This window comes from Mus musculus, chromosome 17, assembly GCF_000001635.26.
Source record: "Mus musculus strain C57BL/6J chromosome 17, GRCm38.p6 C57BL/6J".
NCBI classification, from domain to species: Eukaryota; Metazoa; Chordata; class Mammalia; order Rodentia; family Muridae; genus Mus; species Mus musculus.
The window spans coordinates 13,979,934-14,049,838 of NC_000083.6; the positions used below are offsets into that span (position 1 = coordinate 13,979,934).

The window sequence follows — 69,905 nt, forward strand, 5'->3', positions numbered from 1 at the left end:
AATGTCCCGTAGTCTTCCTCCTCATTACTACTCCTGAAAATCAGCACCATCTTAGGATGGGTAATTAAACTGCAATGACTTGGGTGGATTTTCAGTGGTACTATCAAGAATGTTAAAATTACATGAAGGACCATTGCTTGTATAACACTTTAGGGAGAAACCAAACGAACCTTGCTCAGTTACAGCAAGAGCCTGTACAATGAAATGACCATGGTGACTTTATCCAGGGAATGAATGCAAATGTTCCATAACAGATCAAAGTCATTAATTATGGACATTCTGTAGTAAAAATAGTGTATCAGTTTCTTTTTTAATGACTACTTAATTATAGAAACAGTTACTAACACAAAAGGCTATTTAACATAATTGTGAGTTATTAGAATGCATACTGGAAAGATTAAATAACGGAGAGTTTCTCAACACAGGAATCACAGCCTGCTTCTCTCTGGGCATACAACTCTGATGCAATGACCAGGGTGCTTCATTCCAGTACCTGGCCAGTGCTAACTGGGAAAAGCATCTCGCTCTGCAGCCTGAGGACTCTCAGAATAAACAGGAAAGCAAGACCACCGTAATTTAAAACCTGCATGGCTCCTGTATTGGGTACTTCCTGAGTTCCTGCAGAGATCATCACTTTCCACTTACATTATACCTGTTAAAGACTCATAGATAAACTGATCCTAAAACTCAAAGTCTCCAGAACTACTCTGCTGTAACAGAGTTATGCTTTAGATGCAAGTGTGTGACTGAACACCATCCACCCTCTGCTCCTTTCAGGGAGCCACATCATGTCTATCAATCATAGTATCAGATTGTCTAGTGACTAATCCATTGTTTTCATTAAAAGAACTTTCTTAAAATATTTTTAACATTTTTGGGGGTTGGGGTCCTATTTACACAGTTCACAGAGACAATCAAGGAAATGACTATTAATACAAACTAAACGTTTCCCCATCAGTAGTGACACTCAGAGCTTCTACCTTCATGGAACAGAAGTAACTGAGAAAAATAACTTCTCTCAAACCACACAGCAACATACAGTCCCTGAGGTAGGGAAGATCCCAGACCTGGACTCAGGGTAGCAGCCTCCTCACCCACCAGAACCTCAGACTCAGACAAAAGATGCAGAGAGATCCTAGAATTACACCTTAAGTTCTTCTTTCGTAGAATGTAAAAATCACCTATCATTTTAAAATTCAACAATGGAAAGTATCTCAGTTAAAATCCACGTGTAGAAATAAATAAATAGAATGTGTGTTGTGTCATATTATTAATTTTTTGTGTTTTTTACAAGCCATCTACTCTGTTTACCATCAATCAGAATTTAGTGGTTTTAGTGGATAAGCTTATTTGAAATGGCTAATGAGAACTGATTGCCTTCCATGTTACTGTTGCCTCCCACGGAACTCATATGCACTTCTCACCATAATTGTAACACCTTCATAAAAACGACCTGAACCATGGAAAACCAGACCACTATCCTACCCCATACTCTTTCCTCGGGAACATGTTGCTCAAGAATTTGAGGGAGAGCAGATCTAAAGGAAAGGGACACTGAAGATAGTCCAGAAGAGAGATAGGCAGGCCAGATGGGAATAATGGTTTTAGTCCAATAATAATTTGGAAGATGTAGCCCTCTTCTGTCTTTTGCATCCTAGATACACATAACTTCTAGCCCCCCTTTACCCTAGCCAATCATTTGTGTTCAGATTAACTTGGTAAAAACTAGCTGTCTTTAGAGGACCATAACCTTTTCTTCAGCACCTCTCTTTACTCGCTCCTCCTCCTGATGGCATCCATTTTCCTCTTATCTTTCTCCATCCTCTGATTCTAGTTTGTGAATCTTGTCCAACTATTGTGGGCACCAGTGCTCCTCATCCTGCAACTGGAAATAAAAGGAATTTACTATTCACCCAGTCAACCCCACCAACACAGACACAAAAAACACAACCTGAGGCAAGCAGACACAGAAAGTCAAGTAGAAAACATCAGGCTAAATCACTGTTGTAGGGTGGTAAAGTTCATGTATTAATTAGCTCTTACCATTTCCATGTCAGTCACCTAAAAGCTTTGTCTCCACACTCCCAATGTTCTTCTTCCATTAATCATGACTCAAATAAACAAGTTATTTCATACATCCATGCATTAATAGAGAAAGATTCTTTTGCTAAAATAATTTTGTTAGCCACTTCCTACAAATCACCAATAGGCTCCACTTTAACAACTATGTAATATGATAACCACCCAAAATGTTAAGAAATTCCACTTTCTCCCCGGATGTGGGTGGGACTTGCACATCTGCCTCTCCTGAGTCCAGTCTCAGTTGGGAGCTGTTATAAACAGCCTACTTTTACTTGGGAATGTTTAAAAGTCTGAGGCTTCTCCTCTTTTAGCAATTGTGTTCCCTCCATATGTCAATGGACTCAGGGAGTCAGTCTCTTTCTAGCTTACATGACCTTAGACTTGCAGTTTAGTGTTGGGACTCATTATGGCCCATTTCTGATTATCACACATGGGGACCACTGCTAACTCCCCTACACAGGACACACTGCTGTATGTGACAGTTGGTTCAAAAGTTTATATGCAGGTCCCAAATCCATCAGTTGATGCTTGTCTATTTCTGATCATTAAGTTCTACCTTTCTGAAACAGCAAAAGATCCAACATCTTCCATTTCCAGTGCCCAACACTACCAGCCACCTTCAACTGCCAGTGACATGCTTCTCCTTGTTTGTTGTGACTCCTTGAACCTTCTGACCATATTCCTCAGCATCATGAGTTCTAGGGTAGGATAAAGACTCCCCTTTATCCATGCTGGCTTGCAGCTATGTCTTTGGTTTTGTCACAGACTGTGGTGACACTTAAATGCTGCACTAGAGCTGTTCTGGGCAGAAAAACACCAGCACTGTGATATGTCACCGTGAGGACTGACTAAAACTCTCCATAATTTGAATCCTAAAATTATACTGCTAATGTCTAGCTACTGTAGAAACTCTTTATAATAAAGAGATTCTTGTGAGATACAGTTCAAGTTCCACAAAATCACCAGTTTGCCTACACATTGTTTATAGAAAAACTATTTAAAATTCTGAACTTAGATTATATGTGTATGCTTTAAAAAAATGACACACACAAAATCTAAAATTTTTATTCCTTATTTTCAGTGGAATAAAACACTAGCTCAGCAGTTAAGAGCCCTGACTGCTCTTCTAAAGGGTCCGAGGTTGATTCTCACAGAACACAAGATCATCTATAACTCCAATCTAAGGGGATCTGATGCCCTCTTCCAGCCGCAGAGGACACCAGGAACAGTCATATATGCTGGCAAAATGTTCAAACATACAAAATAAAAAACTAAAAACTCTACTATATCCAGTAGAAAAGAATAAATTAGCCTGTGATGTTGGAGTTCTTGCTGTCAGCAAATAATTAAACATTCCAGAAAAAAAAAAATGTCTTCTCAAAAAGAAAAATGAAGTTAACATTTTTTTTTTTTTAACAAAGTAGGTGCAAGTCCAAAGAGACGTTGGGACTTAGAGTGGATTTTATAGCAGGCATAGATTCTGTTAATGAAGAACCAAGGTTCAAAGATACAGGAAAACAAAGGTCTTCACTGAGAACTTCAATGAGGGGGCTACAGCCAACTTTGCACACCCCAGTGGAGCCAATGTCAAAACAAAAGAGTTTGGTGGTTAGGAAAAACAGGGAGAAACAGAACCCCACAAGAGCAACAAAATCCAACAGCCCAGGGACCATCAAATGCTCAGAGAAGTCAACTGTACTGGCTGGTTTTGTAAACATGATACAGGCTGGTGTTATCACAGAGAAAGGAGCTTCATGTGAGAAAATACCTCCCTGAGATCCAGCTGTAAGGCATTTTCTCAATTGATGATCAAGCAGGGAGGGCCCATTGTGGGTGGTGCCATCCCTGAGCTGGTAGTCTTGGATTCTGTAAGAGAGCAAGCTAAGCAAGGCAGGGGAAGCAAGCCAGTAAGGAACATTCCTCCATGGCCTCTGCATCAGCTCCTACTTTCTGACCTGCTTGAGTTCCAGTCCTGACTTCCTTTGGTGATGAACAGCAACATGGAAGTGTTAGCTGAATAAACCCTTTCCTCCCCAACTTGCTTCTTGGTCATGATGTTTGTGCAGGAAGAGAAACCCTGACCAAGGTAGCAATTAGGAGCAAAACCAAAGCTACACTTGCCCTTTTCCACAACTGAGCTCCTCCTGTTACCCGGCAGGAGAAGCACTGCACAATGGTTTAGCTAACAAGTTCAATCACAGAGCTCAAATTCTAAGTGCAGGCTCTCAAATTTGGCAAGAGATATTTTCTCTAAAAAACATGGTTCTTCATTCTCCTAGCTGGTGAAGTGGTTGTCAACCTTGACATCAGTCTTACTGTTCTGTAGCCCAGTGACAAGCTGCCTAGTGCAGTGAAACTGAGTATCTGACATCTCTCATCTAAACAAGGCCAGCAGAAAAGCCTGGCAGACTCTGTACCAGTCTGTATTTCTAAAAGGTGATTTCAGGTCAAACAAGTACTGCAGGTTAAGATTTGTGTGTATATAGCTTCACAAAAACATACTAAGGATCCTATTGTTATTAAATTATCAGCCATGCAAAACAAAATCACCGCAGCCTTTACTTTTTGACATCTGAAGTCTGCTAGAGTCTACAGGATTTTTCAAAAGTTTTCCAATATAGGTATTTCTTTCTACAATTCTATCCCAATTTTGAGACAAAGGTATAAAAGCCTTGAAAGCATTAGATTATTACAAAAGGTGTTTTGAACTGTTTGCAGTCAGTCTTCCACTACACTAAGACCTGGGTTTAGAGCCTAGATCTGCAAAGGACCAGCTATTCCTGTCTAAGGAAGAAGCTCTATGTGTAGCATCAGAGTTCATTAGAAAACAATGATCCCTCTAACAGTGGCTAAGGACATTAAAAACAACAACAACAACAACAACAGCACACAGTAATTCCTCTTAACAGTTTTGTTAAAGAAAATTTAATTCTAAGCTCGAAACCTAAAACAGGGGCCCACGCTAGGCAGAAAGACTAAGAGGTCCAACACACATCTGAATCCTTTCTCTGAGGACTAATACTCTAGTTAGGCTGGAGGTACTTAAGACAGCTCTTGATTCAACCCTTCTTCACTTTGGAGACCCAAAGTGTTATACCTGAGCAGGAACTTCCTGTACAAAGGTCAAGACAGCAGTGTAGCCTTGAGGGAGGCCTAACAGTGTTATAAGTACAAGACAGAAGTGTAGCTGTGAGGGAGGCCTAACAGTGTTCTAACGATGTACAAGAACCCCTGGAGTCATTGGAAACATCTTTCCATGTGTATCACCCCATGGAGAAGCTCGTTCCTGTGAAAATGTATGTTGCCCAGGGAACACTGTGACACATTCATATGTGGTGAGAGGACACAGCTCAGACAAGCATTTGTGGGACAAACAGGCCAAGGGAGTATCTATCTATCTGATGGCCCAGAATGTCATAAATACACAGGAAGTGCTTTTGATAAAGCAGAAATGCAGATAATGTGACAGGAAATGCTGTCCAGAAAGCAAACTCATGTTGGCTCACACATTGGGTCTGGATTTTTCCTTGATCGTGGAAGATTTGTTATGAAGAAATGAAATAAAAACAAGAGGCCTAAATATTTTATTTAATTTTAGTAGTTACATATTGACCTTAATATTGTAGTCTCCAAATAAACACTGGAAGACATTGGTATTTTTCATGTTTTTTTGATAAGAAAACTCAAAATATTTGTGGCATGTAGACATTTCTATATTTATGAATGCTATAGATACTTATGAAGTTACTGTGGTTGCACTAGCAGATGTCCTCAGGACATTGTTAGAGCACTGTGACCACATCCCACACAGGAACAGCCAGCTTACTCACCTGCTCCAGGATTGCATCAGTTTGTCTCCCTAGGAGACCCCAAGCAGAGGGGACAGAGAGCTAGACTTTAGGAAGCTATCACAACCATGTTTGTCCTCTTGCCCAGACCACACAAATTTGGCCAAGCTAGAGCTCTGCCAGGCCCCTCCATGCTCTGTCCACAGGGTCAGTGTGAGTCAGTGCAGCTTACATTATGTATTAACTGTGCTGCAGGTTGGTGCATATGGTGGGCTTTCCTTTAGCCTTTCCACCCAGACTATGAAGTTCTTTTGGGGAGACTGTCATGGCTGTCTGACAGGCACAGTCTGTGGATGAGTCTCTAAGCTATTGGAGAGGGGACCCCACTGAGGAATTGGTGACTTTGAGTCATTTTTAGACCCAGGGCCTATGCCACTTGTTTGGTAGCATGTCGTATCTGCTCAAAGTGTAAGCAGACACTCTCCATCCCTGTAGTCCCATCTTGGAGTGTGGGCAAACTCTCTCCATGCCAACAGCTGTCTGGCACTCACAAATGTCATTTTCATGCTTTACATCTGGCATTTTTAATTTTTTTTTAAAAGGCAGTGATGCAAATTTACTAATTACTCTGTATGTATCTCCTGGGCTCACACATGGCTGGGACTCTATGAGGCCTAAAATTTGAGCTAGAGCTCAGCAACTTGAGAGAAGACCATCTAAAAGAGACCTCAGCTCTCAGATGGGGAAGCCAGGGATGGGCCTGGTGTGGGAACTGGATCTTCAGTGAAATATGCTTCTTGTCATTGCTTTAATGTGTTTGTGCGCGCGCGCCTATGTCTCTGTGTGTGTGTGTGTGTGTGTGCTCACCAACACTTCAGACATAACCAGGTTTCTCTGATGTCCCGAGCTAAATCCCGCCAGCAGGAATGATGCTGCACACAGGATCCTTCTGCAGAAAAAGTTTTAATGCGTCTTGAGAGGGAGAGCATCAGCTTACAGAGCGAAGACCCCAATGGCAAAACCCCGTCCCTTTTAAGGAGAATTGTCCTCCACCTCGGACGTGTCGCTCTCTGATTGGCTGCAGCCCATCGGCCGAGTTGTCGTCAAGAAAATGCTTCTGGCCTCCTATCCTGTTCCAGAGAGAGGAGGTATGTGTTCTAGGAATTAATACAAGTCTGTGTCCTGTGTGGGGATGAAGGGAGGTTGTGACATGGGATCTCTACCCCTTCCTGGTGTCTGCAGGAGCCAGAGTCAAAATAGCAGATGGTAGATATTGAGAGATAACCAACCATTAAGTCAGTCAGTAAGTGATAATAAGGAGCTGGATCATAGACAGCTAACAGATGACGACCCCATTGGTTCTGTAGTTTCTACATTATTGTTCTTACACAGCTAATAGGCTGATCAATAAGTGGATCTGATCCAACCTCACATATCAAAACATTATAGTTTCAATAGGCAAGCAACAGATAAAAAAAAGTATAGAACTCTTAGACACTTTGTGTTCTTTCTGTGAGGTCTTCTGCATCAGTGTGCCATCACAACCACAACACTGACACACAGCACTCACACCCACCACATCTACCATACCCCCCACACAAAGCACTCACACCCACTGCACTCATACCCACCACACTCACACACAGCCCTCACACCCACAGGACAGGTGCTCAACAGCCAGAGTAGACTGAGAGGAGAGATCTATTGTAGGTATGCCACTCTGGAACTGGCCACACCTCCCTGACCAGGATGACAAGCATGTCCCAGGCCCTAAACTTCCAAACCCAGGCTGAGTGGCCTTCAACTTGCACACGTCTCCTGCCCTCCCAGCCCCTTCCCACAACACTCCATGGCCTTTCCCAAGAAACAGCTGCATCAGAGGAGTCATGTTGCCTTCAGTGGCCCCTAGGTTTGATCCTCTTGGAAAAGATGTAGAGGTTTAGCTGGTGAGCAGCTGGCCCCACTGCCCACTGACATTCACATCCTACAAAAGGGGTGTCTGCTTTCTCCTACCTGTGTTACTGCCTTAGGCCCTGTTCACAGACCCCACCCTGCCCACAGGCTGGGACTTGAAAGCCCAGATGTCTGAAGGACAAAGGTCCCTGCCTCAGGGAATTACATTGGAACAAAGTCTGTTCAGAAGGCCTTCAGTACTCTGTAACCTTGAATTCTGGTTACTCCTCAGAGGCCTGAACCATTGGCCAACCCTACCCAAGATCTGCTGCTGACTCCAGGAAGGGACGAAAGGGATGCAACTAAACCCAGCTGCACAGGACATTCTAGAGTTCCATAGGTATAGACACAAGAGTAGGTCAGGACAGAGACTTGGAGCCAAGGCCAAGAATGTTGCAGGGAGCCACACGGAGGGTGAGCAGGTAAGGATCAAAGAAGAGTCAATAGCCCACAGCCTTGTAGCTGGTAGCTAGAATCTGCTTCTGTATGCTGGTTGGGGCTTTGTGCAGATAAATGATTCAGGGGAATTGTTCACATGTCCCTGAATGTCAGCTTCTCCACATAGCACTTGAGGCTCCAAGATTAGTGCTTCATCTTCAACCTGATTTTGAGGCCTGAACCCTTCATACATGGTCCCAGGGTAGTGCTCTTTTTGCAAGAAAGAATTAATAGGACAAATGCTGTCTATCTGAAGATAAATGAAGGCAAGATTAAACACCACCAAGCCCCAGCCTCTAAAATGTGGGTAAATAGGCACCAGACTCAGAGTGACCATGTCTTCTGTTTCATGGTGCTAGGGATCAAATACTGGACCATACCTGTGCTGAGCAAGTAGTGTCACGGAGCTACTTGCCAAGCCTGACAGTACCCTTATGATGGTCAGCAGCTCATAAGCAATGGCTTAATTTATTGGTCATTTTTGTGCTGCCTTCTGGCCCTAGCTTCCTCCTGGTGTGGCCAATGTAATTTTTTTCTAGAAAGTTTTAAAGTTTCCTTTTCCCCAAAGCTTGTTGATTTGGAGGCTGGTTCTTTTGTGTCCTGACCCTATATGGCCCCAAAACAATATGTTCTGGCTTAGGGGCAGTTGACACATTGCCATCATGACATGAGGCCTATACTCATCTATCCATCCCAGAGTGGAATGAGCCAAGGTGCCAAGTTCCAGCAAGCTTGCTGCCCTCAGTGAGCCATAACACATCCAGCTGATGACCATCTCTCATATCCCTGAGCTAAGGACAACTCCATCACAGGTCCTGGGATGGATCCTATCTGTGGTGGGCCCATAGTGCCCCTGACCTCCAGACATGTGATGCTATAAAGTGAAAGGGGAGAAGATCTCAATGACACATGGCAAATGTCTTCGTCAGCCTGTGTTCAAAAGTGCAACCGTGTCAATATACTATTGGAACCCCAAAGCTTCATCTCCATTGGTGCTGGAATAGTTGTCCTGCCTGTCTCCAGCCTCATGGCTTTTGGATGGCCTCCTCTATGAAACTTCAGGTCAGAGACATTCATAAGGCAAAGGAACTCCCATCAGAAGTGTAAAGTAGAGCAGGGTTCTGGATTCCACTGACTAATGAGGTGGGGGCATCACTTCTGTGTAGTCACTCTTCTCTGATGACCATGTCACAAAAACAGCCATCATTGCCTGCACACCCCATCCAGAGTTTCTCATCCCCCTAACCAGCACCTAACAGCAGGCTTTGGGGTTCCAGTCCCTGTGAATCCTGCAGAAATACTCCATGGCTGTAGCTGTACAACTGTGCTTCCAGGCGGTGTCTCTTGGCTGGACACCTAGCTGTACCTTCAGCCTGATTCTATCATAGGACCAGCAGGCCAGTCAGTATGAGAGACCTGTTAACAGAGTTCAAGCCTCTGTTCAGGGAACAGAGGGCCTGTGAGTGATGGCTTTCTCTCACTCATCTCATAGACAAATATATTAAGGAGACTCTGGGATTCTGCCTGTGCCCATCTTATGCCCACACTGTGCCCCCATTGCACCCTATTGAGAAGAGCCTTGAGGAGAGCCTGGTCTCTAATATTCCTCTCCATTCCCTAAGGACCATGACCACAGTCTGCAGCTCTCCAAATCTCATGGCCAGAGAAACTTAGCATAGTTCCCCATGCCTCTCCACAGGCCCAGAGGAAGGACAGAAATAGGAGTTTTTAGGGGACCCACATGACTTCTCAGGGTTAGCCAATGGTCTTGGTTCCTTCTTGTCTGTGAAGACACAGGACACAGGTCCTGACCTCCATGCAGCCTTAACTGCTGCACACACACTAAGGATGAGCTGAGCTGGCCTCTGCTGCTCCAGAGAGTATTGTAAACCACAATTCTAGGCAATTCCTGAACCTAGTGGGGGACAACTGAGCACAAGACCCCTTCCTGCTCCCTGAGGAACAGAAGCCCCAGCTGGGTTCTTACTGCTCTATTCCCAAAGAAAATGAAGAGCAGCTGTAACAGCCAGCCATGCTCTGGTGGGAAGGGCAGACAGGCATATCCAGGCCCAGAGAAGGATATACTGTGGTGTGTTGTGCCTATCTGTTCCTCACGGGCATACTTAGCTATGCTACCCAGCACTTACCCAGCTCTGTCTGGAGTGCTTTGGTCCCACAGGAGCTCTGTGGTGGTGAAGACACTGATAAAGCCAAGGACCTAGACCCTTGCCAAGTACCTGTCCACACTGACTCCTACTGGGTGTCAGCACTATTTGCATCCATGGAAAACTGGGGATATGGATGACATTCTTCCTTGGGATCACTTGTGACCCCCAGGGCCAGGTGACATGCTTGAGGCCAGGCAAAGATAAGGAGGAGCAGAGTAATCTTACCTGAGCTTGTGGGATAGGGGCCCCAGCGAGGGACGGGACTAGCACTGGCTCACACTCTTCAGGAACATATGTGGTGAGGGTAGGCATGCTGGACACATGCCCATGGTAGACTTCCAACATACCAATCAGTGAATGTCTACATTTGTGTACAAATGTGGTGTGTGTGTGTGTGTTTGTATGTGTGAGTGTGATTGTGTGTGTGTGTGTGTGTGTGTGTGTATGTGTGTTCGTGGTGTCTGTATATGGAACTGCATGTTTGCCTGTGTGGGTGGGACATGACCTGACACCAGTGCTGCCACAAGCAGAGCCACCACAATTGGTACAGACCACATGTAACACCAGGGTTTTTTTTTGTTGTTGTTGTTTTTGTTTTTTTTACAAAGGTTTTCTAATGGAATATATTATGCCTCTCAATCAGGGCAGGTTCACATCATTTTGTACCAATGAGGAACACTGATCTTTTGGTCTTGCAGCTTGAGCCAGGCATGGGGAGTTGGTGCCTTTGCCTTCCTACAGTTCCCAGTCTGTTTTGTATCACCTTGTCCAGGGAACAGAACCCTCAACTCAACCAGCGCCCCTGTTTGAATCCTTGCACTAGCTGAAATCCTGGCTGACTATCCCAAAACCACCAGTTCTGACTGAGATGAGTATAACACAGAAGGCCTAGATGAGAAGAGGCTTCCACACCCAGCCAGCCAGTCTTGAGCTCCACTCTGACAAATGTTAAAGGGAGTCTAGATGTGGCCTTCCTACCAATGGGTGCAAGTTTGGCACAACTACCAAGAATCTGTGACAAGCAGTGGCATACAAGCCTCCTCTTGTCCAAGTAAACTGACATCAAGTACTTCTTTGTACCTTAGGCAGTAAGGAATCCTGAGGACTCCATGGAAAGATAACTGTACCTATACCTTCCCAGGGTCTGTGGAGGCTAGGCTAGCTTTGAAGTCATAGTGCTCCCTCTAATGCCCAAGTCCCACCATGACACATTCTCTAGAAAATAAGACAGGAGTCCAAGTGGCTTCAGGGATAACATTGACTCTTGTTTCTCTCAGATACTTTTGCTCCTGAGAATCCCAGGAGCTGAGAGCCAGGGACAGGAGAATTGGACCTTCCCCATGCCCAGACTAGTGTCAGAGCTGGTTCCCCATCCCCTACCAGTGGGCAGACAAAACAGAATGATATGGTGGGAAGATGGGTTGAGAGCCAAGAACTGCCTTGCCCAGACATGGACAAAGGCTGGTGGTGCTGGAATGCTAGCAAGCCACCTTCAGGGCTGGCTGGCATAGACGGGATGGCTGTACAGATCTTTGCTACACCACAATGTCCTGCAGGAGTGGGTCTTCACCTGGCCAGTACAGGGAGAGGAAGCTTAGAAACTTCATTCCATGGAGAGGAGTTAACTTCTTGAAAACCAGCAACTCCACCAGTGTGCAGCCTCAGAAGTCGCTGTGGGAGCTAGTCATGAGCTGTCTGAATGACTAGGCAGACATACTGGTCACCTATGTGGTTGTCCTCTACCTCCCCAACCTGCAGAGAGATATAAGAGTGTGCTGGGAGTCCTCTTGCATATGTGCTTTAAGTGTTTCTACAGCCACAGAAGCCAGCTCTACCCAGACAGTTCTAATTCTGGCATAGGCTATCTATCCTGGGTCTGATAGGCCATCCTGTTGGTTTGCCCTGTCTTAGCTCTCACAACACACTTCCCTGAATTTAACCTCGTGCTGTTTCCTTCAACCATCCCAGTATTCATCAGCTCCATATCCCACCCTACCTTAGAATCGCTGATAATCCCTGATACTTTAGGGTTTTTTCCAGGCTGAGCCGTGGGCTCTTGTGTAACTCTGAAACATCCTAGATGTTCTAGGCAGCCTCCATGCCTTGGTATATGACTCTTTGGGTCCCCACTGGAACCAAGGGATGCTGGCCTGATAAGAATTCTCTCCCCATTGTCGTCTTTTTGCACTTCTATCTTTCAGAAATGGCTCTGGATGTGGTCACCATACACTACCCTGGAAGCATCTGAGAGTTTAAGGAGGGCCACCTTTGACTTAAACTTGTCCACTGACTCTCTGGGTTCTATCAATTGACAGTTGTTCCACATTGATGGGCAAACTTATGCTTTTCAGCCATGACAGACTTAGCCATGACAAACTTTAGGTTCTGCTCTGAAGACCCTACACATACCACAGATAGTAGAGTCATGCACATTGTACTCTACCTAGGTTTCACAGGGCCTCTAGTGTAGTCTCTCTGGTGCCCTGTGGTGGTGGGAACTCAAGTTTCATAGGTCCTGAGTTGTCTGGTAGCAGCCCTTTATAATAAGAGGTAAGGAAAAGTGGAAATAATATCCTGCCGATTTGCATGTCCACTGGAGGGTGCAACACTGCTATGCCCCTGGTGAGCCACTCAACAAGTCCACTGACTAAGGCTCTGAGCCTGAAGCAGAGAAGCACTGCTAAACCCAGTGTTCCCAAGAACCTGGCTGTCCCTGCAGGACTGCCTGTAAAGGATTCTCCAGGACCCTGAGGACCCAATTTGGAAATCTTAGGTGGGCAGGGTGGGAGCCAAAAGGACTGAATGGAATCCTTACCTGGGATGTGACCTCTGGACCCTGATTCTGATTAGCATGACCCACAGTTCTGCGAAGGTCTCTGGGTGGCTGCTAAAAAAAAGGATAGGAGAATATAGAGGATGAAGAGGAGACGAGTAAGCAGGGTCAAGACAGGATCACTGTCCATACACACTGCTGTGGGCCCATCCTGTCCTGGGCCCTTTCCTGCCATAACTCTGAAGTATGAACCAAATACCCCTCCTCATAGGACTGTCTGAGATGAGGCTAGCTGGGGATCTGAACTGTCAGCAAGAAAGACAGGAGCTGTCTGTGACATGCACCAGTGTGCAGGGTCCCAGATGAGTCTATCTCATTAGTGAGGTCATTTCCTCCCCAGAGACAAGGTTAGGAGAGGCAGAGTTTGCCTGCTCTTGAACGCTGAGCTCTCCCTACCCCTGCAAACCCAGTATATAATATCCTTCCGATTTGCATGTCCACCACTGGAGGGTGCAACACTGCTATGCACCTGGTATGCTACTCAACAAGTTCACTCACTAGGGCTCTGAGCCTGAAGCAGAGAAGCACTGCTAAACCCAGTGTTGCCAGGAACTTGGCTGTCCCTCCAGGACTGCCTGTAAGGATTCTCCAGGACCCATCTATAGTGGGTCCAGGGAGCACCCAGTGGCCACACTCATGGGATTTCATACTCTGACCGATATTCTATACTGTTGCCCATAGAGTCTGGATTCAACTCCAGTGGCCAAGGCCAGCTGATTTTGTCTGGACAAGACTCTGAGAAGGAGGCCACCCACAGTGTTAGTGACACATTGCTTGCCCCTGAGTGGCCTTCAGTGTAGCCCTGAGTGGTCATTCCAGCCTGAGCCTAGGGATTCATATTAGCACTGGCCAGGTCAGGCTATTTGTTACCTAGTCCTATAGGTCACCTCCACTGTAGTTCCATGTGTCCTGGCTGCTGCAGCTGCTCAAGGAACCACTAAATGTCCTTCCATAGAACCTTGAGGTCCCTGTGGGCTCATCCACAGATATATCACATTATCCCTGCTGGGAGTTAGGCTTGATGCCTGCTGTGTGGGAGCTGCCATGGCTTTTGGAGCAGAATGAGAGGCAGTGGAGATGCTGTGTGCTGCTCCTATTGTCCTCATTACCCAGGGAGTTCCTGCTGCTTGCTTCCAGGTCCAGGTTTAGCTCCAGCAGGTCACTGATATAGGATTCCTGATCGCTCTTCTTCTCTGTGTGAAAAGCAGCACAAGAGCTAGTGTTGGAGGAACATGAAGTACCCCTGCGTTCTGGGAGCCAGTGGTGATCAGTGTCCTGCCACACTTGAGATACATCAGAGCCTAGGCACATAGAGCAAAGCTGCATCCTTGGAGAATGAGCTCTGCATTCCCATGACAGCTAGGCAACCAGAACAGACTTACTCCCCAGCAGGTTCCTAGCATCCCCTTGTGATGGCTCTTCTGGCTGTGACACTTTGTCTCTTAGCTACAGAGCCATCCTCAGCAGCCCTAGTGGTCTGTCATGCAGGACAGGAGCAGGAAAAAACAGAGCCCATCAGTTGCTTCTGAGGTTGTATGGTCCTGGAACATGCACCTGGCAACCTTGAGGGCCTGCCATGTAACATAGGCAGAGAGTTCTTCTTGTTCATGGCTCACTCCCCCCCTTTCTCTCTCCCTCTCTTTCCCTCTTTGTCCCTCTGTCCATCTGTCTCTCTGTCTCTCTCACACACAAACACATTCATGAACTCACAAAGCACACTGGTAGTGCACACACACATACAAGTGCTATGTTTGCAAAGGCACATGCACACACATGCATGCATAGCCACAGGCATGCACACAAGTGTGCACACCCACATATGCACACACACACATGCATGTACACACATACATGCACAGAGGCACACTCTCCTGCCAGTGCACTTTGGCTTCAGTGTACAGCAAGTCAAGACCTCTCTCAGTGGAGACTTTGAAAAGTGGAGGAAGGCTGGGCGTAATGGAACACACCTTAATCCCAGGACTCGGGAGACAGAGGCAGGCAGATTTCTGAGTTCGAGGCTATCCTGGTCTACAAAGTGAGTTCCAGAATAGCCAGGGCTAAACAGAGAAACTCTGTCTTGAAACACCCCTCCCACCCCAAAAAAAGAAAGAAAGAAAAGAAGAAGAAAGAAGAAGAAAGAAGAGAGAGAGAGAGAGAGAGAGAGAGAGAAGAAAAGGGAAGAAAAGGGAAGGGAAGGGGAAGGGGAAAGGGAAGGGGAGGGGAGGGGAGGGGAGGGGAGGAGAGGAGAAGAGAAGAGAAGAGAAGAGAAGAGAAGAGAAGAGAAGAGAAGAGAAGAGAAGAGAAGAGAAGAGAAGAGAAGAGGAAAGTAGAGAGAACAGTGGGTCTTTAGGCAACACCAAGGCTCTCCCCCTTCCAGGCTACATCTCTGGCTCTTTGCAAGGCTAAGGATGTAAGGAAAATTACACTGAAGAATCATAGGCATCTTGGAGTGAAGGAAAGATCACTCCCATGTTTCATACTAACCCATAAAAGGAGGAATAGGACCGATGACCACCAGCAATGATGATTTTCAACAGATTCCCATTTCAACACAGTCAGACAACTCCAGGAGTGGTCTCCAGGAGTTGATATGATATATCCTCAGACCCTAGAGAGGGTGTGTGCAGCCATCAGCTGGGTGAGCAGTCCCAGGTGGATCTAATACCTGCTTTCTGCCTCCTCCAGCTTTTGTAGCCACTGCAGCACAGGCTCCAAGCTGAGGTGAAACCAATGGGTAGTGCAAAGCAGGGCAGTTGCAACAGGAAACGGGAGCGCCAGGTATGGCCCCTGTAGAACAGCAGCTTCTGTGTTGCTGACAACACAATCCTTCTGGCTGGATTTCCAACTACTTCCCCTGGACAGACAGGAAGGACAATGTGATTTTACAGTCCAGAAAACTGTGCCAGAAGCAGGAGAGAAATACATGAATGTCAATCATAAGCCCCTTCTTGGCCCTGGCCCCACATTTCCAGGGTTGAGAACTGGTAACCCTGTGCAAGCAGGTCTCAAATCACTGTGAGTACCATTTGTCTGCAGCCTTAAGAATGCAGAAGAAACCTGGGCCAGCCCTTCTATGTTAGACACCCCCTGCTTGTGGCTGTACACAAGTCTGGCATGCGGGGTTTGTAGTGAACCATAATCAGTGTCTGGAGCCATTCTTCAGTGCAGCAATCCTCACTGTCATGTCTTAGTGAATGTGGAAGGAGGACAGAGGCTAACAGTTGTATCTCTAAGGTACCATGGTTTTTCCTTTTGTTGGTGAGTGGGGCATTGTTGGCATTCAGAGCTGTACCTCAATCAGAGAGTTAAATACCACTGTGAGTTCAATACCAGACCTGGATGTGGGGGCTGAGAGATGCCTGAGGGTGTGGAGAAGCCTCAGGGAGCTCTGGATGGCATTGGTGAGGCTGAGGTTGTTGGGTCCAGGATTCTTTGGACTCCTGAGTTTATAGATGCCTTGCCCCTTCAGACGCCCACCAGAAATGTCACCTTTGAAAGAAGTGACCAGGGAAAGTCGTAGAGCAGCTATGGAGTGTTGTCTACATCCTAAAAGACAGAAGTAAGGTGAACTGTGGGAACCAGAGCATGGGGTGGGATCTGTGGCAGCAGGAGATGGGAAAGAAAGAGGAGTCCTTACTTGATAGATGGTTACTCCATTCAGAGTGAGTCCAGGAGAAGAGTAGGGTGATCCTCCTTCTTTTCCTTAAAGAACACAAGTCAGAGGCTTAGGCTTTGACCCTGAGGCAAATGGAAGGAGGTCCATCTCACAGGCTAGAGTCTCCACAAACCAAGAGCTCTGTCTAAGCCTCTCTTGTTTCCCTACATATGCCAAGGGCACATGTGTATGTGGTATGCTTCTCTAGATATTTGAGTTCTGTGAACCTCATAGACCAAAGTTCCACACTTACTGTGCTCTGTGGGAGGCTGTCACCTGGGAACACAGGCCATGCAGTGCTCAGGCATTGAATAGGAGACACCCAGAGAGGCCAGGCATACCAGTCCAATCAATGTTAGACCAAACCAGTTACAGCAGAGGCTGAGCAAAGTTTTAACAGAATTGACACCAGAGAAACGCAGCATGCCACCTCCAGGATAGCCACCAACTCACCACATGCAAACCAGGCCCGAGGGACTGTCCTGCCTACCCTTGCCTGGAGTCTGAGTCACTTTGTCAGGCAAATGGAATAGAACCACCCTTTTCCTGTGTTCCTCCCATTCCCAACACCTCAGGGACGACCTTGTACAGCCTGAAGAAGTGGACAGGAACATCCTCAAGTAGGCAAGCATCCCTGGTGAAGCATAGTATTGCCTCCTTTGGAGTCAGACCCTGGTGCATGGAGTCCACCATGTTCATGGTGCATGGCAGCCACGTGCCTTAGAATGTAGTCAACTCCTCTCTTGTTGATAATCTGAGGACAGGGTCACCAGATAGCTCAGACCCCACTGTGCCCTTTCTCTGTACTGACTTCCCGGAGTCAGAACCAATAAGCTAGCTACAGACTATGTCCAGACTTTATCTGCCTTAGCCTCAGACGCAAAGGTGAGGATGTGATGCTTATAAATCTGTAGTCCTGCTCCCCTCTCATGTCACCCAGGTGTCCACAAGGGCCATAGAAGCAGCTCTCTTTAGAGGTCTGTTGAGCTCATTTCAACCCCACAGATACTGTTCTTGGAAAAAGTTGCCAGTGAGGGACTGTGTGTGTGTGGGTTGAGAGAAGCTTTGGGAAAAGCTGTCTGCCCTCCAGCCTGGCACTAGAGATAGCTCTGCAAGGCAGATGTGTGAGGCCTAAGGAACACATCTAGGAAGTGAGGGTTGTAGGCCACTTGTTGAGAACATTGGCAGGGCACACAGACCACAGAGGTTTTGCTCTGCATGGCAGTCAAGCTAGGCTTTTGCAAGAAGAACTAGCTGACTCTCACCATCTCCACTTCCAGGGTAGAGGTGAGAATAAGAGGCACAGAAAGCCTAGGGTACCTGGGTTTTTTCATCTTAACAGAGGCTGGGGGAATACCATTCTGCAGCTGAACATGCGAAAGTACTCCGAGCTGACAAGCTATGTGGGTTTATTTGGACACAAAGGCATGGCCTACTCTGGCCATAGCTCATACAGGTCACTGCCAGCCTTTGCAGTGTTGGTGTTGGTGTTGGTGAGCACCCTTGGACTTGAGTCCTTCTGTCTCTGGTCCCACTGGTGCCACTATGTTTATTCTCTGATGTCCTCCCTTGTTATGGGGCAGTGGAGGAGCTCACATCTCTAGCTGCACTGTCTCTGCTGTCCCTATCCAGACAGTGGCTGGGAAAGACCAGGAAACTCAGTGGCTGAGCAGGGAACAAAGGTCAGGGCCACAGTGCTGGGTGTGTGAAGACTGCTAGAATGAAAGCAAGCAATACCACCACGCTCAGGCAGGATGCAAGGCCAGGAGCACAGTGTGCCCTGACACAAGGGGATGAGACCCTGACTCCCCCCCCAAAAATTGCTCCTTCAGACCTTCTACATGATCAGCTTTGAGGAAGGTTTTCCTCATTAAGAACATACCATGCTCTTGCTTCTGTCATCTAGTTCAGTCTCCCAAGAATGGACCCTTCAGGAATATTGATATGTCTCCTATGACTGTTAAATTTCATTGAAATCATTTTCAGAATTGGTTCTCAGTGTGCTATCTGGTTCCAGAAATAGTCTGTCAGTAATTCTTACATAGACAGGGAAGCCAGGGGGTTTGCTACTGCTGCTGCTGTTGCTGCTGCTGCTGCTGCTGCTGCTGCTCCTGCTGCTGCTGCTGCTGCTGCTGCTGTTGCTGCTGCTGCTGCTGCTGCTGCTCCTGCTGCTGCTGCTGCTGCTACTGCTGCTGCTGCTGCTGCTGCTGCTACTGCTGCTACTGCTGCTGCTACTGCTGCTGCTGCTCCTGCTGCTGCTGCTGCTGCTGCTGCTACTGCTGCTACTGCTGCTACTGCTGCTGCTACTGCTGCTGCTGCTGCTGCTACTGCTGCTGCTACTGCTGCTGCTGCTGCTGCTACTGCTGCTACTGCTGCTGCTACTGCTGCTGCTGCTGCTACTGCTGCTGCTGCTGCTGCTGCTGCTCCTGCTGCTGCTGCTGCTGCTGCTGCTGCTGCTGCTACTGCTGCTACTGCTGCTACTGCTGCTGCTGCTGCTGCTGCTGCTGCTACTGCTGCTGCTGCTGCTGCTGCTGCTGCTGCTGCTGCTGCTGTAGCATCTACTACTGTGTCTTTTCCAGGGCCATATTTTTCAAATAGCCTCCTATTTATACTCAGGGTGTAAAAAAGTTTCCAGATGACACTGTGAAAGAGACAAGATAATTTTCTAGACAAAAGAAATACTGAGGTAGAATTCTTAGAATATCATGTGGGGTTTTGACTAGCCTTAGTAGTATATGTATTTTTTTCTACTTCACTATCGACATGGAAAAATGACTTAGAAGTGTTTCCTATAAAAATGTATACATCACTAGGTCTTAGGAACAAAAGAACAATCAGTGTGCACAAACCTATGCATGCATGTAGGAGTCTGACCATCGTCAATAACCAGCAAACTATGCTGTTGATACTTATTCAATGACATTGCTTGTTATTAGTTCTGAAGCTTACTCAGTGTGATGTTATGTTGAAAATGTAAGAATCTGCTCTTCAGCTTTTGTGATTGATTGGCAAATTGCTAGGGCCAGTATCGCCTGAGAGAGTCCATGAACCAATAGCCCTCTAGTCCTCACCCTGTGGGAGCTACTTTCTTTAGGGAACATGGAGTCCAGGAGAGGAGATGGGGTCAGCAAGACAACTGTGTTGAGTAGGGTAGAAATCATTCATATTGAGTCCCTGCTGGGAAGAGGAGAAATTCAGAAGAGGGAGAAGGCTTGGGGTTGAGAAAGAATTGTAAAGTACTTAGAGAAGGTAAGAAGGTAAGAATTGGGCGTGGAAAATGGAAACTGGAGACAGAGGAGGGACCACCACACAGCAAACTGGGAGGGTCAAAACACAAAGGTACCTGGGCCCTGCCTGCTGCTGTGTCTCTGGAATTTCTCTCTGTGCCTCATTTCTGGGGAGAGACTCTCCTCTGCCCCAGCCGAGGTGTTTTTCTTGATGGAATGCAGCAACACAGCGTCCTGATGGCATTACCCACCCTCCTTGTCCATCGCATGATGCCTCTGCGCCAGCCCCTGCTGCGGATGGGCTTATCCTCTGCTGGGGCACTGTTGGAGAGATTCTCTTCTCTCTTCTCACTGACGCTCTCTTCACTTATGCTGCTTGTTGAAAGCATGCAGGGGACACTCATGGCACGTATGTGGTGTTGGTCCTGTGTGGGTGTCATCTGGTTTGGCCGGAAGACAAGACCATGCCCAGTGGATCTTCTGCCTGCTCTTTGCCTAACCTTCTGGCCATAGGCTGGCACTTGACCAATGGAGGATGGCCAGACCGATCTGCCAAGGATGGGAGCACTTCCACTCCTCTTAATTTTTAAACATGAAGTAGCACCAGCATCCATGGAAGGGAATGGGGCCTTAACTTGACTCACTGTTGGAGCCTGGGTTGAGCGGACTTCCCTCTGGAGAGCCTGCTCTTCTAGTAAATAATATGCAGCCGACATTTCATTAAATTTTTCTTTACTGAGTGACTCTCTAATATCTTTTGCTTGGAACCCAATATACTGCATCGCATCTACAATGTCAGGATCTGGTCTGACAGGGACCGGTTCCTCATGAATATTTGTTAACCCTTTGCAGTAGCCTTTGAGCCAGGGATGCTTCATCACTTCTGTGACTGTCGGCCTATATTTGGGGTTTACTGTCATTAGGAGGCTCAACAGGTCCTTCAGCTCATTGGACACTCCACAGGGGGCAGGGTATACACCTGCCAGTATCTGCATTTGTAGTTCAGGTATGATGAACGAGTCAAATGGGACATTTCCAACAACCATGTAGTACAATATCACTCCTAATGCCCATAGGTCACTTTTTGTGCCATCGTAACTTTTCCAGAGGAATAATTCAGGGGCACCAAAAGCGTAGGCACCACAGTGCTCATGCAAGAGCTGTCCTGGTTTGACTTGGGTACTAAGCCCAAAGTCGATTATTTTGATGCTCCCTTTGCTATCTATCATGATATTGTCAGGTTTTAAGTCCCTATGCACTATACCACTTCCATGGCAGTAGCCCACTGCTGACAGTATTTGTAAAAATATTTGTCGGGCTTCATCCTCCTCTATGTGGCCAGAATTTTTGATGTATTCATAAAGTTCTTGGCCTTCAACCAGTTCCATGATGAGGTATCCTCTTGTTTTGGTCTCAATCACTTGGAGAAGTGAGACAATATTGGGGTGTTTGATCTTTTTCATTATATTGGCCTCCTTCATGGCTGGCTGGAAACAGGGCTTGTTCTTTAGAAGAACTTTGACGGCCACGGGTGTGCCTGTGAGCCGGTGCTGGGCCAGGAGGACCTTGGCATAAGTCCCATGCCCGAGAGTTCTTACAACTTTATATTGGGAGTACAACTCTCTGTCCTCAGGGTTACTGGGCTGAGGGCTGGGAGGTGGTAACTCCTCTTCAATATGTGCAGGCATTTTATCACTACTAGTGGTACCTGAAAATAATATTAAAAACAATTAAAATCAAAATAATGAAAAAGATGCAGGAAAATAGAAACTAAAATTACTACAAGTGCTACGTAAAATAAACAAAGAAAGGGTGCTTGAAATAAAGGTAAGTAAAAGTTAGAGACCTAGAATAAAAATTATGAAAAAGATATGGGGGAAAAGCTAAAGTCAAAAAATCTTAAGTAAAACCCAACCAAAAAACCAACCCCAAACTAGAAAGCCAAGAGCACACACATACTAAATACAGATGATGAAACTATAATCATAAGACAGTGGGTCTGGGAGGGCTACAGCTGATCAATATTATGAGTGGACGTTGATTGAAAAGAAATCATATGAAATAAATAAGAGGAGAAAGAATTAGTATAAGACAAAACAGATATATATCCTCCAGCACTTCAGAGAAAATTCCATTTCATTTCAGGACCTCGTCGTCCACAACAAAACCATACTTCCCAAGTACAAAATATTGAAAATTAAAATTCAATAACCATAAACAATAAGAAAGGTAAATATCAGTGAACATTAAACCTAAAACCAATTCCGAGATGCTATAGACTCAACTTGAGTGGCCAAGGCCACAGCTGCTTTGTTCCTGATCAAGACTCTGAGAATGAGGCCACACAGTGTTAATGACACTTGAGTGGCTTTCAGTGTAGCCCTGAGACCATTCCAGCCTGCATTCAGGAATTCAGATTAGCATTGGCCAGGTCAGGCTCTTTGCTACCTGGTCCTTGGGCTCACCTCCACTGTAGTTCCATGTGTCCTGGATGCTGCAGCTGCTACGGGAACCACTAGATGTCCTTTCACTGAAGCTGTCGTTCCCTGTGGGCTCATTCGCAGGCATCTCAAATACTGTCTGATGGAAAAAACAAAATATCCCAAAGGGCAAATATGTATAAATTATAAGCCAATGATAACATTGAGTGAATACGTCGAGAAACAGGAACAATATAAAAATAGGAACCCAAAATACATTGAAAATGGAGATATCCTAGAGCAGCCTAAAATGCAAAAGTAAATAATCAAAACAAAAAAATATCATGGGAGAAAATAAAACTGACCACAATAAAACAAAATACCCATCCAAATAAATAAAAATCAAAACATCAACACTAAGGAAGCAAACAGTCAGTGGACTTGAAAATAGAGGGCCCAATGCTATCTCTTGAAATAAAAAAAAAATCAACCAATCAATAAATAAACAGCCAGCCATCCACATAGACATTTAATCTGAGATTATGGGGTTGGCATATCAAATCTCTGGGAGCCACTGGTCAGCCAGGCCAGAGACTTGGCCAGCTTCAGGCCAGTGAGTGAGCCTGTCTTGAAAATAAGTTTGATGTCCTACCTTAAGAACAGCAGCCGGGCTGGCTACTGGCCTCTACACTCTCTTGCACCAAGGTGCAGGTAACACAGATGCGGGAGGGAAAGGGTGATGGGCACGGGAGCACAAACACACTCACAAATATACAATAGTGATCTTATATGCTCACACACAGAAACACATGCATACAAACTCTTACAAAAAACCAGAACTGCACTACACACAATCACAAAGGAACAGCTACACACATACTTACACACAAGCAAACATGTAAGCACAAACTACACATACACACAGGAAAAGGCACACACACACAAACAAAACGGGAAACTCACACACTCCTACATACACTGACACACTCACAGGAACTAGTATACACACACTCACACACAAGTAAATTGTAATCAACCACACTCCTACACACACTCATACATACACATCTACACAGCACACTTACAAACCAATACAACCACACACAGCTCACTAGATACAATAAAGTCGCAGAGGGCACCACTCCACACCTCCTCTCAACGCACTCAAAGAAATTCAGGCCTGGCCACAGCTTAACATCTGTTGCCTGGAGAGCATCACAATCTCTCCTCACAAGGTCATAATAGAACCTTTTATGACATCGTTGGAAGGACTGCAAGGCTTGGGCTTAGCTGGGCTATGGAGTGTGACATTAGGCTCTTTGAAAGCAAGGTCTCTAAGATGCTTTGCTGTCCATGGTATCTGGTTAGAACATTTGCTGTGCCCCTTCTATAAAGCCCTTATAAGTTGATTCTGTGTGTCAACTTCTCTTTGTATTCTGACTGAATGACCTCAAGGTGATGCTCCGTTTAACTTTCAAGACTAAGTTGTCTTTCTAAACCAAGCAACCAGGGAAGATACTGTTCTCATAATTCCTCAGAAAGGCTCTAGGTTCTCCTGATTCAGGGCAGCACTTTCTAGGCCGAGCACTTCCCTCCAAGGTGAGGACTTGAATTTGAATCCCCAGAACCCACATCAAAGTGGGGTGCAACAGCAAAGTCCATAAGCTCAGCATCCCTGGGGTGGGGGTGGGGATGGGAATGGGAGACAGGGATGTGCAAGTGTGAAGACCTATCCGGAAGATGGCCTCTGACAGAACATAAGCATATGCATGTACACCTAGGCACACAAGGGGGCATGCATACACATGCAAAACCCTCTCCCGCACAGGGGTTGACATGGTGTATAGAAAACCAAGTCCATACTGAGTGTAGGGCTCACTTTAAACATTAAGTTCCAAAGGCGGAGCAGGCATGTGTGAGGACTAGAAGCTCTATGCTCCCTGGGACCAGAAAGAACAGAGTGGCTGTGCTAACACACACCACACACACACAAAAAAAAAATAGTCTCTGAGCCACAGACTGTGACAGGCAGGTCACAGGACTTAGACTGCTGTGTTACTCCTCAGCACTGAGCACTGATTGGCTAAAATTCTAAAAGGGTCTCTGCTTTTCAGAGTGCTATGGGCAGTGCACTGTGTAGCTCTTTCCTTTTGAAGACTCTCTTCTGCAGTTTTGAGTCCTCTGTTGAGGAACCTCATATCTGCAGACAGTATGACTGGGAGGAAAGATCCTCATATGTGGACTTCATTGCCAGGCCTGAGAACAAAAAAGAAAACCTACCACCACTGGTCATTGTGGCTCAGCTTCTGACATTGCAGTTGAGATCAGGTGCCCTAGAGCCCTCCCTAGCCTGAGTCAGTGATCTCAAATTCAAATCCCTGCTTCCTGGTTTGTAGTATCAATCACAGGATGGTTTCAGGCCAGGGGAGCTGTGAACATCTTGTAGACCTTGCTGTCTGCATTTGAGGGGGACTGTTTATTACAGGACTAGGCTAGGGCTGGAATCCAACCTCCCTTCTCCATTGAGGCCAAGGGACACTGATATTTAGCTAACTCCAGGCTCTCTGATCTTACCTAGGCAGAGCACCTATGGCCCAGTGTCTCAGGACTGGTATACAAACAATGGCATACAGGAGCCCTTTGCCATTTCAGAGAGTGGCTAAAGCTGAATGAGTATGGCAAAAGAAAAAAAAAAGTGCTCATCTGCCTGGACCCATGGGCCTCTAGAGATAAGCACAGTCCTGGTGTTTGGCTGCTTATGGGCTGAGATGGGAGGGTGGAAGGGGGCTTGTCCTTGGCTCACGGGGACAGAGCAGTGTTTCCTTCCCTTCTCTGTCTTTATGGGCTTTTCTTTACCTGACATAAAAGGAAGGCCTGGAAGAGTCTATATGGGTAGTGAGGCTGGCTGAGAACCAGCTCTCCCTTCTCCATTCTCTTCCTGCTAGGGGCTTGGGGTTGTTGGTGGGTTAACCTCCCCAGGATTCCAGTCTGCTTCTCAACATTGAATCCTTTCCTATCTGTCTCTTGGCTGGGTACCTGTATACAGAAGTCTTGGCTGCAGCTGTCAGTCCAGGGCATAATTCCCTGAGTGAGTAGATTCCAGATTGTTCTGAATTGAGACATCAACTTGGTAGATGTTTCCTTTAGTGAATATTAAGAATGCTTCCCCATGACTTTTCATTCAATTTTGTTGAAAGTCTATTTCATTAGATATTAAAATGGCTACTCCAGCTGGCTGCTTAGGTTTGTTTGCCCAAGAACGTTTTTGCCAGTCTTTTATTCTGAGGTAAATTCTATCTTTATTGCTAAAATGTGTTTCCTGGTACAGTATTCCTCATGGGAAAACTTTTGCAGGCCAATGAAACTTAAGGAGAAGTGCAGGTCTCCCATCAGTTGGGTGTGCCTCAGGGACATGGCTAGTAGGGGATTCAAAGGGAGGGAAAAGCAGATGGAGAGGTGGGAGGACAGTGGAGCTGGATCAGGTCTGTACATTACCCTAGTCTCAGAAGACGTGGGCGCCTGCTCAAGGGAATGGGTGTAGGGAGGAAATCGAACCTGTATATTTCCAGAGCAGCAGGTCTGATGAAGGTGGACAGAGAATTGTCCATGAAATGGAGGTCTGGGTAGACAACAGGACATTCCAGGTAACTGGGTGTGCCCAGAAGGACTAGGCAGGCTGCGGGGATGGACCGGGTTAACTTTAAATAAACTCACAAAATACTAGAAGGAAGCAGAAGGGAAGTTCTGGAGCCTGCAGAGGAACAGGAGCTACTGTTCACAGGAGAAGTTTTAGTAATTGGAAAAAGACACTATCCTATATCTTTTTTTTTAATTAGGTATTTTCCTCATTTACATTTCCAATGCTATCCCAAAAGTCCCCCATACCCAACCACCCACTCCCCCACCCACCCACTCCCACTTTTTGGCCCTGGCATACCCCTGTACTGCGGCATATAAAGTTTGCAAGTCCAATGGGCCTCTCTTTCCAGTGATGGCCGACTAGGCCATCTTTTGATACATATGCAGCTAAAGACAAGAGCTCCTGGGTACTGGTTAGTTCATATTGTTGTTCCACCTATAGGGTTGCAGTTCCCTATAGCTCCTTGGGTAATTTCTCTAGCTCCTCCATTAGGGGCTGTGTGACCCATCCAATAGCTGACTGTGATCATCCACTTCTGTTTTGCTAGGCCCCGGCATAGCCTCACAAGAGAGAGCTATAACTGGGTCCTTTCAGCAAAATCTTGCTAGTGTATGCAATGGTGTCAGCATTTGGAAGCTGATTATGGGATGGATCCCTGCATATGGCAATCACTAGGTGGTCCATCCTTTCGTCACAGCTCCAAATTTTGTCTCTGTAACTCCCTCTATGGGTGTTTTGTTCCCATTTCTAAGAAAGGGTAAAATGTCCACACTTTGGTTTTCGTTCTTCTTGAATTTCATGCGTTTGGCAAGTTGTATCTTATATCTTCGGTATCCTAAGTTTCTGGGCTAATATCCACTTATCAGTGAGTACATATTGTGTGAGTTCCATTGTGATTGGGTTACTTCACTCAGGATGATACCCTCCAGGTCCATCCATTTGCCTAGGAATTTCATAAATTCATTTTTTTTAAATAGCTGAGTAGTATTCCATTGTGTAAATGTACCACATTTTCTGTATCCATTCCTCTGTTGAGGGGCATCTGGGTTCTTTCCAGCTTCTGGCTATTATAAACAAGGCTGCTATGAACATAGTGGAGCATGTGTCCTTCTTACCGGTTTGGACATCTTCTGGATATATGCCCAGGAGAGGTATTGCGGGATCCTCCGGTAGTACTATGTCCAATTTTCTGAGGAACCGCCAGACTGATTTCCAGAGTGGTTGTACATGCTTGCAATCCCACCAACAATGGAGGAGTGTTCCCCTTTCTCCACATCCTCGCCAGCATCTGCTGTCACCTGAGTTTTTGATCTTAGCCATTCTGACTGGAGTGAAGTGGAATCTCAGTGTTGTTTTGATTTGCATTTCTCTGATAATTAAGGATGTTGTACATTTTTTCAGGTGCTTCTCTGCGATTCGGTATTCCTCAGGTGAGAATTCTTTGTTCAGCTCTAACCCATTTTTAAATGGGGTTATTTGATTTTCTAGAGCCAACCTTCTTGTGTTCTTTATATATATTGGATATTAGTCCCATATCTATTTAGGATAGATAAAGATCCTTTCCCAATCTGTTGGTGGTCTTTTTGTCTTATTGACGGTGTCTTTTGCCTTGCAGAAGCTTTGCAACTTTATGAGGTCCCATTTATTGATTCTTGATCTTACTGCACAAGCCATTGCTGTTCTATTCAGGAATTTTTCCCCTGTACCCATATCTTCGAGGCTTTTCCCTACTTTCTACTCTATAAGTTTCAGTGTCTCTGGTTTTATGTGGAGTTCCTTAATCCACTTAGATTTGACCTTAGTACAAGGAGATAGGAATGGATCAATTCGCATTCTTCTACATGATAACTGCCAGTTGTGCCAGCACCATTTGTTGAAAATGCTGTCTTTTTTCCACTGGATGGTTTTAGCTCCCTTGTCCAAAATCAAGTGATCATAGGTGTGTGGGTTCATCTCTGGGTCATCAATTCTATTCCATTGGTCTACTTGTCTGTCACTATACCAGTACCGTGCAGGGTTTATCACAATTGCTCTGTAGTACAGCTTTAGGTCAGGCATGGTGATTCCACCAGAGGTACTTTGGAAGTTTAGGGCCTGGGGCATGCAGGTCATCCTGGTCAGGGAGGTGTGGACAGTTCCAGAGTGGCATAGCTACAATAGATCTCTCCTCTCAGTCTACTCTGGCTGTTGAGCACCTGTCCTGTGGGTGTGAGAGCTGTGGGTGTGAGTGCAGTGGGTGTAAGTGCTGTGTGTGTGGGGTGTGGTAGGTGTGGTGGGTGTGAGTGCTGTGTGTCAGTGTTGTGGGTGTGATGGCACACTGATGCAGAAGACCTCACAGAAAGAGCACAAAGTGTCTAAGAGTTCTATAGTTTTTATCTGTTGCTTGCCTATTGAAACTATGTTTTGATATGTGAGGTTGGATCAGATCCACTTATTGATCCACCTATTAGCTGTGTAAGAACAATAATGTAGAAACTACAGAACAAATGGGGCCGTCATCTGTTAGCTGCTATGATCCAGCTGCTTATTATCACTTACCGACTGACTTAGTGGTTGGTTATCTCTCCATATCTACCATCTGCTATTTTGACTCTGGCTCCTGCAGACACCAGGAAGGGGTAAAGATCCCATGTCACACACCTCCCTTCATCCCCACACAGGACACAGACTTGCATTAATTCCTAGAACACATACCTCCTCTCTCTGGAACAGGATAGGAGGCCAGAAGCATTTTCCCAAGATTCAAACCAAATGTTCCCTAAAGCCAGCAGCTGTGACTCCTCTCAGAAAACTGCTCCTCTCATTTTCCCAAAATGTCTCCTTTCCTCAGTAACTCAATTCCCTTTTCCTGTGACCTAACTCTGAAGTTCAGGAAAGATACAGCAATGAAAGCAAGGAGCAGGCTGGCCTTGCTCTAGCCAGAGGGCATTGTAAAGTGCCATTACCCTGCACATCATCCATGCATGCAGACTCATTGATAGGCTTGCTATTTAGGGTTTAGGCTCTGTTTGGTTTAGAGCCCATTAGCGCTGGTTGCTAGTTATCTAAGCTGCTGCCACCTAGCCAAGGAACATCCTCCAGTCACAGGAACATGCACCACTCTGTTCGCAGACCACCACTTGAATGCTGCTTGCTTTCCTGGTGATGTGGAGGAACACAGCTGTGCCACACACTGGGAGCAGAACTGAGAGACACAGTCATAATCTAGTGTGCTTTGCTGCTCAGGACACTGTGGGTCTGCTCTGGACATAAGGCACCATGGCAGAGACCCAAGCTCTGCATTACCTGCCCCGTGGTCAGTGTCTGATGAAGGAAGGCTAAATTAACACATGGATCTTTTCACAGATCCAGTCCCTGGGGGCTTCATCTTGGCCATGGTCAGGGTCTGGACGATGTGTATCCAGGCTTCTGTGCCAGCTTGGTAAAGCTAAGGTACAACCCAGACCATCTGAGAACCAGAATTGGAATTAGGATGCCAAAAGTGTTTCCTGTCAGTGTGGTCTCTTCAGCTACACAGAATACCAACAGCAGGTAGATCTATTGGATCTCTTCCAGGCATGGCATAATGAAGCTGGCCTTAATGGCCCTGGCATCCATGTTGGAAATGCACACAGGCTGGACTCTGAGACAGGTGAAATAGATTGCCCTCTTTATGGTCTAGGCTCACTTAGCTGTAACAGCTACTCAGGGTTCTACAGAGAGGAGTCTGGGGGCTTGCCACCCTTTCTCTGGGATATGAGGCTTCTTGTCACTTATGCCCAGCTTGGAACACCTGCTTCCTAAAGAGGATTAGTACTATAAACACATCTTTAGTCCTGTGGGCCTGGCACCATGCTGACTCTTGCAAGCCACTCATGACCTGTGTTAACCCTGTGGCCTCCATTCCCATCACAGTTGGAAGAATGGGAATGGAGCTTTAACCTGACTGGGACATAGAGCTGGGAACAGATGGCTTATGTATGGCTCTGCAATATATGTGCAGATCCTGGACCTCGCTATGTCTCCTGAGGTGACAAGTTCAGCCTTGTCCTGCCTGTTCTGTGACCAACAATCCGGCTACTCTTCTAGGAGTGGGCCTAGTCAAGCTCCTGATCCAGGCAACTGCCTCCCCTATCAGCTTAGGTTCAAGGGATCTGTGGAAAAGCTGTGCTAAGGCCCCATCCAGGCTCACCACCAACCTCAGAGAGCAAACAGCCTACTCAGGGAGAATAGAAATGTGAGGAGCTGCCCTCACATTCGCCATTACAAGATGGTACTGACATCCTGTGTTCTAAGTAGTACACAAGTAATCTGTGCATGTGTGGGGGTAGTATTCCATTCCTTGTGCTCTGTCTTCCCCTTGACAACAACTTGGCCGATGGGCTGCAGCCAATCAGAGAGCGACACGTCCGAGGTGGAGGACAATTCTCCTTAAAAGGGACGGGGTTTTGCCATTGGGGTCTTCGCTCTGTAAGCTGATGCTCTCCCTCTCAAGACGCATTAAAGCTTTTACTGTAGAAGGATCCAGTGTGCTGCGTCATTCCTGCTGGCAGGAGTTAGCGCGGGACATCAGAGAAACCTGGTTATGTCTGAAGTGTTGGTGAGCACACACACACACACACACACACAAACAGACACACACACACAGACACGCACGCGCACACGTGCATGCACACACATTAAAGCAATGACAAGAAGCATATTTCACTGAAGATCCAGTTCCCACACCAGGCCCATCCCTGGCTTCCCCATCTGAGAGCTGAGGTCTCTTTTAGATGGTCTTCTCTCAAGTTGCTGAGCTCTAGCTCAAATTTTAGGCCTCATAGAGTCCCAGCCATGTGTGAGCCCAGGGGATACATACAGAGTAATTAGTAAATTTGCATCACTGCCTTTTAAAAAAAAAATTAAAAATGCCAGATGTAAAGCATGAAAATGACATTTGTGAGTGCCAGACAGCTGTTGGCATGGAGAGAGTTTGCCCACACTCCAAGATGGGACTACAGGGATGGAGAGTGTCTGCTTACACTTTGAGCAGATACGACATGCTACCAAACAAGTGGCATAGGCCCTGGGTCTAAAAATGACTCAAAGTCACCAATTCCTCAGTGGGGTCCCCTCTCCAATAGCTTAGAGACTCATCCACAGACTGTGCCTGTCAGACAGCCATGACAGTCTCCCCAAAAGAACTTCATAGTCTGGGTGGAAAGGCTAAAGGAAAGCCCACCATATGCACCAACCTGCAGCAGAGTTAATACATAATGTAAGCTGCACTGACTCACACTGACCCTGTGGACAGAACATGGAGGGGCCTGGCAGAGCTCTAGCTTGGCCAAATTTGTGTGGTCTGGGCAAGAGGACAAACATGGTTGTGATAGCTTCCTAAAGTCTAGCTCTCTGTCCCCTCTGCTTGGGGTCTCCTAGGGAGACAAACTGATGCAATCCTGGAGCAGGTGAGTAAGCTGGCTGTTCCTGTGTGGGATGTGGTCACAGTGCTCTAACAATGTCCTGAGGACATCTGCTAGTGCAACCACAGTAACTTCATAAGTATCTATAGCATTCATAAATATAGAAATGTCTACATGCCACAAATATTTTGAGTTTTCTTATTAAAAAAACATTAAAAATACCAATGTCTTCCAGTGTTTATTTGGAGACTAAAATATTAAGCTCAATATGTAACTGCTAAAATTAAATAAAATATTTAGGCCTCTTGTTTATATTTCATTTCTCACAACAAATCTTCCACGATCAAGGAAAAATCCAGACCCAATGTGTGAGCCAACATGAGTTTGCTTTCTGGACAGCATTTCCTGTCACATTATCTGCATTTCTGCTTCATCAAAAGCACTTCCTGTGTATTAATGACATTCTGGGCCATCAGATAGACAGATACTCCCTTGGCCTATTTGTCCCACAAATGCTTGTCTGAGCTGTGTCTTATTACCACATATCAATGTGTCACAGTGTTCCCTGGGCAACATACATTTTCACAGGAATGAGTTTCTCCATGGGGTGATACACATGGAAAGATGTTTCCAAAGACTCCAGGGGTTCTTATACATCGTCAGAACACTGTTAGGCCTCCCTCAAGGCTACACTGCTGTCTTGACCTTTGTACAGGAAGTTCCTGCTCAGGCATAACACTTTGGGTCTCCAAAGTGAAGAAGGGTTGAATCAAGAGCTGTCTTAAGTACCTCCAGCCTAATTAGAGTATTAGTCCTCAGAGAAAGGATTCAGATGTGTGTTGGACCTCTTAGTCTTTCTGCCTAGCGTGGGCCCCTGTTTTAGGTTTCGAGCTTAGAATTAAATTTTCTTTAACAAAACTGTTAAGAGGAATTACTGTGTGCTGTTGTTGTTGTTGTTTTTTTTTTTAAATGTCCTTAGCCACTGTTAGAGGGATCATTGTTTTCTAATGAACTCTGATGCTACACATAGAGCTCTTTCCTTAGACAGGAATAGCTGGTCCTTTGCAGATCTAGGCTCTAAACCCAGGTCTTAGAGTAGTGGAAGACTGACTGCAAACAGTTCAAAACACCTTTTGTAATAATCTAATGCTTTCAAGGCTTTTATACCTTTGTCTCAAAATTGGGATAGAATTGTAGAAAGAAATACCTATATTGGAAAACTTTTGAAAAATCCTGTAGACTCTAGCAGACTTCAGATGTCAAAAAGTAAAGGCTGTTGTGATTTTGGTTTGCATGGCTGATAATTTAATAACAATAGCATCCTTAGTATATTTTTGTGAAGCTATATACACACAAATCTTAACCTGCAGTACTTGTTTGACCTGAAATCACCTTTTAGAAATACAGACTGGTACAGAGTCTGCCAGGCTTTTCTGCTGGCCTTGATTAGATGAGAGATGTCAGATACTCAGTTTCACTGCATTAGGCAGCTTGTCACTGGGCAACAGAACAGTAAGACTGATGTCAAGGTTGACAACCACTTCACCAGCTAGGAGAATGAAGAACCATGTTTTTTAGAGAAAATATCTCTTGCCAAATTTGAGAGCCTGCACTTAGAATTTGAGCTCTGTGATTGAACTTGTTAGCTAAACCATTGTGCAGTGCTTCTCCTGCTGGGTAACAGGAGGAGCTCAGTTGTGGAAAAGGGCAAGTGTAGCTTTGGTTTTGCTCCTAAATTGCTGCCTTGGTCAGGGTTTCTCTTCCTGCACAAACATCATGACCAAGAAGCAAGTTGGGGAGGAAAGGGTTTATTCAGCTAACACTTCCATGTTGCTGTCCATCACCAAAGGAAGTCAGGACTGGAACTCAAGCAGGTCAGAAAGTAGGAGCTGATGCAGAGGCCATGGAGGAATGTTCCTTACTCGCTTGCTTCCCCTGCCTTGCTTAGCTTGCTCTCTTACAGAATCCAAGACTACCAGCTCAGGGATGGCACCACCCACAATGGGCCCTCCCTGCTTGATCATCAATTGATGTGGGAAGCCGTTGCAGAGTGGCAGTTGCAGAGTGGCAGTTGGCTACTGCTGGCCACCACACATACATAGGCAGTGAAGGTTCTTTTGCCAAGACAAGTTAACCAATTAGATGTGAGACACGCCTCTCCTAGGCCTATGTAAGCAGCACCAGTTCTGGGCTCAGGGTCTTTTCGCCTCTACAATGGAGCTCTCCCAATAAACGTGTGCAGAAGGATCCTGTTGCAGGGTCGTTCTTCCTGGCCAGTCGAGCGTGCACAAGAAGTGGTGCCGAAAACCCGGGGAAACTCAGGCAGAACCTGAGACTGCGGTACATAGGGAAGCAGGCTACCCGGGCCTGATCTGGGGCACAAGCCCCTTCCGCTCCACTCGAGCCCCGGGCTACCTTGCCAGCAGAGTCTTGCCCAACACCGGCAAGGGCCCACACAAGACTCCCCACGGGATCCTAAGACCTCTGGTGAGTGGAACACAGCGCCTGCCCCAATCCAATCGCGCGGAACCCCTGAGACTGGGGTACATAGGAAAGCAGGCTACCCGGGCCTGATCTGGGGCACAAGCCCCTTCCGCTCCACTCGAGCCCCGGGCTACCTTGCCAGCAGAGTCTTGCCCAACACCCGCAAGGGCCCACACAAGACTCCCCACGGGATCCTAAGACCTCTGGTGAGTGGAACACAGCGCCGACCCAATCCAATCACTCGGAAACTGAGACTGCGGTTCATAGGGAAGCAGGCTACCCGGGCCTGATCTGGGGCACAAGCCCCTTCCGCTCCACTTGAGCCCCGGGCTACCTTGCCAGCAGAGTCGCCTGACACCAGCAAGGGCCCACACAGGATTCCCCACGGGATCCTAAGACCTCTAGTGAGTGGAACACAACTTCTGCCAGGAGTCTGGTTCGAACACCAGATATCTGGGTACCTTCCCTGCAAGAAGAGAGCTTGCCTGCAGAGAATACTCTGCCCACTGAAACTAAGGAGAGTGCTACCCTCCAGGTCTGCTTATAGAGGCTAACAGAGTCACCTGAAGAACAAGCTCTTAACAGTGACAACTAAAACAGCTAGCTTCAGAGATTACCAGATGGCGAAAGGCAAACGTAAGAATCCTACTAACAGAAATCAAGACCACTCACCATCATCAGAACGCAGCACTCCCACCCCACCTAGTCCTGGGCACCCCAACACAACCGAAAATCTAGACACAGATTTAAAAACATTTCTCATGATGATGATAGAGGACATCAAGAAGGACATTCATAAGTCACTTAAAGAATTACAGGAGAGCACTGCTAAAGAGTTACAGGCCCTTAAAGAAAAGCAGGAAAACACAGCCAAACAGGTAGAAATCATTAAAGAAAAACAGGAAAACACATCCAAACAGGTGATGGAAATGAACAAAACCATACTAGAACTAAAAGGGGAAGTAGACACAATAAAGAAAACCCAAAGCGAGGCAACGCTGGAACTAGAAACCCTAGGAAAGAGATCTGGAACCATAGATGCGAGCATCAGCAACAGAATACAAGAAATGGAAGAGAGAATCTCAGGTGCAGAAGATTCCATAGAGAACATCGACACAACAGTCAAAGAAAATACAAAATGCAAAAGGATCCTAACTCAAAACATCCAGGTAATGCAGGACACAATGAGAAGACCAAACCTACGGATAATAGGAATTGATGAGAATGAAGATTTTCAACTTAAAGGGCCAGCTAATATCTTCAACAAAATGATAGAAGAAAACTTCCCAAACATAAAAAAAGAGATGCCCATGATCATACAAGAAGCCTACAGAACTCCAAATAGACTGGACCAGAAAAGAAATTCCTCCCGACACATAATAATCAGAACAACAAATGCACTAAATAAAGATAGAATATTAAAAGCAGTAAGGGAGAAAGGTCAAGTAACATATAAAGGAAGGCCTATCAGAATTACACCAGACTTTTCACCAGAGACTATGAAAGCCAGAAGAGCCTGGACAGATGTTATACAGACACTAAGAGAACACAAATGCCAGCCCAGGCTACTATACCCGGCCAAACTCTCAATTACCATAGATGGAGAAACCAAAGTATTCCACGACAAAACCAAATTCACACAATATCTTTCCACGAATCCAGCCCTTCAAAGGATAATGACAGAAAAGAAGCAATACAAGGACGGAAATCACGCCCTAGAACAACCAAGAAAGTAATCATTCAACAAACCAAAAATAAGACAGCCACAAGAACAGAATGCCAACTCTAACAACAAAAATAAAAGGAAGCAACAATTACTTTTCCTTAATATCTCTTAATATCAATGGACTCAATTCCCCAATAAAAAGACATAGACTAACAGACTGGCTACACAAACAGGACCCAACATTCTGCTGCTTACAGGAAACCCATCTCAGGGAAAAAGACAGACACTACCTCAGAGTGAAAGGCTGGAAAACAATTTTCCAAGCAAATGGACTGAAGAAACAAGCTGGAGTAGCCATTTTAATATCGGATAAAATCGACTTCCAACCCAAAGTTATCAAAAAAGACAAGGAGGGACACTTCATACTCATCAAAGGTAAAATCCTCCAAGAGGAACTCTCAATTCTGAATATCTACGCACCAAATGCAAGGGCAGCCACATTCATTAGAGACACTTTAGTAAAGCTCAAAGCATACATTGCACCTCACACAATAATAGTGGGAGACTTCAACACACCACTTTCTTCAAAGGACAGATCGTGGAAACAGAAACTAAACAGGGACACAGTGAAACTAACAGAAGTTATGAAACAAATGGACCTGACAGATATCTACAGAACATTTTATCCTAAAACAAAAGGATATACCTTCTTCTCAGCACCTCACGGGACCTTCTCCAAAATTGACCATATAATTGGTCACAAAACAGGCCTCAACAGATACAAAAATATTGAAATTGTCCCATGTATCCTATCAGACCACCATGGCCTAAGACTGATCTTCAATAACAACATAAATAATGGAAAGCCAACATTCACGTGGAAACTGAATAACACTCTTCTCAATGATACCTTGGTCAAGGAAGGAATAAAAAAAGAAATTAAAGACTTTTTAGAGTTTAATGAAAATGAAGCCACAACGTACCCAAACCTATGGGACACAATGAAAGCATTTCTAAGAGGGAAACTCATAGCTCTGAGTGCCTCCAAGAAGAAACGGGAGAGAGCACATACTAGCAGCTTGACAACACATCTAAAAGCCCTAGAAAAAAAGGAAGCAAATTCACCCAAGAGGAGTAGACGGCAGGAAATAATCAAACTCAGGGGTGAAATCAACCAAGTGGAAACAAGAAGAACTATTCAAAGAATTAACCAAACAAGGAGTTGGTTCTTTGAGAAAATCAACAAGATAGATAAACCCTTAGCTAGACTCACTAAAGGGCACAGGGACAAAATCCTAATTAACAAAATCAGAAATGAAAAGGGAGACATAACAACAGATCCTGAAGAAATCCAAAACACCATCAGATCCTTCTACAAAAGGCTATACTCAACAAAACTGGAAAACCTGGACGAAATGGACAAATTTCTGGACAGATACCAGGTACCAAAGTTGAATCAGGATCAAGTTGACCATCTAAACAGTCCCATATCACCTAAAGAAATAGAAGCAGTTATTAATAGTCTCCCAAGCAAAAAAAGCCCAGGACCAGATGGGTTTACTGCAGAGTTCTATCAGACCTTCAAAGAAGATCTAATTCCAGTTCTGCACAAACTATTTCACAAAATAGAAGTAGAAGGTACTCTACCCAACTCATTTTATGAAGCCACTATTACTCTGATACCTAAACCACAGAAAGACCCAACAAAGATAGAGAACTTCAGACCAATTTCTCTTATGAATATCGATGCAAAAATCCTCAATAAAATTCTCGCTAACCGAATCCAAGAACACATTAAAGCAATCATCCATCCTGACCAAGTAGGTTTTATTCCAGGGATGCAGGGATGGTTTAATATACGAAAATCCATCAATGTAATCCATTATATAAACAAACTCAAAGACAAAAACCACATGATCATCTCGTTAGATGCAGAAAAAGCATTTGACAAGATCCAACACCCATTCATGATAAAAGTTTTGGAAAGATCAGGAATTCAAGGCCCATACCTAAACATGATAAAAGCAATATACAGCAAACCAGTAGCCAACATCAAAGTAAATGGAGAGAAGCTGGAAGCAATCCCACTAAAATCAGGTACTAGACAAGGCTGCCCACTTTCTCCCTACCTTTTCAACATAGTACTTGAAGTATTAGCCAGAGCAATTCGACAACAAAAGGAGATCAAGGGGATACAAGTTGGAAAAGAGGAAGTCAAAATATCACTTTTTGCAGATGATATGATAGTATATATAAGTGACCCTAAAAATTCTACCAGAGAACTCCTAAACCTGATAAACAGCTTCGGTGAAGTAGCTGGATATAAAATAAACTCAAACAAGTCAATGGCCTTTCTCTATACAAAGAATAAACAGGCTGAGAAAGAAATTAGGGAAACAACACCCTTCTCAATAGTCACAAATAATATAAAATATCTTGGTGTGACTCTAACTAAGGAAGTGAAAGATCTGTATGATAAAAACTTCAAATCTCTGAAGAAAGAAATTAAAGAAGATCTCAGAAGATGGAAAGATCTCCCATGCTCATGGATTGGCAGGATCAACATTGTAAAAATGGCTATCTTGCCAAAAGCAATCTACAGATTCAATGCAATCCCCATCAAAATTCCAACTCAATTCTTCAACGAATTGGAAGGAGCAATTTGCAAATTCGTCTGGAATAACAAAAAACCTCGGATAGCAAAAAGTCTTCTCAAGGATAAAAGAACTTCTGGTGGAATCACCATGCCTGACCTAAAGCTTTACTACAGAGCAATTGTGATAAAAACAGCATGGTACTGGTATAGAGACAGACAAGTAGACCAATGGAATAGAATTGAAGAACCAGAAATGAACCCACACACCTATGGTCACTTGATCTTCGACAAGGGAGCTAAAACCATCCAGTGGAAGAAAGACAGCATTTTCAACAATTGGTGCTGGCACAACTGGTTGTTATCATGTAGAAGAATGCGAATCGATCCATACTTATCTCCTTGTACTAAGGTCAAATCTAAGTGGATCAAGGAACTTCACATAAAACCAGAGACACTGAAACTTATAGAGGAGAAAGTGGGGAAAAGCCTTGAAGATATGGGCACAGGGGAAAAATTCCTGAACAGAACAGCAATGGCTTGTGCTGTAAGATCGAGAATTGACAAATGGGACCTAATGAAACTCCAAAGTTTCTGCAAGGCAAAAGACACCGTCAATAAGACGAAAAGACCACCAACAGATTGGGAAAGGATCTTTACCTATCCTAAATCAGATAGGGGACTAATATCCAACATATATAAGAACTCAAGAAGGTGGACTTCAGAAAATCAAATAACCCCATTAAAAATGGGGCTCAGAACTGAACAAAGAATTCTCACCTGAGGAATACCGAATGGCAGAGAAGCACCTGAAAAAATGTTCAACATCCTTAATCATCAGGGAAATGCAAATCAAAACAACCCTGAGATTCCACCTCACACCAGTCAGAATGGCTAAGATCAAAAATTCAGGTGACAGCAGATGCTGGCGTGGATGTGGAGAAAGAGGAACACTCCTCCATTGTTGGTGGGATTGCAGGCTTGTCCAACCACTCTGGAAATCAGTCTGGCGGTTCCTCAGAAAATTGGACATAGTACTACCGGAGGATCCAGCAATACCTCTCCTGGGCATATATCCAGAAGATGCCCCAACTGGTAAGAAGGACACATGCTCCACTATGTTCATAGCAGCCTTATTTATAATAGCCAGAAGCTGGAAAGAACCCAGGTGCCCCTCAACAGAGGAATGGATACAGAAAATGTGGTACATCTACACAATGGAGTACTACTCAGCTATTAAAAAGAATGAATTTATGAAATTCCTAGCCAAATGGATGGATCTGGAGGGCACCATCCTGAGTGAGGTAACACATTCACAAAGGAACTCAAACAATATGTACTCACTGATAAGTGGATATTAGCCCCAAACCTAGGATACCCAAGATATAAGATACAATTTGCTAAACACATGAAACTCAAGAAGAATGAAGACTGAAGTGTGGACACTATGCCCCTCCTTAGAATTGGGAACAAAACACCCATGGAAGGAGTTACAAAGACAAAGTTTGGAGCTGAGATGAAAGGATGGACCATGTAGAGACTGCCATATCCAGGGATCCACCCCATAATCAGCATCCAAACGCTGACACCATTGCATATACTAGCAAGATTTTATCGAAAGGACCCAGATGTAGCTGTCTCTTGTGAGACTATGCCGGGGCCTAGCAAACACAGAAGTGGATGCTCATAGTCAGCTAATGGATGGATCACAGGGCTCCCAATGGAGGAGCTAGAGAAAGTACCCAAGGAGCTAAAGGGATCTGCAACCCTATAGGTGGAACAACATTATGAACTAACCAGTACCCCGGAGCTCTTGACTCTAGCTGCATATGTATCAAAAGATGGCCTAGTCGGCCATCACTGGAAAGAAAGGCCCATTGGACACGCAAACTTTATATGCCCCAGTACAGGGGAATGCCAGGGCCAAAAAGGGGGAGTGGGTGGGTAGGGGAGTGGGGGTGGGTGGGTATGGGGGACTTTTGGTATAGCATTGGAAATGTAAATGAGGTAAATACCTAATAAAAATGGAAAAAAAAGTTATTTAGATCTTGGGGATGAATAAGAACTAAGGGTTGAGGCTTACTAGTGATGTGTTTGTGTGTCAAGTTGACAAGGGGTCAACTGTACTGGCTAGTTTTGTGTCAACTTGACACAGCTGGAGTTATCACAGAGAAAGGAGTTTCAGTTGGGAAAATGCCTCCACGAGATCCAGCTGTAAGGCATTTTCTCAATTAGTGATCAAGTGGGGAGGTCCCCTTGTGGTTGGTGCCATCTCTGGGCTGGTAGTCTTGGTTCTATATGAGAGCATGCTGAGCAAGCCAGGGGAGGCAAGCTAGTAAAGAATATCCCTCCATGGCCTGTGCATCAGCTCCTGCTTTCTGACCTGCTTGAGTTCCAGTCCTGACTTCCTTGGTGATGAACAGCAGTATGGAAGTGTAAGCTGAATAAACCCTTTCCTCCCCTAAAAAAAAAAAAAAAAAAAAAAAAAGAAAAAAGAAAAAAAAAGAAACATCTTCAGGCACCAGCGAAGACCCCCTGCTACAGGGAGGATTCAGAACTGCATCACGGGGAAGGAGCGGGTAATAAAGGTTCCCGTAAAACAGACTGCTGAGAAGGATCCAGCATGGATTCAGAACTCTTCAGCTGGGGAACGGTGGTAATAAAGGTTCCTGCAAAACAGACTGCTGAGAAGGATCCGGCATGGATTCAGAACTCTTCAGCTGAGGAACGGTGGTACCGGGTGAAGAAAATCTACTTTGGGTTCGTGAAAGATCAAGATGAATCCGAAGATGATCCTGCTCCTGATGATTGAGACCGGGATAAGTATACCTTTGTGGGCCATAAGTTCGCCCTAGGTCATTTAGCAGTTACTGTCACACAGTACTGCGGTATCCAGAGACGGGCAACTTTCCTCATGCACAGACCAACCTAAGAAAAAGGAAAGGCTGTGACATTAGAGGAACGACCTAAAACAGGAGCCACGGCGGATGGACATAATTACACAGGCCTAGACCAGCCTCATTTTATTAAAACAAAAAGGAGGACATGTGGGAAGCCCTTGCAGAGTGGCAGTTGCAGAGTGGCAGTTGGCTACTGCTGGCCACCACACATACATAGGCAGTGAAGGTTCTTTTGCCAAGACAAGTTAACCAATCAGATGTGAGACACACCTCTCCTAGGCCTATGTAAGCAGCACCAGTTCTGGGCTCAGGGTCTTTTTGCCTCTAAAATCGAGCTCTCCCAATAAACGTGTGCAGAAGGATCCTATTGCAGGGTCGTTCTTCCTGGCCAGTCGAGCGCGCACAAGAAATTGAGAAAATGCTTTACAGCTGGATCACATGGAGGTATTTTCTCACCTGAAGCTCCTTTCTCTGTGATAAAACCAGCCTGTGTCATGTTTACAAAACCAGCCAGTACAGTTGCCTTCTCTGAGCATTTGATGGTCCCTGGGCTGTTGGATTTTGTTGCTCTTGTGGGGTTCTGTTTCTCCCTGTTTTTCCTAACCACCAAACTCTTTTGTTTTGACATTGGCTCCTCTGGGGTGTGCAAAGTTGGCTGTAGCCCCCTCATTGAAATTCTCAGTGAAGACCTTGGTTTTCCTGTCTCTTTGAACCTTGGTTCTTCATTAACAGTGTCTATGCCTGCTATAAAATCCACTCTAAGTCCCAACGTCTCTTTGGACTTGCACCTACTTTGTTAAAAAAAAAAAAAAAAGTTAACTTCATTTTTCTTTTTGAGAAGACAATTTTTTTTTCTGGAATGTTTCATTATTTGCTGACAGCAAGAACCCCAACATCACAGGCTAATTTATTCTTTTCTACTGGATATAGTAGAGTTTTTAGTTTTTTATTTTGTATGTTTGAACATTTTGCCAGCATATATGACTGTTCCTGGTGTCCCCTGCGGCTGGAGGAGGGCATCAGATCCCCTTAGATTGGAGTTATAAATGATCTCGTGTTCTGTGAGAATCAACCTTGGACCCTTTAGAAGAGCATCCAGGGCTCTTAACTCCTGAGCTAGTGTTTAATTCCACTGAAAATAAGGAATAAAAATTTTAGATTGTGTGTGTGTGATTTTTTTAAAGCATACACATATAATCTAAGTTCAGAATTTTAAATAGTTTTTCTATAAACAATGTGTAGGCAAACTGGTGATTTTGTGGAACTTGAACTGTATCTCACAAGAATCTCTTTATTATAAAGAGTTTCTACAGTAGCTAGCTAGACATTAGCAGTATAATTTTAGGATTCAAATTATGGAGAGTTTGAGTCAGTTCTCATGGTGACATATCACAGTGCTGGTGTTTTTCTGCCCAGAACAGCTCTAGTGCAGCATTTCAGTGTCACCACAGTCTGTGACAAAACCAAGACATAGCTGCAGGCCAGCATGAATAAAGGGGAGACTTTATCCTACCCTAGAACTCATGATGCTGAGGAATATGGTCAGAAGGTTCAAGGAGTCACAACAAACAAGAAGCATGTCACTGGCAGTTGAAGGTGGCTGGTAGTGTTGGGCACTGGAAAAGGAAGGTGTTGGATCTTTTGCTGTTTCAGAAAGGTAGAACTTAATGATCAGAAATAGACAAGCATCAACTGATGGATTTGGGACCTGCATATAAACTTTGAACCAATTGTCACATACAGCAGTGTGTCCTGTGTAGGGGAGTTAGCAGTGGTCCCCATGTGTGATAATCAGAAATGGGCCATAATGAGTCCCAACACTAAACTGCAAGTCTAAGGTCATGTCAGCTAGAAAGAGACTCCCTTAGTCCATTGACATATGGAGGGAACACAATTGCTAAAAGAGGAGGAGCCTCAGACTTTTAAACATTCCCAAGTAAAAGTAGGCTGTTTATAACAGCTCCCAACTGAGACTGGACTCAGGAGAGGCAGATGTACAAGTCCCACCCACATCTAGGGAGAAAGTGGAATTTCTTAACGTTTTGGGTGGTTATCATATTACATAATTGTTAAAGTGGAACCTATTGGTGATTTGTAGGAAGTGGCTAACAAAATTATTTTAGCAAAAGAATCTTTCTCTATTAATGCATGAATGTATGAAATGACTTGTTTATTTGAGTCATGATTAATGCAAGAAGAACATTGGGAGTGTGGAGACAAAGCTTTTAGGTGACTGATGTGGAAATGGTAAGAGCTAATTAATACATGAACTTTACCACCCTACAACAGTGATTTAGCCTGATGTTTTCTACTTGACTTTCTGTGTCTGTGTCTGATTGTCTCAGGTTGTGTTTTTTGTGTCTGTGTTGGTGGGGTTGACTGGGTGAATAGTAAATTCCTTTTATTTCCAGTTGCAGGATGAGGAGCACTGGTGCCCACAATAGTTGGACAAGATTCACAAACTAGAATCAGAGGATGGAGAAAGATAAGAGGAAAATGGATGCCATCAGGAGGAGGAGCGAGTAAAGAGAGGTGCTGAAGAAAAGGTTATGGTCCTCTAAAGACAGCTAGTTTTTACCAAGTTAGTCTGAACACAAATGATTGGCTAGGGTAAATGGGGGTAGAGGTTATGTGTATCTAGGATGCAAAAGACAGAAGAGGGCTACATCTTCCAAATCATTATTAGACTAAAACAATTATCCTCATCTGGCCTGCCTATCTCTCTTCTGGACTATCTTCAGTGTCCCTTTCCTTCAGATCTGCTCTCCCTCAAATTCTTGAGCAACATGTCCCCGAGGAAAGAGTATGGGGTAGGATAGTGGTCTGGTTTTCCAAGGTTCAAGTCGTTTTTATGAAGGTGTTCCAATTATGGTGAGAATTGCGTATGAGTTCCGTGGGAGGCAACAGTAACATGGAAGGCAATCAGTTCTCATTAGCCATTTCAAATAGCTTATCCACTAAATCACTAAATTATGAGTGATGTAAAGCGTGTAGATGGCTTGGAAAAAACACAAAAAATTAATAATATATCACAGCACACATTCTAGTTATTTCTACACGTGGATTTTAACTGAGATACTTTCCATTGTTGAATTTTAAAATGATAGGTGATTTTGACATTCTACGAAAGAAGAACTTAAGGTTTAATTCTAGGATCTCTGCATCTTTTGTCTGAGTCTGAGGTTCTGGTGGGTGAGGAGGCTGCTACCCTGAGTCCAGGTCTGGGATCTTCCCTACCTCAGGGACTGTATGTTGCTGTGTGGTTTGAGAGAAGTTATTTTTCTCAGTTACTTCTGTCCATGAAGGTAGAAGTTCTGAGTTTCACTACTGATGGGGAAACGTTTAGTTTGTATTAATAGTCATTTCCTTGATAGTCTCTGTGAACTGTGTAAATAGGACCCCAAACCCCAAAAAAGATAAAAATATTTTAAGAAAGTTCTTTTAATGAAAACAATGGATTAGTCACTAGACAATCTGATACTATTATTGATAGACATGATGTGGCTCCCTGAAAGGAGCAGAGGGTGGATGGTGTTCAGTCACACACTTGCATCTAAAGCATAACTCTGTTACAGCAGAGTAGTTCTGGAGACTTTGAGTTTTAGGATCAGTTTACCTATGAGTCTTTAACAGGTATAATGTAAGTGGAAAGTGATGGTCTCTGCAGGAACTCAGGAAGTACCCAATACAGGAGCCATGCAGGTTTTAAATTACGGTGGTCTTGCTTTGCTGTTTATTCTGGAAGTCCTCAGGCTGCAGAGCGAGATGCTTTTCCCAGTTAGCACTGGCCAGGTACTGGAATGAAACACCCTGGTCATTGCATCAGAGTTGTATGCCCAGAGAGAAGCAGGCTGTGATTCCTGTGTTGAGAAACTTTTGGTTATTTAATTTTTCCAGTATGCATTCTAATAACTCACAATTATGTTAAATAGCCTTTTGTGTTAGTAACTGTTTCTTTAATTAAGTAGTCATTAAAAAAGAAACTGATACACTACTTTTACTACAGAATGTCCATAATTAATGACTTTGATCTGTTATGGAACATTTGCATTCATTCCCTGGATAAAGTCACCATGGTCATTTCATTGTACAGGCTCTTGCTGTAACTGAGCAAGGTTCGTTTGGTTTCTCCCTAAAGTGTTATACAAGCAATTGTCCTTCATATAATTTTAACATTCTTGATAGTGCCACTGAAAATCCACCCAAGTCATTGCAGTTTAATTACCCATCCTAAGATGGTGCTGATTTTCAGGAGTATTAATGAGGAGGAGGACTACGGGCCATTGGGTCAGCATAAGTACTGATATTGCATAGTCAAGAAGAAACAAATTCTTTCCTTTAGGATTTTACAACATAAAAGAAGAAGTAAAGCAGAAATTGGGGCCAGTGTAATAAGCAGGGCAGCCTTTAGTCTTCCCCCTTTTCTCTCAGAATATGAAGCAGGGAGCACTGTGTGTTCACTGTGTGTGCTTGTGTGTAGCTCTAGAGGGACCAGGGAAGGAATGTGGCATAGTAGAGACCTAGAAATACAAGCCAGCATGGCCCCTGGTGTTATTTCCCTATGGATGAATGAATTCAATCCTGGCTGTCCTTGAATGTTTGCTTCAGTCAAGAGAGATTGTCATGCTTGCAATTTCATCCCTTTTCACATTTACTTCCTTCTTGTGCTTTAAAACTCTTGTCAATCGTTAACAAAACTGTGTTGTTGCCTTTTTAAATGTAAAAAAGATACTGTCAACTGTAGTTTGCCTGAATGAAAATGTACAGTGTGTGTCAGAATATATCTGCTAACACTATTAATGCTTGCCTCCCATTTTCTGTTCCTCAGAGAGTTTATTAAGATTTGAAACATATATTAACTGTGGAAAGCATACTTGTTAGAGGTTGTGAAAATTAGTGATATTTCTCATTGTTTTATGGTTTGTTCTTAAAACACAGCAGAAAAGGGTAAGTCAATACCTTATCCAAACAGAAGACGAGAGAAAAAGTTCTAGGAAGAGGGGAGGACTAAGAAATCAGGAAACAACACCCTTCACAATAGTCACAAATAATATAAAACACCTGAGTGTGACTCTAACTAAGCAAGTGATCTGTACAATAAGAACTAAAAGTCTTTGAAGAAGGAAATCGAAAAAGGTCTCAGTGGATGGAAAGATCTTCCATGCTCATGGATTGTTGGGATTAATATAGTAAAAATGGCTATCTTGCTGAAAGCAATCTACAGATTCAATTCAATCCCCATCAAAATTCCAACTCAATTCTTCACAGAGTTAGAAAGGGCAATTTGCAAATTCATCTGGAATAACATAAAACCTAGGACAGCAAAAACTATTCTCAACAATAAAAGTACCACTGGTGGAATCACCATGCCTGACCTCAAGCTGTATTACAGTGCAATTGTGATGACAACTGCATGGTACTGGTACAGTGACAGAAACGTAGATCAATGGAATAGAATTGAAGATTCAGAAATGAACCCACACACCTATGGTCAGTTGATCTTTGACAAAGGAGCTAAAACCATCCAGTGGAAAAAAGACAGTATTTTCAACGAATGGTGCTTGCTCAACTGGCAGCTATCATGTAGAAGAATTCGAATTGATCCATTCTTATCTCCTTGTACAAAGCTCAAGTCTAAGTTGATAAAGGACCTCCACATAAAACCAGAGACATGGAAAGTTATAGAAGAGAAAGTGGGGAAGAGCCTCAGAGATATGGGAACAGGGGAAAAATTCCTGAACAGAACACCAATGGCTTGTACTGTAACATCAAGAATTGACAAATGGGACCTCATAAAACTGCAAAGATTCTGTAAGATAAAGGACACTTTCAATAAGACAAAACAGCAACCAACAGATTGAGAAAAGATCTTTACCAATCCTAAATCTGATAGGGGACTAATATCCAATATATATAAAGAACTCAAGACGCTGGACTCCAGAAAACCAAATAGCCTTAATAAAAAGGGGAGTACAGTGCAAAACAAAGAATTCTCAACTGAGGAATACTGAATGGCTGTGAAGCACCTAAAAAAAAGTTCAATATTTTTAATCATCAGAGAAATGCAAATCAAAACAATCCTGACATTCCACCTCATACCAGTGAGAATGGCTAAGATAAAAAATTCAGGTGACAGAAGATGCTGGCAAGGACATGGAGAAAGAGGAACACTCGTCCATTGCTGGTGGGATTGCAAGCTGGTAAAAACACTCTGGAAATCAGTCTGGCGGTTACTCACAAAATTGGACACAGTACTACTGGAAGATCCAGCAATACCTCTCCTGGGCATATACCCAGAAGATGTTCCAACTTGTAATAAGGACACATGCTCCACTATGTTCATAGCAGCCTTATTTATAATAGCCACAAGCTGGAAAGAACCAAGATGTCCCTCCACAGAGAAATGGATGCAGAAAATGTGGTTCATTTACAAAATGGAGTACTACATAGCAATTAATTTATGAAATTCTTAGGCAAATGGATGGATCTGGAGGATATCATCCTGAGTTAGGTAACCCAATCACAAAAGATCACAGGTGATATGCACTCACTGATAAATGGATATTAGCTCAGAAATTTAGAATACTGAAGATACAATTTGCAAAACATATTAAACTCAAGAAGAAGGAAGACCAAAGTGTGAATGTTCCCATCTTTCTTAGAAGGGGAACAAAATACCCATGGAAGGAGTTAGAAAAGTTCAGGCTGAGACAGAAGGAAGGACCATCCAGAGACTGCCCCATATGGGGATCCATTCCATAAACAACCACAAACCCAGACACTTCTGCATATGCCAACAAGATTTTGCTGACAGTACGCTGATATAGCTATCTCTTGTGAGGCTATGCCAGTGCCTGGCTAATACAGAAGTGGATGCTCACAGTCATCTATTGGATGGAACACAGGGTCCCCTGTGGAGGAGCTAGAGAAAGTGCCCAAGAAAGCTGAAGGAATCTGCAACCCTATATGAGGAACAACAATTTGAACTAGCCAGTAGCCCCAGAGCTCATGTCTCTAGCTGCATGTGTAGCAGAGGATGGCCTAGTCGGCTATCAATGGAAAGAGAGACCCTTGCTCTTGAAAAATTATATGCCCTATTAGAGGGGAATGCCAGGGCCAGGAAGCAGGAGTGTATAGTTTCAGGAGCAGGGCAGGAGGAGGGTATAGAGGACTTACAGAGAGGAAACTAGGAAAGGGGATAGCATTTGAAATGTAAATAAAGAAAATATCTAAAAAAAAACAAAAACAAAAACAAAGTATGTTGAAAAGAACCCAGATGTCCTTCAACAGAGGAATGGATACAGAAAATGTGGTACATTTACACAATGGAGTACTATTCAGCTATTAAAAACTGAATGTATGAAATTCTTAGGCAAATGGATGGATCTGGACAATATCTCCCTGACTGAGGTAACCTAATTACAAAAGAACACAGCGATATGGACTCACTGATAAGTGGATTTTAGCTCAGAAGCTCAGAATACCCAAGATAAAATTTGCAAAACTAATTTAACTCAAGAAGGAAGACGAAAGTGTGGATACTTCGATCTTTCTTAGAATGGGGAACAAAATACCCATGGAAGGAGTTACAGAGACAGAGTTCGGGGCAGAGACTGAAGGAATGACCACACAGGGACTGTTCCACATGGGGATCCATCCCATAAACAACCATCAACAATAGACTCTATTGTGAATACCAACAAGAGCTTACTGACACGAGTCTGATATAGCTGTCTCCGGAGAGGCTCTGCCAGTGCCTGACAAATACAGAAGTGGATGCTCACAGTCATCCATTGGATGGAGCACAGGGTCCCCAATGAAGGAGCTAGAGAAAGTACCCAGAGAGATGAAGGGGTTTGCAGTCCTACAAGAGGAACAACAATATGAACTAACCAGCAACCCAGAGCTCCCTGGGACTTAACCACCAATCAAAGAAAACACATGGTGGGACTCGTGTCTCTAGCTGCATATGTAGCAGAGGATGGCCTAGTTAGCCAGCAATGGGAGGAGAGGCCCTTGGTCTTGTGAAGATTCTATGCCCCAGTATAGGGGAATGCCAGGTCCAGGAAGCTGGAATCGGTGGATTGGGGAGCAGGAGGAGGGGATAGGGGATAGGGGATTTTCAAAGAGGAAACTAGGAAAGGGAATAATATTTGAAATGTAAATAAAGAAAATATCTAATTAAAAAAAAAAGAAATAAAACAAAGGAGCACCACCATCCTTGGAAAATGAAAAAAAAAAAAAAAAAAGTCCTAACATGTGACTCATCCCAAGCTTCTGAGCAGTCCTTGTCAGTATGGGGCACGGTGTTGTTCTCAAAAGTCTTGAGACAAGAAGCTCGCAGGATTGGATGCCTCTTCTCTGCAGTAATTGTAGCACTGAAACATGTTCTGTGGACACGTCCTTGTGGTGATGCATAGTGACGGTAGGGGTACCTGTCATCCCCTGTGAACACACCAAGAGTCCACCTATAGCCCTGATCCTTGGACCTTTGCGCTCTGGTCTATACCCGCATGCAGAGGTGACCAGTAGGAGGACATTACAGTCTCCTAGAAGCTGAGAGGCACCGACAGCAGAAAGAGGAAGCATGCAGGTTGCTGAAGTCCAAAGAGCCTGGGATGAGCAGACCTTCACTTCCACTGGACTACGAGACCCCATTCCTGTCCTCAGCACCCAATGCTGCTCCTCCCCTACCTCGGTGAAATGCCTTCTACCTCAAAATACAGGTCCTCTCCCCAGACTCTCACAGCTCACTGCCAAGTTGCTTGCATAGGATGATATTGAGGAGGACCACTACAGCAGGTCAGGATAAGTAACCCAGCACAAAGAAGTCTCATGGGCACCTTCCTCTTTCCCTCTTCAGCCACAGCAGGCCACCGTGCCAGCCATGCCCAGCCTCAGATGGCATCTCTCTCTGTAACTCCTTTCTGCAACCCTTGCCCAAAGACAACAGTACTGCTTACAAAGCAGGCCAGTCCCTGCCCCTGCCAGGCAAACCAAGCCTGTACCATCCTGGCCACTGGAAGGGTTGAGGTAAATGAGAGATTGGTGAATCAGACCTTCCTGTCCTTGATGACTGAGCCTGGAATCTCTGTACCCCTGCCTCTTGTGAAGGTACATGGAGACCATGCTTGCCTTGCGGCTGAGGGTTTTTTGTTTGTTTGTTTGTTTGTTTTGAATTTGTTTTTCGAGACAGGGTTTCTCTGTATAGCCCTGGCTGTCCTGGAACTCACTTTGTAGACCAGGCTGGCCTAGAACTCAGAAATCTGCCTGCCTCTGCAGCATGCCCGGCTGGGGCTGAGTTTTATCTGATCACTCTCAGCATGTGACTTCCCTCTGCCTCAGATGGAGGTGTTTGTGCTAATCTTCTCTTAAGTTAGCCTTTCTTTTCCAATTTCGTTTATACTTAAAGGTATTCCATCTCATTCATCCACTGACAACAGTCAGTCCTCCACTATCACCAAATCATTTGAAGTACTGTCAGTCTTGGCTTTTTTTCTGTACCTGCAAAAGTAATTCTTCCCTTTGGGCAAGCAGTGTCTTCTCAGACATGATCTTTAAGGGCAGAGTCCAGGTCCCAGCTGCATTTTAAACTTATATCATTTAATGTGAGCAGGACCTGTGGTTCTGCTCCCGAGGCTTCTGCAGTGACGCAAACCTATAATAGAAGCTTGGTTGCATAATGGAGAAAACACTGAAGTCGCTAACAGTAAGGCTTCACTGCAAGCCCCCTGCAAAGATCCTCTTCTTGAAGTTCTTCCTCTGTCACACTCACTCAGTCCTGTCCATGTTATTAGTCCTGTCTTGGACTCATAGGGCAAAATGAAGGGCAGTAGGCCAAGTCATTACCTTTCTGTTCTTTCTCCAAGTTCCTTTCTTTTTTTTCTCTTATTTTTATTAGGTATTTTCCTCATTTACATTTCCAATGCTATCCCAAAAGTCCCCCATACCCACCCACCATCCCCTACCCACCCACTCCCCCATTTTTGGCCCTGGGGTTCCCCTGTACTGGGGCATATAAAGTTTGCAAGTCCAAAGGGCCTCTCTTTCCACTGATGGCCAACTAGGCCATCTTTTGATACATATGCAGCTAGAGTCAAGAGCTCCGGGGTACTGGTTAGTTCATAATGTTGTTCCACCTATAGGGTTGCAGATTCCTTTAGCTCCTTGGGTGCTTTCTCTAGTTCCTCCATTGGGGGCCCTGTGACCCATCCAATAGCTGACTGTGAGCATCCACTTCCAAGTTCCATTTGGTTACCAGACAGTGACAGCTGAGCAGGTTAGAGCACTACTGTGTCATAGTGGACCCTGACCGCAGGTGACAGGCGTCTCAGCCCAGGGCAGATGCTGCCTTTATCTTCTCTAATTGGCATGAGGCCAATCCCTGAATTTTGTACTGTCATTCCTCAGCTGAGTTGTGGGAGGCAGACCTCAGTTTGCTTATTTCATGTGAAAGCTGACTTTATGATTTCAAGCACACTTTCTATATGAGAAACCCGTAATGAGTGTCCAGATGATCTTTCTGTACATTCTATTCTCTTACAAATCTATGCATCAGGAGAATATGCAAACTTTCAAATAGAACAGAGGTGTTTTCAACACCCCCCCCCCAAAAAAACCACTTTTAATAAGAGCTGAATGATAAATTGTGGAAATACAAGCACAGCTATTTTTTTATGTTAATCCAGTATTTTATCTGAAAGTGTCTCTGTAGCCAGGTGTGGTGGCACACACCTTTAATCCCAGCACTTGGGAGGCAGAGACAGGTGGATTTCTGAGTTGGAGGCCAGCCTGGTCTACAGAGTGAGTCCCAGGAAGCCAGAGCTATACAGAGAAACCCTGTCTCCAAAAACCAAAAATAAATAAATAAAATAAAAAATAAAAAGTGTCTCTTTGCTGTTCCCCTGTAAAAGACTAGAAAGGCTGTGAGAGTTTATAAAGGATTTGCAAACTTGTCTTACCTAGGAGTCCAATCCCCCTGTGACTGGAGCACACTGGCAGCCTTAGGCTGTCATAATCATACATCTCAAAGGAGGGCAGTCACCTGCTGTCACTAGTGCGTGGGAAGACAGATGCACAGAAGAGCCAGCTAGCACCTGAAAACGCTGCATGTGTGTTTGTGAGATCAGGGACTTGACTGTCATTGGACAGTGAAGTCAGATGGGAATACATGTTGTAAGAGCAGGTTGAATAGTGTGCATTACTGTGGGGAAACACCCAAACTGCTGTTCTTTTCCATTCTACTATATTTCAATTGCAGCCTATTTTATATCAAGTTTATATCTAATAAGTGTATTTGCTATTGTTTTCAAAGTGCTGAGAAAAGTTACATCTGTAAAGCCAGTATTCCTCTTCCCCATTTCCATCTGTCACTCCATGAAATGCCTGAGCTGTTTCTTTCTTCTTCCCTTTCTTGTTTTTCTGACTGTGGGAAAGTGCTCTTTGATGACACAACCAGCTGAAGACCAGGCTGGCATTTTTACAGGAGTCCCATGTAGATAGAGCTCGGTCACCTCTATCTACATGTCTATCCCTTATGCATTTATCATCCCAAATGAGCACTGCGACCATGTCTCCTTTCACTACCCCATCCTGGTCCCTGGACTCCCTGAACATACTCATGGATAAGCTCATTGCCTAAACAGTCTCCTGGTCATACACGGTCAAGTGTATGAACCCACTCAAGATTGCGGAATGAAGGTATGTTTTATTGTCGTGGCACAAGGTACACTGACCAGCTGGAACTAGTCAGTGGGCTGATGTGTTGCCTCACTTTTATGCCTATTGTACTTTTGCATGGGGGCAAAACAGGGTTCAAATCTAAGGGCTTGGGTGAAATGGAATGAGGAGTTGGGGAGTCGCTAGTCAAAGTATATAAAGTTTAAATGAACAGGGAATAACTTTGAGTACTGTTACTTGGTAAAGTATGACACTCAGCAGTGTCCTGCAAACATGCCAAGGAACTTTAAGGGTGGGAAGGCATGTTTGAAGGTAAAAGGAACATGTGGGAAACTTTTTTGGATAAGTAAAATTTATATATTGGAATTAGTGTTTGTGTTTCTATATTTTAATTCACTGTGGTTTTTAGCTCTGTAGAGACATCCCTTAGAAACATAAGATTTGTGTCCTTCTTACCAGTTGGGGCATCTTCTGGATATATGCCCAGGAGTGGTATTGCTGGATCCTCCGGTAGTACTATGTCCAATTTTCTGAGGAACCGCCAGACTGATTTCCAGAGTGGTTGTACAAGCCTGCAATCCCACCAACAATGGAGGAGTGTTCCTCTTTCTCCACATCCTCGCCAGCATCTGCTGTCACCTGAATTTTTGATCTTAGCCATTCTCACTGGTGTGAGGTGGAATCTCAGGGTTGTTTTGATTTGCATTTCCCTGATGATTAAGGATGTTGAACATTTTTTCAGGTGCTTCTCTGCCATTCGGTATTCCTCAGGTGAGAATTCTTTGTTCAGTTCTGAGCCCCATTTTTTAAGGGGGTTATTTGATTTTCTGAGGTCCACCTTCTTGAGTTCTTTATATATGTTGGATATTAGTCCCCTATCTGATTTAGGATAGGTAAAGATCCTTTCCCAGTCTGTTGGTGGTCTTTTTGTCTTATAGACAGTGTCTTTTGCCTTGCAGAAACTTTGGAGTTTCATTAGGTCCCATTTGTCAATTCTCGATCTTACAGCACAAGCCATTGCTGTTCTGTTCAGGAATTTTTCCCCTGTGCCCATATCTTCAAGGCTTTTCCCCACTTTCTCCTCTATAAGTTTCAGTGTCTCTGGTTTTATGTGAAGTTCCTTGATCCACTTAGATTTGACCTTAGTACAAGGAGATAAGTATGGATCGATTCCCATTCTTCTACATGATAACAACCAGTTGTGCCAGCACCAATTGTTGAAAATGCTGTCTTTCTTCCACTGGATGGTTTTGGCTCCCTTGTCGAAGATCAAGTGACCATAGGTGTGTGGGTTCATTTCTGGGTCTTCAATTCTATTCCATTGGTCCACTTGTCTGTCTCTATACCAGTACCATGCAGTTTTTATCACAATTGCTCTGTAGTAAAGCTTTAGGTCAGGCATGGTGATTCCACCAGAGGTTCTTTTATCTTTGAGAAGAGTTTTTAGCAGCCTTATTTATAATAGCCAGAAACTGGAAAGAACCCAGATGCCCCTCAACAGAGGAATGGATACAGAAAATGTGGTACATCTACACAATGGAGTACTACTCAGCTATTAAAAAGAATGAATTTATGAAATTCCTAGCCAAATGGATGGACCTGGAGAGCATCATCCTGAGTGAGGTAACACAATCACAAAGGAACTCACACAATATGTACTCACTGATAAGTGGATACTAGCCCAAAACCTAGGATACCCACGATATAAGATACAATTTCCTAAACACATGAAACTCAAGAAAAATGAAGACTGAAGTGTGGACACTATGCCCCTCCTTAGAAGTGGGAACAAAACACCCATGGAAGGAGTTACAGAAACAAAGTTTGGAGCTGAGATGAAAGGATGGACCATGTAGAGACTGCCATATCCAGGGATCCACCCCATAATCAGCATCCAAACACTGACACCATTGCATATACTAGCAAGATTTTATCGAAAGGACCCAGATGTAGCTGTCTCTTGTGAGACTATGCCGGGGCCTAGCAAACACAGAAGTGGATGCTCACAGTCAGCTAATGGATGGATCACAGGGCTCCCAATGGAGGAGCTAGAGAAAGTACCCAAGGAGCTAAAGGGATCTTCAACCCTATAGGTGGAACAACATTATGAACTAACCAGTACCCCTGAGCTCTTGACTCTAGCTGCATATGTATCAAAAGATGGCCTAGTCGGCCATCACTGGAAAGAGAGGCCCATTGGACACGCAGACTTTGTGTGCCCCGGTACAGGGGAACGCCAGGGCCAAAGGGGGGGAGTGGGTGGGTAGGGGAGTGGGGGTGGGTGGGTAAGGGGGACTTTTGGTATAGCATTGGAAATGTAAATGAGCTAAATACCTAATAAAAAATGGAAAAAAAAATACTAAAAAAAAAAAAAAAAAAAAAAAAAAAAAACATAAGATTTGGTGCTGATTCAGGACTATCTCTTCTTTTGCACTCCTCCTTATTAGGGAGATTATGGCTCTGGCCTATTGTTTCCCCTGGTCTCTGTACTGTGAGAAGTGGGTGTGGCAGCAGTCTCAAGATGGCGCCTGGGACTGCAGTAAAGTCTCATGACTTGCACCTGACTTCCTCGTACACCCTGATTAAGCCACATCCACTGGGTGAACTGTGCAGGTGCCCATGACGCAAGATCAGACCATATGACAAGTGATGATTCTGGCCAATGGACTGCTGTTACGTGGACTGGGCTGATGGGGCGTGGTAGAGGGGTTATATAAGGGATTGCGATTGGGGGCAAGAGAGATTTTTTCTGCATGCATGTTGAAAGGTTCCTGAATAAACTGCTTTGAGAAGAATGCTGTGTCGTAGCTCTTTTCTGCTGGTCGGAGACATAAGGAACACTGTACCACTTCATTTTCTGCCAAACCCTAATTAGCCTTCCTCTGTGCATTCCCAGGTAATAAAGTGATTTCAGACACACATATACCTATGAATTTATGATAAGCAGGATGAGGGGATGACTTGGCAAAAGAAATTTTATACTCCCAAAGTTTCATGTGATTGTGTTGCTATACGAAGTATTTCTACCTGTTTACTCACAAAACTGGGAACTAAATGACAGTCTTCATATTGCCATAACTTTGTAAGCAGTATACAGCTTACTGCCCCCACACACCCTGTGATCCCAGGAAATCGCATACAGGGCAGGTTGGGGAATAGAAAGTCAGAAGCAGCCCGCGGTTGCTTACAACCATTAAGAGTATGAGAAATGAACACAGGAGCTGTGGGGATTGATTGAAGCACCCTACAAGACATTATTGGTAGGCTCTCTTGAGATGGTAGAGGGGAAGGGGGAGGGGAAGGTCTCTGTCATGGGGAGGCTCTGGAGGCAGGATCCTGACTGGGATAGGGAAATAGAATCCTCCAGGTGAGCTGAGTATTCAAGGCCACAGTAAGGTGATTTGTGTTCTACAAGCACTAAGGGGACACTGTTTTTCTTGAGAAGGCAGGAGCAAAGTCTAAAGTTCTGTGAGTCAGTAAGCTAGTCTGGCAAAAGCTGCTGTTGGTAGGCATAGTGCATGTGTGTGACTGGGGAGTGAAAGATACCCTGTAGGAATTAGCCCCGCCGTTCAGGCGTTAAAGCAGACATTTTTGAACCAAGGTCGTGGCTGCTTCAGCATCAAGTGTTGGTGAGTGTGAAGAAAGCCAAGGGAGTTTGAAACTGCCACTTTCTGCTCTGAGGGATGTGGGAACCTAAGAGACCCGGGGTTGGCTTGGTGGCACTGTGTTGTCTCATCTTGACCTCCGTCGGGATGGAGACCCAGTGGGTCTGCTTTGTTTTCATGATCCCCTGGCCCTTTGACCAGTTTTCTCCCAACTCCCATTCGGTGCATCTCTGACCTCTCATCTGCTGCTTCCGCACATCAGGGTCTCCTGATTGGCACCTTCCTCTGCACACTGCATACTGAGCACTCTTAGTACAGCTGTTAACAAGCAGTAATTACATAATCCTCCTCATTGCCCTCTTAGAACACACAGCAGAACAAGTAGATAAAGTGAACCGAAGTATAAATACCATGAATTGTAATGGTGCCAAGCAGATATATTCCAAACTTTACAAGATCTAATATCAGCCCTCCACAAAAGTTAGAGTATACATGCCTAGACTGCAGGGTCAGGAAGATCTTGTTGAACAGGGGAGACTGAGGGCTTAGAAGACAGAGGTCTCTGTGGAAAGTGATGTGTGACCAGCCAGGGCTTTGTGGTAAACTGGAAACGACATAGAGGCTGAGGGAATGTGAGCTGAGGCCACACAGGCTAATGGCCAACTCCTGAAGTCTTTGCTGTACCAGTTAGGAGGATGCTACACAAGGGATCATAGAGAAGATGATCTCATATGCCTCTTAAAAGTGAGTTTAGAGCAGGGAGTGGTTCCTGGCCAGAGAGATCAGATGACTGCATGAGCAGCCCCTTATAGGACAAGGCTTGGCTTCCTGGTATAATAAAAGGAGCTCTGTGGGCATTCTTCCAGGAAAACTGGTGAGAGCCACAGGAAGAATTTTGGATCTTCAAGTGTACTTTGAAGGAAGAACCGCTTGTTCTGGCTACAAGTTCTAAGTTCCTTGAGGACAGCACAGCTCTTCCTGCTTCAAGCCCCAGCTTAGCTGTATAGAAGCCACAGCCTTGTACTGTGCCTTAGCACCCAACTCAGGACCACTTTATCTCACCTTGAGAGACAAATCTTAGTACTTCTCACCTAGTCCCACCCACCCCAAGATAGTGCCGGGCTTACGGCAGTGAATTGCAGACTCAAGGGCACACCAAGAAGACCCACTGTAATCTTTGTGGGTTGCCCCCAGGACAGAGCCAGGGGTATCTGTGTGCTTGACACTGGAAGTCTTGGGCCCAAGACTTGGTCCCAGGTCCCCTTATTTGTAGGTAGCTGCTTCCCCGGTGTTCTGTGGTCTCTCTGTGCACTCTTCAAGTGTCTGTGTCTCCAGGGTTCCATTCAGAAGGACACCAGTGACATTACAAGAGAACCCACCCTTAAGGCTTCCTTGAATTGATCACCTTAAAGGCTCCGTCTTCAAGTGTCACCTGCTGAAAGAATAGGAGTTAATATTACCCCATATGAATTGGGTTATACCATGGCCAATCTAAGGCACTGAAAAAAGACTTCTAGGTTCAGAGGAAACCTGATTGAACTTTCTCACTGTGCTCCATTCTAATTGGACCACACTTTGGAAATGCTTGCAATCTAGGTCTTTCTGGCACTTCTGTGCAACATTGTTCTAATGGCCCAGTCATTTGGAGTAGAAAACTGAATCCATGTCATCTCATCAGAAAGAAAGAACAATGCAGTCTACTTGTAGTTGGAACCATAAGCAGAAAATACCCTAAAGAATCTGCTAAAACCTTTGCAACAAATAGTGAGTTATACAAGACCAATGAATACATGCTCTGTCAACTGTAAGAAAACATTTTTTGTCTCCTAGCAATAAACAAAAGTAAAAGTGGGGAGAAAGTTCCATGTAGACCACAATCATTTTTTTAAAATATTTTTATTACTTATTTTCCTCATTTACATTTCTAATGCTATCCCAAAAGTCCCCCATACCCTCCCCCACCCACTCCCCTACCCACCATTCCCACTTTTTGCCCCTGGCGTTCCCTTGTACTGGGGCATATACAGTTTGCATGTCCAATGGGCCTCTCTTTCCAGTGATGGCCGACTAGGCCATCTTTTGATACATATGCAGCTCGAGTCAAGAGCTCTGGGGTACTGGTTATTTCATAATGTTGTTCCACCTATAGGGTTGCAGATCCCTTTAGCTCCTTGGGTATTTTCTCTAGCTCCTCCATTGGGGGCCCTGTGATCCATCCAATAGCTGACTGTGAGCATCCACTTCTGTGTTTGCTAGGCCCCGGCATAGTCTCACAAGAGACAGCTATATCAGGGTCCTTTCAGCAAACGCTTGCTAGTGTATGCAATGGTGTCAGCGTTTGGAGGCTAATTATAGGATGGATCCCTGGATATGGCAGTCTCTAGATGGTCCATCCTTTTGTCTCAGCTCCAAACTTTGTCTCTGTAACTCCTTCCATGGGTGATTGTTTCCAATTCTAAGAAGGGGCAAAGTGTCCACACTTTGGTCTTTGTTCTTCTTCAGTTTCATGTGCTTTGCAAATTGTATCTTATATCTCAGGTATACTAAGTTTCTAGGCTAATATCCACTTATCAGTGAGTACATATTGTGTGAGTTCTTTTTTGGTTGTGTTGACCACAATCTTTAAAACAAAATAAAAAAATAATACTTTGAAATATATTTGACCAAACCCATACTACACTTATAACTAGAGTTGCTATTATTGTTTGAAACGTAGGAATTAAGTAAATTTTATCAAAATACTACAGAGGTTTTCATAATTGAACTAAAGGGATTTAGCAATTGACACTTTATAATTCCTAAGTATTGGGTTACCATTACCAATCAGAGTTTAGAAGTGCAGAAAAATGCTGTCTCCAGGTGATAAGAGATTCTCTGTGTGAGCATTAGGAGAGTTAATTCCCTAGAAGGAGTGACTGCACCCCTATCTGGAGACAGAATTCCCTTCAAGAGGGTCTGAATCTCCTGCATGAATGACTAGACCCAAAAAAGGAAAGGCTGAATCTACTGCAGGAGAGAATGACTGGATCCCTAGAAGGAGGGACTTAATCTCTTGTCTGAAGGGACAGGAGCACCAGCGTGATGTTGAATCTTAATTCTGACACTGTATTTTCAGCACAATGGTCTGAATTCCCTGAATCCACAGCTGGAACCCTGAGCCACCAGCAGGAACACTGTTCCTGTCCCAGTTGTCTATGGGAGTTAAATATACAGTTCACTTCTTTGGCTCATAAAATCCCACCATGCTCTATCTTCCTTCCTACATCCAACCTCCATTCCCCACTATGGCTTAGAGCCATGGGATGTGGGTATATAGCACAGCAGGCCTTGCTAAGGCCAGCTTGTCTTGTCTCTGCAGTGTGAATGAGTCTGAGCCACCTGACAGTTGACAGTTGACCTTCTCCTTACTGAGAGGGTGTCTATCCCTTCTTGCACTCTGTTCATTCATGGTATTTCAGTATGTGCAGGTAGGTGCTATATTGATGGATATTTTTCCTTTTGGATCCTTGCTTGTAGGTTCAAGAAGAAAGGATAGTTGAACTGGGACCAGAAAATGATAATCTACACCTGAGATTATCAGAGGTAAAGTTTTGCTCTGTCCTGTAGACTGATTGACCAGCTAGCCACATGTGAGTGTTTGCTTTGAGCCAGCTACTGCATTTACAAAAGATGTAAAGGATGGTGGGTTTCCTTTGATTTTTGTCCCATCCAATGAACTGGATACTTTTTTATTTTTCTCGAGACAGGGTTTCTCTGTATAGCCCTGGCTGTCCTGGAACTCACTTTGTAGACAAGGCTGGCCTCGAACTCAGAAATTTGCCTGCCTCTGCCTCCTGAGTGCTGGGATTAAAGTCATGCTACACTATGCCCAGCGAGGTAGACACTTACTGTGTCATCCTATCCTGGAAAAAGAGATGAATTCTACATTATTATCATTGTGCTCACAAGTATTTAAGAAATTATTCATTAATGACACACCCAACAGCTGCTTCTTGAAAGTTGTGTTATACAATTTATGCATTATGTATTTATCCATATTAAGTCTAATAAATCTATAGATATAAAACCCGTACAGTCATCGCATGTTGTTATAACCAAAATCACGAGCCTCTATAATTTACAAAGAGCAATTGTTTCTTTCAGTTTGGGAGTCTAACATCAAGGCACTGCAGGTTTGTTATCTATGGCTGGCTCATTTCTCTAATTGGTACTGGCTAGATATCCCATCTTGGTGAAGTTCATGAGCAAATAAGCTCTCTAGTTTTGCCCACTCACGAGTGTAGATTCCTCAGTAACTGTATCACCCCCCCCCCCAGAGGCTTGCCTTAATGACATCTAACAGGACATTGTCAGTGTGAATCATATAGGGGCACCTGACTCTGGAGTAAGTCTAACCAAGGTGTGGAAGCTTATTCCCAAATCCCCTTGAGCCCTTTTCAGTTTCCCTTTGAGCCTTTTGACTTCCAAGCAGCTCCTCATTGAGGTGGCAGACAGTCTGAGCTGGCCACAACTCTTTACATGGCTACTTCTGTATCAAGTTGACCTATCTACAGCAAGATTCTTAGCATCCGCAGCACCTTCTTCCACCATTTATGAAGGAGCTTATCTGCTCTCAGGATCAAGCAGAGACTAAGCCAGAAGTTAGCAGTCTGTCATGGGCAGAGTCCTTCTGTAGGAGCTCAGATGCTGTCTGCCTTGCAGGAGCACATCAGAGACCAGGGTCCTGCTTCCTTCTCTATCCTGAAAAGTAAGAGTATGTCTGCATGACAACTGAGCAGTGATGTGCTATTGCACATAATTGGAAGATCTCTTTTCAAAGAAAGGAACTGTATTGCCTTTTTTTAAATGAATAAACAAATACTGAGTCCAATTGGGAGCTCTTCAACTTGACATTAGACCACAGTATAGTTTGCTTAGAGATGTGTGGCTGGAATCTCTGGGAGGCTTGACCTGACAGCATCCTCTGTAAAGACAGAATAAGGATAGGTGGCCCCTCCCCTCAAGAGCAACACACAGGGAAGCAGTGAAGTGATCAAGCTTCATGGTCCTTTGTCCATGGCTGCAGCTGGAGAGAGCAGGGTTGCAGAAGACTTAGTTCTGAGGAGCAGTGATGCTCCTCACGGGCCTTCACAGGCTTGCTTCTGTTACACTGTTAGTCCATTTCCATGTGCAGGGTACAGCAGTCACCTCCCACCCCCAAATACTTGGTCTAAGTAAGTGCAAGCCGAGGTGCTCTGAAATGGTTTTTCAGACACCCCTACAGCATGCCACACTCCAGGGAGCTGATGCTGGACAGTCCAGATGCAGACATTTCCAGTTTGGCTGGGTGTTCACTATGCTGTTCATCTCCATCACAGGCTCCTTTGTGGTGGCAGAATCTCTATTGACATTCTTCTTTATTTTCCTTTGATTTTTTGTTTTAAAGCATAGTGCTCTTCAGTCAGGTTCCCAATTCTTGCAGGCATTGGAGACTCTGCAGGTACACAGTCACTTGTGTCCTAAAACTAGGGTATGTAGGGGGAGAGCCACGTATTTCATGAAGCATAGCTGACTCACTCAGAACACAAGGAAGATGTGGGAACATGAAATAAAAATAAAGATGAAAAAGCAGGGTGCAAGGCAGAGTCTTGAGAGCAGAGCATCAGAGAAGGAAGAATCCAGAGTCTAGAGAAGCAGAGTGTGCAAATACAGCAGCAGGCATAAAGGAGTTGCCAGTGCTCAGGGTCTGGGTGTGTGAGGAGCTCAGGAAGAAGTTGAACGGGGTGATGCTTTCAGGATTAACTACTGTTTTATCTCTACTGTACCATCCCTGGAGAAGTGAGCCAAGCTGTTAATGATGTAATTAGTCTCTAGTGCCTTAGTCAAATCAGAGACACATTCACTGCCAGATGCCAGTGTGCTGGGGGACCCTTACACTGGAAAGTGCTCAGTGGTGGAAAGCGTATGCATTGTTTTTGTTTTTGTTTTTGTTTTTGCCATACTCACCCTGAGTGAGGATATATGTGTCTCTCACTTCTGCTAGAATAGGAGATAGTAAACATGGGTGATAATCCAGATACTCCTGTCTGTATGAAGGAGTTGCTTCACCAGCTATGGCTCTCTATCTCAAAACATCCAATCTAACAAGTGCTAAGATTTGAACCTTTAAGGACATATGAAAGCAGTTATGTGAATTACAGACTTCACAATTCTGAATTTGAAAAAGGCTTGTACCTGACTCTGTGCTTTCTTAAGCTCCTCAGTTATCTTTGTTTTGTCTATGGACAGGCCTAGTTGCAGTGCTGGGGACCCAATAGCTAACTTTGACTGGGCCTGTGTCATGTTCATGGGTTTGGGAAGTCCTAGATGACAATTCTGAGGTCTTTGAGGCCCTTGTATCTATGTAGTTACAGAAGTTCCTCAAACTGTAACCATGACTCAGGATGCAGAACCCATTGCAAGAGATGCTCAGTTGAAAACATGGCATCCAAGAGGGATTGAAGAGAGCTGACATGGAACATGATGCTAATCTCTCTAAGCTCCTCCCCATTTCACCAAATATCTACAAATTTAGAAAGCCTCAGCCCATGCTGAGAAGTGTACAGAGAAAGATCTTCCCATCTAGCAGTCCCCTTCCTATAAGAAATAGATTTCAGGACAGAAAATAATTTTTGAGGGGAAGTTTTTTTTTCTTAAATATCACACTTTTCCTCTTGTATTCAATTTTAAGTAATTATTTATTTTAATTTCATATGCATTTGCATTTTTCCTGCATGTACATATGTGTGTGGGGATGTGGAGGACGTGAAATACCCTAGGAAGTTTGTTGTTCATGGGCAGTTCCATTTAAAACACTCAGAATAACAGATGAAATGCAACATCACCAATATTCATTTGGGCCCTTTCATTATTTTTCTTTGGATGTAGCTGCCCTTGGGGCTGACAGTGTCATCTTTGAGAATGTGTGCCATACAGAGAGCTAGAGCTGTTATGGCTCATGTCCTATGGCTACCAGAGGACCTGCATACAGTCATATCTCTAGGCAAGCATGCTGAGGAAGAAACAATCAGCCACATCTAAACAGTGTGGGATGTGTCACTACACAAAGTATATGATTTCAATAGCAAATGTACATTGTATAGAAAAGGATAGAGTGAAGGAGAAAGATGCCATAGACTAGGATTCCGTTACACATTGGTTTCCATGTGGCTTTGTCAGACATGACTGGGTAGGGTCTTGGCGACATCTGTAGACTTGGAGAAACATAACCCAAGACTGACCTCTCTTCAATGAGAAGACTAGCCTTATGTGTGGCTTCCTTCTCTAGATCTCAGCAGAAAAGGGATGTCAAATGTCCTTGTGTTTGCTATTCTCCAGTCCTTTTAAGAAGAAAGGATCCTCCTTCAAGATAGCATGCTTGTGGGTGGTAAGATCTGTCACTGTTGTGGTTTGATTATGAACATCCCCCAAGGATCTTGTGCTGTAAACTCATGTTTGAACTCTTAGGACCACCCAAGTGTAACCGTGTGTGCCCGTAAGCCCAGCACTGAGGGACAGTGGCAAATCAGCATATTCCTGTTGCTTACAAGATTCTCAGCCTAGCTGAGATGACAGAATTGTGTCTCAGTGAATGACCTGACTTGAGGTCATAAGGGAGAGAGCAATGAAAAAAGTATCTAATCTTTTCATTTTGTCTCTTCATGCTGATACAAAGAAGCACACACATACACACAAACACATATACATGCATACACTCTCATGACACACAGGCCTATTCATACATACAAGCACATAGGAAAGCACACACATGAACATACAGTCATGACACAGTTAAGCATACATAAGCAAACACCTGCATACATATATGGAACACACACACACACACAAACACACACACACCATACTACACATATGCAAATACACATACACACACAGGGAACACAAATAAACACAAACAAACACTCACACAACAGAGATGCACACACACATACGTTTGTACCAACAATACAAGTCAGGCCATACCTAACACAGGCACACATACAATTACACACATGGAACACACACAAGTGCATACACAGATGCAAACACATTCACCCCACACCATACAACACACACCATATACAAAAACACACATACACACAAAGAGATGGTGCCTACTGCAGGATGATTGGTTCATATACAGATGGATCCTGTCTAGCAAAAACTGGTTTTGATGAAAAGAGCCAAACCGTTCCCAAATACCTCTCACTTCTCCTCCTGCCATGGTGTCTTTCTTTTCTGCACACAATCCAACTAAGATGTCACATAAGACGATGACAAAGGCTGACCGTTGAGGTCACCCCAGCTTTCTATATCAAAACTGACCCAAACTAACCTCTTCATGTATAAGCCAGCTTCAGTCAGTTTATTCTTGCAAAAGAAAGTGGACTTTCTCAGCCACCCTTAGAACAACCTCATTTCATAAGGTGTGGCTACTGTCATGTGATCATGTATGAAGAGTGCTTGTGAGAGGAGGAGGCAGACTGCAGCTTTAGAGGTGGATTGAGATGGCCTTAGTTCAATTTTGAATATTCCAGAAGAAAGAAGTTGCTTTGTACAAGAATATCTTCAGATCGGGCAGGCTTATTGTTTGGTACCAGGTTAAGTACTAACCCTATCACTTCTCTGTTGGTGTACATGTCAGAATGTCTCCAGGAATGAATTTATGTTGGGTCAGGTTGAGATTATATTTTGCTCTTACTTATTGAAGGCATCACAAAATGAATTTTTGAGAAAACCACTGACTGCTAATATTTGCAGTTTTGAATTTAATTTAAAGTCTCAGAACACCTGTTTTGGTGTGCCCATTCTCTTAGGTCATAAGGATTAGTTTGTCTACTCTCTCTTGTCATGAGGGTTAGTTGATACAGGTGCTCTCCCAAGTCATAAGAGCAAAGCTGGCCACTGTCTCAAGTCACAAGTGTCAGTGTGGCCACTTGGGTAGCATGAATCTGTTTTTCTGCTCTGAAGGATTTTGGTTTTAGATGCATGTATTTTTATTTGTGTGTATGATTGGTTTTCCTACATGTGTATGTGCGCTGTGTGTATGTGCACAATGCCCAGAAAGGTCACGTGAGAGTCAGGTACCCTAGAACTGGCATTGGAGATGTCTGTGTGTTGACTTTTGGGTGCTGGGATACTCACCCAGATCCTAGGCCAGGGCAGCCAGTGCTTTCCTGCTCTGAAGGCTTTTTGATGTGCTGTTTCTTACTGTTCCACAAGACTGGTTCACAGGAATCAGCCTTAGGATTGTGTAGGATAACCACACTAAAAATAGTTTAATCCATGATTTGATGTCCTTACTGAATATGACAAAGGGTAAAATTGGACTGTATTTGTTTCTGAAAATTAACAGTGTCTTTGAAACTAAGATCATCAGTATGTTCCTTTCAATTCTGATCCATCTGGACAACCCCCAGAGTATATTCTTTTCTGTCCTCGGTGCTTGCTGTATTGCCTCAAGAACCAACATCACGAAGACAAGCTAAAGGAGACTTTAAAAATCTTCACAGTTTGAGATTTAAAGACACTCGTAGATCGTCTACACACCATATATCCCAACACTTGGAGAAAGAGTCTCTCTGTGTCTTCCAAACCCTTGGTGTACATGGTCTTCAGGACAGCCAGAACTTTAATGGTGAGAGTCTGTCTCAAAAAAAAAACAAAAAACTAACAACCCCCCCCCCACGCACACACACACACCACTCTGCAGTTGCTACCCATCTCATTCCTCAAGTGAGCTTTTAGAGCAACAGTCCTTCAAGTCTGCAAACTTCTGATCAACCCTCAGGATCTTTCCACTGACATCAGGCAGGTTGCTGCTAGCTTGTTGAGAAGTTGGGTTGTGTTGTTTTGTTATTTTGTACTCCCTTAGCTGACTTCCCCAAGTCCTGCCAGATTCCACTCACCACCTTCAGAGGTATTTAGTGTTTTCAAGTCATGCTGAAAAAAAAAAAGATACTATTTGTTTTGATTGTAGCATTTAGGATTGTGTTGAAGAGGGAACTGCAGAATGTAAGCTGTTTAACAAGTAGGTCTCTGAGTTATGACTAGGTGTAATCTTATCTGCTGAGTGAGTGTTTGATTAATGACCTTGTCCCTATTGGCTCTTGTGGTATTTTTATCCTGAAGCCTGAAGGATTTGAATTTGGGTTGGGTCCTCTTGTGGTTTTCCTGGCCAGCACATCTGGATTGACCTCATAGGTATGAAGAGGTTCAAAAGCTTTCTTGTCCTGGAGATGCCTGTTTACCTTTTTTACCTAACCCACATCTTATTTGAAATTCGAGGGAGAGCAGCTTGCTGGCTTTTCAGCAACACCTATTGACACACAAGGAAGGTTCTCTCTGGTACTGATGTGAATTTCTGAATTCCTATGTCATTTTGAATAAGCTATCCTCCATGGTCTTGGACATTTGAGTACTCAGTTCTCAGCTGGTGACTATTTTTGGGTAGATGTAGGAGGTATGCCTTGCTGAAGAATGTCACTGGGGCTGGGGTTTGAGGTTTTAGATATTTGTACCACCCCCAGTGCACTCTGCTTTGTAATTTGAGTCTAGATGGGAGCTATCAGCTTCCTTCTCCTTCCACCACGCCTTGTAGTTATTGAACTTAACCGCTGGTAACAGGTGACCTCTAGACCATGAGTCCCACTAGCCTCATTGTTTTATAGTTTGCTCTGCTCATGGCATTTCTGTCTAGAGATACAAAGGTAACTAATGCAGATGTAATGGAGTGAACTCTTAGTGTGACACCTGATCATACCAGGTTGTGCTTATGTGGTTTTTGTTTTGAGCAACATGGAAGACTTTGGAACTTTGAACTAGAAGTGTTTTAATGCTCTAAAAAGAGCTTGATGGGCTAGACCGCACTCATCTAACCATCTAATCTGTGATAGGGAGTGATTTAGTTCTGATTTTACTGCTGTGAACAGATACCACAACCAAAGAAACTCTTATAAAGACATTTAATTGGTTCTGGCTTATAGGTTCAGAGGATTAGTTCATTATCATCAAAGTGGGAGCATACAGGTTCCAGGCAGACATGGTGCAGGAGGAGCTAAGAGTTCTTCATCTTCATCTGAAGGCTGTTAGGAGAAAACTGGCTTTCAGGTAGCTACCACAAGGACCTTATAGGTCACACCCACAGTGATACACTTCCTCCATTAAGGCCACACATACTCCAACAAGACTACATCTCCAAATAGTGCCATTCCCTGGGCCAAGCATTTTCAAACCTCCACGGGGAGCTTAAGGCATTTCTGGTTCCTGGAATCCCCTGTGATCAGAAGCATCACCCCGTGTACTCTCATCAGTCACTACAAGTAAAGCAGCTAAGCAAAGGGCTGAGACAACTGAGAAGTACTAGTTTGGAAGGTGTGTCAGTTTTCATCTGTATAGACAGACACTATGGTTGTGACCTGACCTCAGCTGTCCAGGTTTCACCAGTGTGACCCATGGACCATGTCCATTCTCCTGTAGGCAAGTGTCATTTGGCACTTATCTTAGTTAGGGATTTACTGCTGTGAACAGACACAATGACCAAGGGAAGATTTATAGAAAACATTTAATTGGGGATGGCTTACAGGTTCAGAGAGGTTCAGTCCATTATCATCAAGGTGGGAGCATGGAAGTAACCAGGCAGGCATGATGCAGGCAGAGCTGAGCTGAGAGTTCTATGTCTTCATCCAAAGGCTGGCAACTAGGGTGAGGATCTTATGCCCACACCCACAGTGACACATCTACTCCAACGAGGTCACACCTATTCCAAGGTCACACTTCCAAATGGTGCCACTCCCTGTTCCATTAATATACAAACCATCACATTCCACTCCCTGGTCCCCATAGACTTGTTCAAACACATGAGTCTATGAGGGGCGGGCATACTTAAACATAGCATAATGCAAAATGCATTTAGTCCAACTTTTAAAGTCCTCATAGTCTATAGCAGTCTAAACAATGTTAAAAGTCCAAAGTTCAAGGTCTCTTCTGAGATTCATCTAATCACTTAACTGTAATCCCCAAAGAAAGACAGGGAGCCAGCTGGGCAAATTCCACTCTACATCTCCATGGCTGATGTCAAATAGGTCTTCAGATCTCCACTCCTTTTTCATCTTTGTTGACTGCAACAAACTGCTTTCTCCTGGGCTGGTTCCACTCCCTGTTAGCAGCTTTCCTCAGCATGTATCCCATGGCTCTAGCAGCTTTAACATCTTTGTGTCTCCAAGGCAATGTCAATGTTACAGCTTCTTGTTTCACTGTCTAGAATTCCAGTTGATGTTTTGTACTCCTCCTAAGGGCTGGCATCACTTCTCCAGCTCTGCCCTCTGTAGCAGTCTAAGCTCAGGTTGATCCACTCCACTATGGCTGTTGTTCTTAGTGATCATCCCGTGGTAGTGACATCTCCAATACACTGGGGTGTTCCACTCCAACTAGGCTTCACCAGTAGCCTCTCATAGGCTCTCTTCATGGTGCCAAGCCTCAAATCCTTTGCATAACCCCTTCAGTTCTAAGCCATCAACTACAGCTGAGGCTATACCTTCTCCAATTGCCTTCCATGACCTCCCCACAGTGCCAAGCTTCAGCTGTTCTTCATGACATTTTCATGCCTTCAAAACCAGTACCACCTGAGTGATTCTTACACATTACCAAGTCCAGCTGCAGCACAAGCTACAACCTTGGCTATCTCTGAAACACAGCCTCTGTGCTCTCAGAAAATACTTCCCAGAAGAGGTCACCTCAATGATGCTGTTCTCTTCTTAATCACCACTAATTGCTTAACTCCAGCTAATCAGCATCAATAGTCCCAGTAATGCAAAGTTTTTGCTTTAGTAGTTCTAGTATCATGTTAATCACAGCTGATTCTTCAGCCCCAACTAACCAGAACTACAGAATCTTCATAATCAAACTAGCAATGGCCCTGAAAAATGTCTTTAATCTTCCCTCTGAAATTTTACAAGCCAGGCCTCCATCTTCTGCACTGTTCTCAACGTTATCTTCAACCCTTTGGAGACCCAAAGTGTTATGCCTGAGCAAGCATTGCCTGTACAAAGGTCAAGACAGCAGTGTAGCCTTGAGGGAGGCCTAACAGTGTTCTAAGTACAAGACAGAAGTGTAGCTGTGAGGGAGGCCTAACAGTGTTCTAACGATGTACAAGAACCCCTGGAGTCTTTGGAAACATCTTTCAATATGTATCACCCCATGGAGAAGCTCATTCCTGTGAAAATGTATGTTGCCCAGGGAACACTGTGACACATTCATATGTGGTGAGAGGACACAGCTCAGACGAGCATTTGTGGGACAAACAGGCCAAGGGAGTATCTATCTATCTGATGGACCAGAATGTCATAAATACACAGGAAGTACTTTTGATGAA

The 69,905-nt window shown here is 44.4% G+C and overlaps 1 protein-coding gene and 1 long non-coding RNA gene across 9 annotated transcripts; both read right to left on the reverse strand.

The window, feature by feature from the left end:
* Positions 1 to 11,673: 11,673 nt before the first annotated feature.
* Positions 11,674 to 19,029, reverse strand: Gm33889. Of its 8 annotated transcripts, none has more exons than XR_876616.1 (7): positions 18,959 to 19,029; positions 16,900 to 16,964; positions 16,598 to 16,808; positions 15,928 to 16,116; positions 14,150 to 14,455; positions 13,245 to 13,316; positions 11,674 to 12,181 (listed from the first exon to the last, which is right to left on the reverse strand). It is a non-coding gene; the product is annotated as a predicted gene, 33889 (long non-coding RNA). The 8 variants fall into 8 exon arrangements; XR_003952260.1 differs by having other exon boundaries at positions 14,372 to 14,455; positions 15,747 to 16,116; XR_876617.1 differs by having other exon boundaries at positions 13,245 to 13,313; positions 14,372 to 14,455; positions 15,928 to 16,808.
* A 1,231-nt stretch (positions 19,030 to 20,260) lies between these two features.
* Positions 20,261 to 23,730, reverse strand: Gm7356 (predicted gene 7356). The gene is made up of 3 exons (NM_001378269.1): positions 23,217 to 23,730; positions 22,610 to 22,724; positions 20,261 to 21,852 (listed from the first exon to the last, which is right to left on the reverse strand). Exons 2-3 carry the CDS (start codon positions 22,710 to 22,712, stop codon positions 20,306 to 20,308), a joined length of 1,650 nt encoding a protein of 549 aa, NP_001365198.1. The 5' UTR covers positions 22,713 to 22,724; positions 23,217 to 23,730; the 3' UTR covers positions 20,261 to 20,305.
* Between the last annotated feature and the right edge of the window lie 46,175 nt (positions 23,731 to 69,905).

Bases quoted from the DNA above. Each gene is read 5' to 3' on its own strand.
- Gm7356 (NM_001378269.1), bottom strand. From the start codon at position 22,712: ATGCCTGCGAATGAGCCCACAGGGAACGACAGCTTCAGTGAAAGGACA. The intron at 21,853-22,609 runs GTGAGCCCAAGG...TATTATTTTCAG, and splicing joins CACATGGAACTACAGTGGAG to GTACCACTAGTAGTGATAAA.